The sequence below is a fragment of the Lepisosteus platostomus genome, chromosome 3, assembly GCF_059453375.1.
Source record: "Lepisosteus platostomus isolate fLepPlt1 chromosome 3, fLepPlt1.hap1, whole genome shotgun sequence".
NCBI classification, from domain to species: Eukaryota; Metazoa; Chordata; class Actinopteri; order Semionotiformes; family Lepisosteidae; genus Lepisosteus; species Lepisosteus platostomus.
In genome coordinates this window covers 57,346,510-57,408,527 of record NC_142613.1, presented here as the reverse complement: position 1 = coordinate 57,408,527, position 62,018 = coordinate 57,346,510, and the positions used below count along the sequence as shown (strand labels likewise).

The window sequence follows — 62,018 nt, the reverse complement described above, 5'->3', positions numbered from 1 at the left end:
GAGATCTCAGTAAGACAACGTCCGAGTCATTAGCCTGTCTATCGTCAGAATACGAATGCCCATTTGATCCATATCTTTAGGAAGATTAAGGGCACTGTGGAACACCAACAAGTAACATAATAAAGAACACAAAGGATGAAAGCAGAAAAAATGTAAAAGGCAGAAACAAAAGCAATGGAAAAGGCATGTTGAATGCTATGAAGTGCAGTGTAATACTTTTCTTAAGGGGGGCCCTTATTTCCTAATATCATACATTTCAGTAGTTCAGTCAAATCCTAATCAGTGTGAGACAGAAATATATTGAAAGTTTCTTTCACGTAACTCATCTGGACGAGAGTAACAGCACGCTTCTGTCTTCACAGGGAATGAGCCAGGGAGCTGTTGCAGTGGTGGAAACAGAGAGGCAAGAAAGAAGCACAAAGAGGGGGGAGGGGTTCAGCAGGCAAGATGTTGATGTCTAGGAGAGGGGAAGCAGGCGAGATTAGGAAGTCACTACTGAGAGTGACTAGGACATTGACCCGCCCCGCTCCGCCAGTGAAGGAAAGACAGGATACAGACTCAAGCTGAGATGCTTTGACGCGACAACGGAATGGAATGCATGTCAACTTTATAAGGGCCTATCAAACAACAGATCTTTAAAAAATAAGTTCAAAGATTGTAAAAGCTAGTGCGGCTTACATTATAATGGATTTCAGTGGACTTATGATGACACAACTAAAGAAATTGACAGTCTATCGAAAGTGTTAGGGAGATGCGTAAACAACGGAAGAGTAGAAAGGGGAACGCCACCCCTCTCTTCCCTATTCTCCCAGACACTGCAGCTGCCCATTGTACTATGAGAATATATCATCTCTATAAGGTGAATGATGATGACAGAATTTATCATCTTGATCAACACTGGCATCACCATTTAAATCCAGAGACCTGGGCTAATCCTGGTAGGAAGGTCTGACTGACCCCTGGCCTCGTGAAAGCTCCGCATGGTGATGGGTCAGACGGCTCTCTTGCTTAGCCAGCTTCAGCTTCTTCACCTGGGCCTTCTTCAACTACACTTCTGTTTTGAACTGGAGCACAACATCAACCTCTGCATCCTGGGCCTGGAACTTCTGCACTAGGCCTGGGCTCAGCTTGAACTCTGTACCCCATCCATCCTCATTGGTGAGACTTAATGGGAGCAAAACAGTGAGGGTCTGCCATGGCCCTTCAAAACTAACAATACAAGTCACATACTGTCCAGGTGAGCTTCAAGGTAGCAGGTGATAACAAACTGCTTCAGATGGACCAGTACACACTAGGAGTATGAAAGACCAGCACAGGTGGGATGGGACACCACCCCTTTAAAAAGATGACAGTAGCAGGCCAAACCCTATCCTAATGAATCCAGTGGCGGGTGATCATATACAAAAGCGATGAGACTGGGAAGGCAATCTGGTGTATAGCAGCCACTGGAATACCTTAGTTGTAGAACATGCCTTAATGACACCGACTAAGGTGGCTCGTTGCAGTTATGTGCAGATACCTGCTGGTTAATCATGAAAAGTAAAGGCTGACCTCTGTTACCACCCCCATGGACAAGGCCCTGAATTATATGTCTCTTATCTGAACTAAATTGCCCAGAAGTAAAAGGTCAAAAACAATTGATCAGGTGGCAGTTTTAAAAAAAACAGGAAACTGAGGCTTCCAGTTGTCAGTCAACACCCAGCACCCAAAGGGGGGAGGGATTGAAGGACCGCCTGATGGAGCTGTACTGAGTTTTGCACATGTGAGTTCTGGATGAGTCTGAGACTGTGAATAGTATTTTGAAACTTGTAAGCATATTTGCTGCCCAGATAGGCCCAGTGAGAATAAAAAAAGACTTCTGTACCTCATAGCTGTTTTGTGTGAATGTTTTACCATGACCTGCCTAAAGCATTAATGACCCCTCGCACAAGGCTGGGTCACAGGTCTCTCCTGACGTCACACAATGGATTAACCTGCTGTATTGATTATACATTCCAGTTCAACATCCTTAAAAGAGTGGTAGCTTTTAAAATGTGGATGTCTAGGTCTCCTGATTTCAGGCTATATGTATAGTGGGGTTCAAATTGTGAAGGGCTGGTCCTTATAAAGCCAAATGTTCCATGACTCAAGTTAATGATGGTGTGCTTTCAGATTCTTACATATGGTCACCATTCTGTACCCTGATTCCCAGTGAAACACACTACCACCTGTTTGTCCCATTTTGGTGTCTGAAACCACATTGCCTCTCCATGAAAAAGTGTGTGGCTAGTAGTGTAGTATGTTTTACTTACTTAACGGGTATTGCTTTGCAGAACGTAAGACTTGCAGTGTAAAAGGGAAATCCATCTATTTTCTAACCACTTTACCTAATACTGGGTTTCTGGGCATTCAGAGCTTATCTATATCTATATAGATATATTCCTTGCAAAAATATTGCAAGGAACAGACACAAGGCAGGGTACACCTTGGATGGCACACTCGGAACAAATACAGACTCAAAGTAGCACACACTCACGCCAGGGCCAATTTTCCCAGAAGCCAATTTACCTACCAGCTTGTCTTTGGACAGTGGGAGGAATCTGGAGCACCAGGCGTAAACCCACACAAACAGAGACAGCATGCATACCCCACACAGAGAGATCTCCAGGAATCAGACCACTGCTAACCACTGCAACACCTTACCCGTAAGACTGATATACTGATAACCCTAATATTTCAACCATCTTTAATGTTTTCCAGCTGTGGCTCTTGTGACTTCAAGAGTTCAAACTTGAAAAGAAATTTGAGGTCTCCCATCTGAGCATTAGCCAGGCTTGATTAGCTTCTGACAAGATCAAATTAGAAGGTGTAAACATTAAATGGCAGTTTAGTACAGGTTATTTGGGTTGTGTTTTATAGAGCTATTCGAAATTAATAACATTCCTGCACCATTTAGCACATTAATAGTTTTCTAAAATTTGAAAAAAAGACAATAGATTGAGAAGGATTACAAAAAATAACAAAGCTACATTTTTTAATGCTGAAAAATGGCATTCTGTATTCAAGATTCGGGAGTCAGTATTGTTTATTATCCTTATTGAAAAGAGGATCTCATCCAGCCATTTCTCAAAAAAGCAAGGGTATTGCAAGACCCCCCAAACCCTTTGTGCAATGAATTACCTCTTGTTCTCAATTTTACATGCACTGCCTCCTAGTTTCCACTTGTGTCCTCTGATTTGTGTTTCACTGCTGATTCTGAAGAAATTGTTTTTCCGGTGCTTTCAGTAATGGGCATTTCTTTAAGCCCCACAATGTGTACGTTAATCTTCTCTGGTTTCAGCAATATTTTTATCCATTATGGTGACCAGAAAAATACATAATATTCTAAATGGAGCTTTATAGCTTATTGTATAATTGTTACACAACATCTCTTTATTGCTGTGTGGCATGGAGGCGCAGTGGTTAGCATCACTGTGTCGCAGCACTTGGGCTCTGGGTTCAGTCACAGACCTGGGGTGCTGTCTGTGTTGAGTTTGTACGTTTTCCCTGTGTTTGTGTGGGTTTCCTCCGGGTGCTGTGGTTTCCTCCCACAGTCCAAAAACATAGTGGTGTCTTTTTTTAATGTTTTGGTTACTGGTTTGAGTTTGAGGGCTCCAAAAACACACTGGTAAGTTAATTGGCTTCTGGAAAAAAACTGGCTCTTGTGTTAGTGTGCGTGTCACTGTCTGTTTGCCTTCTGATGGACTGGCCTCCCTCCCAGGCTGTACCCTGCCTTGTTTCTTACCAGGATGGTCTCTGGCTCCATTACAACCCTGTATTGGATAAAGCCGTGAGAAAGTGAATGGACAGATTCCTTTATTGAAATTCAAGACATATATCTACAGTGTATCTCCTAGCATTTGTATAAATGTTTACTGGTCCCCCACATTGTCTGAAAGATGCAAATAACATGCAACTATAAAAACATAAGTAGCCTGTTAAAGTTCACCATTTCCCATTTGCAAAAATAATCTGCATTTACCTACACTAAATGTTATATGGCAGATATATGCCTGTCTTGAATTTATCTAAGCATTTTTTAATTCCATTCAGCAAAGTAAAGTGGGAGTAGGTAAGGGGCCTACTATTTTAACTTGGGTTTTTTCAAATAATGGCTAGTGCTTTTGTCAGGTATGGTGTTTTTGCTCTTTTATGTCCATTTCTCTTTCACTTTAAGGTGCCAAATAGCACATACAATACTGCAGGCAGCAATCGTCGGTGTTTGAACAACACGCTGTTTGCCTTGATGCACCACATCAGCTGTATGGGAGGGCTGCTGGCTGGAAGCAGACCTGGAACAGAAAGGACAGACAGAAGAAGGAGGCGCAGTGCCCTGTGGCACCTGGTCATCTACAGTACAGACATTAGTGTTAGTTCCTGAAGTTGCCCCCCGACTTGATTAAGCCTGCTAAGCCCCCATGATCACCCGGACATTCCTGTCCTTCATTCAAGTCCTGAACAGAAAGAGGATCTATAAGCCCTGGGCAGTAGATGCCAGGAGCTAAGGCACTTTGTTTTCCTTCCTTACTTCCTGTGACTGCTGCAGAAGGCAGGGTAAGGGAGGTCCATGGAACACATTTCTCTGGGACTATCAAGACAGAGGAAGATGCTAGTTATATAGCCGAAGCACTAAGAGCTTTTCCTTTCTTCGGTACGGCACAAGGAGGTGTGCCAGGGAAAGTTATTTTTATTGGAATCTAATGGAGAGAATAGACATTGTGATTTCTTGGAGCAACACTCTATTGGACTTTTTTCTGTCTTCTTTTTCTAGTGGGTTGATACTGGGATGTTAAATAGTTTTTTAGGCATGTGCACGGCTATACCTTATGGTAGTGCAAGTAAAAAATTACTGATTCAACCGCAATCCACAGATCTGCTTGTTTTGTTCTGGTCTGTAGGTACACTGTGGCTTTGGGGAACCTGACAACCTCTGCGGGGAGAAGGGTCCTAAGACCTTTACATTTGCTATGTGGCATAGTTGGCTACACGTAATTGCTGATGCGCACTACCGTGACACCTAAAGCAGCAAAATCATTGATTTCCTGTAGGATTTATTTTTAGTTTAGACTATTACTTTCTATGCTATAAATACCCCAAACATAACCCCTCACAAAATGTAAATTAGTCAGGCTATTACGCTTGAGAGGGACTGTAAATAACACTGTATACCTTTGGTACCTCTTGCTATGATCTTAATCAGCATGTTGAAATAGACCAGACAAATGCAAAAAACATTCTCACAACATGGACACATACAGTATTCAAAACTAAAAAAGGAAACACAAACCATTTTCTAATGGTAATGAGGTTTGGATGACAAGCCAGGCATGGTTGTCATAGTGTTTCCATTATGTTTTGATGATAACAGCCTTAAAGGATTCTGCTTCAATCCCTTTTTCTTAAGCCCAGAGAATTTGAGATTCCCCTATGGCAAAAGATCACAGTTTTTATAATAATTCTCTGCAGGTGAAGTGCTGTCAGACCTTGCTTACTGCAGATCTAGATCAATAGCTTCCACATCTGTAATCTATAGATAGCATTGATGAGCCTGGATCTGGCCAGTGTGGTCCAGAGGTGTTTTATCAGGATCAAAGCAGACAGGTGGGACAATCAAGCCAGCAGCCATATCACCCTGCAACTCACAACTGGCAACCCACTGAAGCTAAGCAGGTGTGAGCCTGGTCAGTACCTGGATGGGAGACCTCCTGGGAAAAACTAAGGTTGCTGCTGGAAGAGGTGTTAGTGGGGCCAGCGGGGGGCGCTCACCCTGCGGTCCATGTGGGTCCTAATGCCCCAGTATAGTGACGGGGACACTATACTGTAAACAGGCGCCGTCCTTCGGATGAGACGTAAAACCGAGGTCCTGACTCTCTGTGGTCATTAAAAATCCCAGGGCGCTTCTCGAAAAGAGTAGGGGTGTAACCCCGGTGTCCTGGCCAAATTTCCAATTGGCCCTTACTAATCATGGCCTCCTAATAATCCCCCTCTATGAATTGGCTACATTACTCTGCTCTCCTCCCCACTGATAGCTGATGTGTGGTGAGCGTTCTGGCGCACTATGGCTGCCGTCGCATCATCCAGGTGGATGCTGCACATTGGTGGTGGTGGAGGGGAGTCCCCATTACCTGTAAAGCGCTTTGAGTGGAGTGTCCAGAAAAGCGCTATATAAGTGTAAGCAATTATTATTATTATTATTATAATAAGGCAACAAAATTGTGTGTGGTTATAGTGTGTGAGTTTTCTTAGCGTATAATCAGCTCATTATTCATCAGGATGTTGAGCAGTTTATGATATGTATGTTTTTGTCGCCAAGTAATAATAATGTTAATATTTCTATTACTCTAAGCAGACTTGCAGCTGTAATTGCTGCCCATGGTGCTTCCACCAAGTATTGACACAAGGAAGTGAATACGTACGCACTTGTGTTTTAGTGTTTGACTTTTCTTTGCAGTTTTCACCGACAGTTAATTTCTTTTGATCATAAGTTTTCCCTTTGGGCATTTAAGCTTTAATTAAAACTGTTCACTTACAAATGAGATTACATCATTTGAAATGCAACAAAATGGGACATTACAGGAAAGGGAAGAATACTTTTGCAAGGCACTGTATACAGTGTATAGTTTAAATTAAAATATGAACTTTATTCTGTTTCTTCCTGATGTTTCTACTACTTCCCATGAAAAAATGAGAATCTTTTTCAGAAGTGTTTCAAGGTCAGTTTTTTTCTGCCTTTTTTTCGTACATTTTTACCACACACACACACAGAATTCTATACTTTACTGCAGAATATCATTGGCCAAGAGGCTTTTCCCTTTTTTTTTAGTTTTTGTCTTTTTGACAAGACTTTTTGCCTGAGTCCATCTGAATTTCGTTTCCTCTTTTTACAGTGTTTGCTAATACTTTTATTTTGGTATCACCATGAATCTTTGTAAAAAAGGCCCTTTTCAGTTTGTTCATTTTTGTTGGGTGTGCGGCTCAAAAACAATGAATTGATTATGTTAATAACATGATATGAGGCTGTGAGGCATCCACAGTGAAGAAATTAGTTATTTGCTCAGATGTCCCAAATGCTGGAGGGGTTAGAAGGTCCTTTAAGGTCAAATTACTAAATGCATTATGCATGTAATCCTGTTCACTACAGATATCACATAATAGGGTAGAACTGTGCCATGAGTCACACCTCATAGGGGAGTCTACATTGAAAATAATTGACAAGGGTAGCTAAGCATCTTTTGAGAGTAGGTGGAGCAATAACCCTCCAGACAGAGACATCACACTTCAGAGCAACATGTTTATTAGTAAGAGGGTAAGATAGTATATTTAGGCGTTACATTGCTTGCTCTTTTCCTGCTCACATTTATTTGCTTCTATAGCAGAGAACAGGTGGCTCTTCTTCACGCCAAGGGTTGTGGGAGTATGGAACAAGCTACCCAGCTGTGTTGTTGAAGCCATTTCTCTGGCTTCTTTCAATAAATGGCTGGATGAGATTCTTGGGTCAATTAGCTACTGTACTAATTTCTGTGGCACATGGCTCCATAGCAGTGTTATGGACAGTCATTAGAGGATGCTTGATAGGGCTTCAAAGATCTACAGTAATTAGTTCACTCTGTGGCATTTCAGCAATAGTATTATTGAATAATTGCCCATGAGTATGATGTTCGAGAGTGCACATATTCACAGGGATTGAATTAGTAGGTATGTGTATGTATAATTATATGCCTCTCTGAGTAGTTTATGGGGATGGCTGCACTGTTGATGTTTTTGTGTAGGTTTTCTGATCTGTACTACCTAGTGATCCTACAATTGAGGATTTTCCACACTACCAAATGGTCTAGATGGACTTCAGCAGCTACTACAATAAGCTATATTGGATAGAAGCTGAGGGCCTTCCCAAGTTCTTGATCCTAATTATCTAGAGTAAGATACTTAGGGAGAATAAAGGCGGGACTCTTCTCATCAACATTGACATGTCGCAAAGGTTACTGAGTGTGGTTTACTATGTTACAGAGTCTATTAAATTATATTAAATCATTAAATTAATTTAGGACATTATCCTGGAGTTAGCCTTAATTGGAAAAAGAGCTTTTTCTTTTTAGAAGTTACATGGTACTTTCACATTAAGACTAAATCTGCCTTGATTTGTATGTAAGAACAGTCAATCGTGAATTAAGTGTTTTCCATGTCATTTTTTTATGCAGTAGCTAACACTTCCTGTGTTCTTTACATATTTCAATTCAGGTAAATAGAAAATGACAAAGAACTGTATATTTTTTGTGGAAACTGTCTACATTGTTAAAATTACAAAGACGGTACATTATAGTTTCAAAGCTAGAGAATTTTAAAATGTGACTCAGGATAACTGACATAAATTGCAGAAGCCATGAGTGTTTAAATAAGACCCTTTTGATCAGTTCAATTATATTGTCAAAAACCTTTCAAGCTCTTTTTACTCAGGTTTTAAAAGTTTCAGCATTATAGATTAAAGCCCTTTAAAGAGTGGCTTTGATTAAAGTCTAGCTGTGGATTAAAGTTGTGAGGTGCAGGACATGAGAATATGATGTAACCTAAGTGACTTAAATTGGATTTTTGTCACAGAGGCAAGATTAAATCCAGTTTGATTTCTGTATCAGAGAAACATTTTGTAAGAGAAGATAAAGCCTATTGTCCCAAAGCACATCCGAGATGTACGGTACCTGCATTAGTACCTCAATATTGCAACAACAAGGAAAGGCGGGCGGGCGGATCGGCAGTGGTTAGCATTACTGCCTTGCGGAGGCAATTCTGAACCTGGATGGGCAAGGGAACAGTGCAGTATTACTGCTGAAACATGACAAAAACGTGCCTTCATACAAATTTGCCATCTCACTTTCTGAGCCAGTGCAGTCAGTGAAAGACTGTGCGGAACAGCGGGAGAAACTAATGGGCAAAGATGTGCGTCTGAATTTTATATTTACATTTCCCGGGGAGCCAAGGTATGATCAGACCAGTTGTTTAAGAAAAAGAACAGAAAGCATTTATTCCTCTTTAGAAATTCACTTTTCTGGGACTACAAATGCTAGGTACAGCTTCCTGTCTGTCTTTGATGCTTTTCAATCATTTCTCTGCTCATCACAGTGCTCTACAAGCATTTCTCTTGACCGTTGGTTTCTGGGAAACTGAATTCCCAAGCATTTTTACAGGTAGAGTAGAAATTCTATAATAATAATAATAATAATTCCTTACACATACTGTATATAGTGCTTTTCTGGACACTCCACTCAAAGCACTTTACAGTTGCAGCGTCCACCTAGATGATGTGACACAGCCATAGTGCACCAGTGCTCTCCTCACACACCAGCTCTTAGTGGGTAGGAGAACAGAGTGATGAAGCCAATACATAGATGGGGATTATTAGGAGGCCATAACTGGTAAAGACCAGGGGGAAATTTGGCCAGGATGCTGGGGTAACACCCCTATTCTTTTCTAGAAACTCCCTGGGATAAGTAATATCCACAGAAAGTTAGGACCTTGGTTTTACGTCTCATCTGAAGGACGACACCTTTTTACAGTATAGTGTCCCTGTCACTAGAGTGGGGCATTAGGACCCAAAAAGACCACAGGGTGAGTGCCCACAGTAACACCACTTCCAGCAGCAATCTTAGTTTTTCCCAGGAGGTCTCTCATCCAGATACTGACCAGGCTCACACATACAGTACGTAGCTTCAGTGGGCTGGCAGTTGTGAGTCGCAGGGTCATGTGGTGCTGACCTACGTGAATTTAGATTTTCCAAAGTCATTAATCAGAATCACCAGTGTCTAGAGGACGCAGTATTGCAAATGCTTTTTAAGTCCTTAGAGGTCTGTTAACAGGTGTTACATTAAAAACACAGCCGTTTCTGCTATGATGGATAAGTAGATAGCATACCATTCTGACCACAGGCTGATATTATTATTTTCTCCTTTGCTCACCATGCTTGGTTTGGGAATTCCAGCCGGAAGGGAATATGTCCTGGATGAACAAACTGCACTGCCACAAAAGACTTTGTATACTCTGTGCACAACCTCCCCCACCCCACACACACACAGACACAAAGTGATGCAATATTTGAAAAATAACAAATAAGCTGTTGGTTGCTTTGTCAATACACAAATTCCAATAGACCACGATCCATGACCTAGACAAACTTTCTATTGATTGATAGTAGCAATGCCTTTCAGGGTTCACTTTATTCATTTGAGGCTTTATTCATTCTCAAGAACCACTACGCCTAAGAATTTAGCTTTATGTTATTGAGCAATATTTTTCTATATCTTCTGCTCAGGACATCTAATATATAGTCTGCAGTACAGTATCATCTTTTGTGTCACACAATGTGTTTATTCTTCAACGCTGTCCAGTTTCCGACAGTAAAAATAAAAGGCCTGAAATACTTGTTATTACTTGTCCTTGCTTGTTAGTAGGAAACCACATTTTCAGAATCTTCATCACTCTTTTGCTACCTTCCATTACGTTTTCAATCCTTCCCTCATTCTTCCTATTTTTGTGAATGTTTTCCAGCATTCTGAAAAGGTCTTATACAGTATGTTCAAAAGCTTCAGATGGAAGAGTCTCAAATGGAAGGATGCGTCTTTTCTTTAACCTACAGCTTCAAACAAAGAAACAGCGCCCCGCCTTTCACAAGTTTTACTCTTTCCCCACAATAGCGTGTTCTTGTGGGTTCAGTTGAGTTTTACTAAACTGCCTGATGTACAATAAATGATAAATAAATGTTTGCGTTAGCTTAGACTTAAAATAATTCGCTTTGTCAGGTAAGATTGTAGGAGGGTGGTGGGTGATTATAAGGTAGAGATTCCTGTCTGAATCTGCTGCTGACGATTTGGTAGAAGACATAAGGGATAAGGAACCTATCCAAACAAAACTATGGCTGTAGTTCAAGCAAAGGGTGTTCCTAGCAAGAACTTACTTAGGGGAGTATACTCTTATCCAAACTATTTTTCTAGGTGTTCATTTGTCATTTCATTTAAGAATGTTTGAGCATTTGTTTCTCACTTGGAGGCTGTGAATCACACCATGTAAATAAAGGTATATTAAATTCTGATTTAATGTGTCTTGATTTCAGGCTGTGAGGCCACAAAATGTGTTACTTTAGAAAGAATGTGTAGACTTTATGTAGGCACTGTATACGGTATGTCTCGTTTAGTGTGAAAATGGTTCCAGCTTTTTTGACAGATGGCTCGTTTTTTTAAAGCCTACTGTATGTCATTTTTTTAAAGAACGTTAGCACAATAAGTAATTTATCAGTGTCAATCTAGATGAAACCAATGACTAAATTAGTCAACTGAGATATCTCTCTATTCTGTTATTTATTGATATTGTGCAGTTTTCATCGAATCTCCAATACAAAGGTTATAAGGGCCCCAAGGAGTAAAATCCCATCTCATCGCCCAAGTGTTTAAGACTGGTCCAAAGGTTAAGACTTTTCTTGTCATTCAGATGAGAATCTATCACCCAGTTCTCAGAGGCCCTAGTGAAGAAATCCAGTACCAACAGAAGCACATTTAGGAAGAGACTACCACCACTACTACAAACACCATTGCTACTGTTCCCACCATTACCACTACCATTACTGCTACTAACACTGCTACCATACAGTATAACTAACACCACTACTACAAACACCATTGCTACTGTTCCCACCATTACCGCTACCATTACTGCTACTAACACTGCTACCATACAGTATAACTAACACCACTGCTACAAACACCATTGCTACTGTCATCACCGGCATTATGACCACTCTCGCTATCATCACAGATATTAAATGTGCATACTATTAATCAATTAATTAATTTTTATTAAAATAATCATTTGATAAAATATAGGCAAATTTACTTATATTCAGTTGTGAAGAATTATTTACAGGTAAGCTTATGATTTTAATTAAACTTTAAATTATAATAAATAAAATATTGCACCTTTTCCAAACATTTTTTATGCCATAATATTAGATTTAAAAAAATATATATTTCTTGTAATTCTGCTTAGGGTATCTGTAAAGCATTCAAATTTTCTGATGTTGGCTTAAAAGTCTTCCTGAACAGCAAGCCTGAAGTGCTCAGCTATTGACGTCTGAGGTTGACTGGCAATCGCTAGAACAGTCAGCTCTATTAATGTCCGGATGAGGGACAAGCTAATCCTTTTCGATTTAATGGCCTTTTAAAAGACTCATTCTCTTTTAGTTTTGTAACAGTTTTGCCTTTTAACTGGTTTTCTGTTCTTTGTAAATATTATGTTGGCATTATAAATTGGGTTCTATTGTTCTTTGCAATTCATGGTCATTAGTTAAGCTATGGTTTGCTCAATTTATACATTTGATTTCACACTCAAGGAATTTTATAGTCACGTAAATCACAAAGGTAAAATTGTAAAAAGAATCTAAATGTCAAAAATGAAATGCAACATGGACAGCATGTACAGTATGTTGCTGCATGTGTGGGGAATTATTTAACTTATTTTTCTGAAAAATCATATTTTTCTGGGACTGGAGCTTCATAGAACACAGAAAATTAAATAATAGAATTCATAGAAAGTTGCAAATTAAATCAAACACTGAAGAAAATCTGATTACAAACAGCACAGCAACTATAGGTACTTTATAACAAACGAACTATGAGACCTGAAAGGTCATAGTATAAGATTCATCAGGAAGTGTTACACTATTATTAAGTGTCACTATTAATTCATCAATAACTGATTTCATACACTCCAATTCATTTTATATTGTGTATTTTTAAGTGACTTACAATGTGATTCATCTGTACAATTCTAGTTCTATGCAGGCACAACACAAAATACAGTATGTCTGTAAGTCATAGGAGAAATACCAAAAACCGCCCAGGTGTTTATATACTGTAATAAATTACCTACTTTCATAAAAAAAAATGTTCTTTTCTGTTTTTTACTTGAAAAGACTTTTAGGATTCTCTCCACCCTTAATTTACCCTGAGATTTACTTGACCTACTGTACTAGCATGTTTTTTTCATTAGACCCGATTATGTGCAGAAACATTTTGTATCATGAAAAATTGAAAGAGCATTAAATACATTAGACATAGTGTGTTTTATTCATCCATGAATTCCACAGGATGAAAAAGGTTTGGTGAAGTAAGGAACATAGCACTCTTATTTTTAGATGTATTATATTTATGCTTACTAACTATGATAAGAAAAGGGGATCTTTAGATTTACTGTATCTCGTAATATTTGTGTGAAAAGATTAAAGGTGACTTCAAAGACCACTAGAGTGGCAGGCTCACTCCATTTTTAGACAAACTCCACTCTCAACAGCTTTTCATGGTGGGGCTTTTTAGCTCATCCAAATAGGCTATATGTCCTTTCTGACCTTTTCTCAGACTCCCGGGACAATGTCTCTCTGAAGGGAATTAAAGGTGACAATCGCTCCCAGCATGGACCTTGAGCTCCACTTATTTTTCAAATAAGCATGGAAAATGACAAATCTTTACATCTCTTAAACAACTTCAAATATACTTATCTTTCAAAAAACAAATTGTTGTTAAGTGTTGGGAGCACTTAAAGTGACATAAAGTGAACTCGAAAATATTAAAAGAAAATGATTTTCAAGAAGAAGACATAATAATAATAATTCCTTACACTTATATAGCGCTTTTCTCGACACTCCACTCAAAGCGCTTTACAGGTAATGGGGACTCCCCTCCACCACCACCAATGTGCAGCATCCACCTGGATGATGCGACAGCAGCCATGGTGCACCAGAACGCTCACCACACATCAGCTAGCAGTGGGGAGGAGAGCAGAGTAATGAAGCCAATTCATAACTAGTTTGGGGCTCACACAAAAACAATCTATGCATGTACATATACGTTTTGGGTGAAATAAGAATTGATGTACTGAAGGGGAACATCAAATGACAAAGGGGGAAGGAGAAAGTAAGTTTGTGTCTTGGCAAACATGGTACAGTATTTAATCTTTTCTATTGTACAGTACCACCCAGAGGCGCACATTGTTGTGCAAAAAATAAACAAGAATGATCTGACCAAATATCTGGAACAACAGTTATCTCTAACCACAATGTGCTGTGCTGTGCTGCTACTGTTAATAATCTGAAATGACATTTACCATTTTAAAAGGAAAATCCCATTTTTATTAAGAAGTACAACTATGGGCTTAAAGCACAGAAAGGTGCATTACCCAGCACTCTCCCTCTTACAGTGTTGGTTTGAGTTTGGAAGAAGCTACCCAGCCATGTTACGATTTGCACCATCCAGCACTATGGGTATCCAACAATATATACAGTATCTAAGACATAGTATGCTGTCTTGGTTGCCAATGTGGAGCCAGAAAGAGGAATTGCAGTGACCATTAGGGAATTTTAGACTCTACAAGACCCATACATAGTTTACCTGTTACATAATCAAATAATAATCAAATAAAAGGTCAGCTATATTGGGGCAATGCATCTGGCTGAGGAGAATGAAGTAGGACTGAGCTGCTGCAAGGGCAAAGCTGTGGCAGAGAGAGAGGGATGTGAAAATGAAGTACACAAGCGGGTCGGCAAGGAGCAAGATGTTTTAATAAGGTGGGTTTAAATGTGCAAAAATAGTGATTGACCTTCTCCTGAATGTTTGTTTAATACTAGATTTATTTGAATGGAATGTTGAATGTGCAAACGAGGTTAATTGTTTTTTTGGAAATATGGAACAAGCTGCCCGGCTACATGTACTGTATGTTGCTAAAGCAGAAACTGGGAAATATACTGTATGGCTGGATGAGATCTTTAGATCAATTTGCTATTAATTACAAGGCTAGATGTGCTAAATGACACTTCTCATTTGTAATTTTTTTATGTTCTTCAGGATACAAAAAACAAGGCTTTTAAACATGGACACATAGTTAACATTCAAGAGTAATTTCATTTCTGATTAACCTCCAGGGAAAATATATATATATCTATTAATACATAGATATATTTTACTGTAGATTTAGTTTTGACAATACACCTGCCTTGAGATTTCTAAATAAGCAGTAGAAGAGTGAATCACATCTCTAAATGTCCTAAGAAGGTTTATTTGTCTTCTATCTTAAAGGACAAGGTCACTGAGGTTTGAATGAAACTGTGAGAACCAAGGTCATTGGGTTTCTTGTGATGTAACTGAATTAGTCTCTGGAGGAATGGGATGGAGTAGCCTGGGGCTGCCATGCTTGACTTGTTCCTCTCTTCCTGTAAGTCAGTGATGATATAGATTTTTTCAAAGATTTTCAAAATGAAGAAGAAAGGGCTGTAATAAGCCAACATGGAGAAATAACTCATGAAAGTGAAACAAGTTCTTGTAAGCTTGAACACTAATATAACTTTCCTTTTAGTAGAAAAACAATGTAAGTTGATGAGTCAGGTGACAAATCAGACAGAAAGTTCTAGAGTAGATATGGCAAATTTTAGACACTTAGGTATGTACTTTTTAAAATTATTTTTAAACCATTGAACAATTAAAATGTCTGGTTTGTCAATGGAATAAAATAATTACTTCAGATCTCAATATGTTGAGACTTCAAAGTCTGGTGTAACACACTAATTGACTAAGTTTTGTGTTGTCTGTTGACAAAATGAGAGAAAGGGTAAACTATTGTTGCATGCCGGAGGGTAGCCAATTGTTCAGATTTCCCATAAAAGCACCCCTGTCTAAAACGATAACAGTGGGCACTCTCACAGGGTGTTTAAAAAGTAAGAAAAAGCATATGTGCAGGTAGTAAGAAAAAGGAAAAGGGAAGACAAGGGAGGGCGATGCAGGGATGCTGGGGAAGTCAAATTTGGTTGTTTGTAGGCCTTTTGGCACCTATTGGAGTCCTGAGGAGGTGAGTCCTGGAAGACTTGATCTGCCACACGTCCGGCATTGACGCACTGGTTGCTGGGTCTGGGTTGTGTCTGGTCAAGCTGTGGAAGCTGGTCCTCATTGTGTTTCCATGCCTTCCTTCGGCTGATGACGCCAGCTGATTCTTAACTGGAACTGGAACGCACACGTTGTGCATTTGCAGTCGAATGGGGGGGGCAATAAAAGGAACGTTTGATGCATTTTAGAGAAAAGGGGGTGAAGGCTAAAGGTGGGTGTATTGAGGGAGATGCACAAAGTGGTGTGGAAAGTTGCCTTTCTGTTTTGCGACTTTGAGGAGGACACTGGAGATAGACAGGACTGGGGTGCTGAGGAACGTCAAATCTAGAAAACTATAGGGCCTTAAGAACTTCATCATCAAAAAGCTTATAAAAGACCCATCTAAGCCATTTGACACTACCAGCTTTTTTTATCCTCTGATTTTATCCAGTAGGATACAGTATACTGTGGAAAAGAGTCTATGTAGGAGGGTATAGACTTAAACAGCATGTAAATTTGTCCATACTCCTGCAAGCCATGTTGTGAAGATGAGCCTCCTGTTTTTGGATTAAATGTATGTCCACATATTATCCACTTGTATCCTTTAGTTTATGCTGTACTGTTTGATTCTGAAGAAGTCCAGTGGGACAACAATCTTCAATGCTTGAATTTGGTATCTGTTATTGCCTACTCTGTTCATTCAGATAAGGGTCTCCTTATATGAGAGAACTGCACATTTAACAGAGTGGTTATTGCCCTGACGGGAAACATGCCTGAAGAGTCACATTGGCACACACCCTTGAAGTGTCTTTCTGGGCTCACTTCTTTCTGGTAAGTGATCCTACTCTCCCTGGTTTCTGCATTTCACTTCCCAGACTTCTATAGATAAAAAAATATTATTTGTATACATTTTAGACATGATACATTTCTTTTATTTGTCAGTTTCAATTTATATGTTTTCTTTAAAACCTCCACTTCAGCAGATGAGAAGAATTTTACTTTAATTGTTTAAATTGCCAAAGAAAGTTCATATGTGATTCTTTTTTTGGAATTCAGGTCTTCATTCTCTATGTTATTATCTTATTAATTATTAATAAGTCAGAATTAAGTGTTGCTGTGCTTTCCTAAATGAGGCCCCATCTCTCTTTCTCATCTCTATTCATGCAGTTCTGATTTAAGGTGTTCTTTCTCAGATAAGGAGCAGCTCCCAAATGGGGATGCGCCCAGCCATGCCTGGCTATCATGATCAATAGCCATTCCTGGTGCCTATCTGTCTGTGACATTCTTGGGAACATCTGGATTGCGGTCTTAGATGTCCGAGGTCATTGTTACTCATCTCTCACCTTGACCAACCAATCAGGAACCAGCAGGGTGCGGTAACCCCACGTGGGTCTGAAATGCCCACTAATCATTCGACCAATCACCATCTGTCTTTGTTCTGGGTTAAAAGACACTACACAGCTCAGAAACTTTGCTTCTCAGGCCAATTTGAGTTTTGGCCCAGGGAATGCCTGTACGTAAATCGCTAGCCAACTCCAACGTGGACGCTTCGCTTGACAACGGAGTAAACGTTTGGACTCTTGTCGACAACCTGAATAAGTTTTTATTCAGCAGCGGTGCTACACCGAGAGCAAACCAAGTTTCTTCCCCCTAAAGAGTGACTTGCTCTGTGGTCCGCGGTCACCCTCTGTGCATAGAGACTTTCTACTAGTCAGCCGGGCTACTATTCAATTCAATTCAATTTATTTTTATATAGCGCCTTTCACAACAAGGTTGCCCCAAAGCGCTTAACAATACAATTAATGATACATTTTGTCAATACAGAACAGAAGACCAGAAGACAACAGAGGAGAGAAACCAAAAACCCCTTAGTAAGAAGAGAAAAACCTCTAGGGGTACAAGATCAACTGGTTGCCAAACCCCTTTGGGCATGCTAACATTATATAATTTTAAAAAAGGAAATGATGTGGGTATTAATCCATCCATCATGTCTTCTGTGTGTAAGTAATCCGTGCAGATCTCTGTAGACCAGTAAATTCCTCCTAAACGATAGCTATATCCATGATGTCCCTCTTGGATCCATGGCAGCGTTCAACTCAGATGGTACCCAGCCCGAAGCGCCATCTGGACATGTGGGGAAGAGAATAGGATAGTTTGGTCAGAACAGATGTATCTACCTGGTGGGCCAACATAGAGACACACAATGGCATGTACAGGACTACCAGCAGCCATGGTTGCAGCAGGCTGTAATGTAAGGGTACTAGTAGGTCCCTGAGAGAGACACTGTCGGGCGTGTCGCCACAGCAGAAATCCTCCTTCTAATTCGTCCAACTCTCCAAACTGCACCCCGACTGGTTGGCCAGGAGCCAGAGGATGCCGGGACGACGCCTATTGAACGCCGCAGTGATTGGAAGCAGCTGCTAGCTGGTCTTGGTGTCCGTGCTGGGAAATCCGAATCCATATCTGGATAAGTAAGCCCAATGTTGTACATTGCATCTTGAGAATTCAATTGTTACCTCAACACAAGTTGATATCAATTCAATTCATTTATGAGTAATGTTTTTACTTTTGAGTAGCTAATGTAGACTGATTAACGGTAGTATAGCCCTAACAGAATACCGAAGCATATTCTTTGTATCTCTTTGTGCTTTGCATCTCTTCGTGATTATATACCTTGCACTTTGATAACCCTCACAGTGAGATCTACCATCTGTATCCAGGCAGACTGTTGTATGTTTTATATGTACAATTTATGTATTAATAAATGTATCTCATTTATTGAATCTGTGTGTGTGTGTATTTGTCGCTGATCGATTGATTTTCTAATAGCCATAACGAGTCACCTCGTGATTACTGCTACAATTAATAAATTGTCCCAGTCAATTCACAAAACCCCTACACTGTATATGCTGAAGTGAATTGTATTGTTATTATATGCAGAAAATTAAGAAATTGAAGAGTTGAGTTGACTGGTTTCCTTCTATTTAGTTTGTTTTCGTACAGTGTACGTGTAAATTAAAAATAAAACTCTGAATGATATTGAGATGATTTCTGATTGACACATTCTTGTTAGGTTGCTGTCTTCCCATATAAATATCTTAAAATTTGAAAACTGTTTTTCTTGTGCTTTTGGGTTCTGTATTGTACAATAAGAGGAATGTGTTGATTTATACTCATGACAAATTAGTTTGCTGAGCTCAATAGGGTTAATTACAGGTCTACTGGGCTGACTTTGTCAGTGCAGCTGTGTTCAGGTATAAGCTCTCCAGAGTCCAATTTAGGACAGCACATTAATTAAACAATCGATGTCTGAGCCCTAAGTGACATAATCTTTATTTATTGAAATCAACAACCAATTAAGAATAGCAAATAATGTATTTAAACAACAAAGGTAAAGGTCACAAGAGAGAAAGTAGCTTTTCACAGTTACAATTTCCTCCAGTCAGATTACAGCTGTGAAAGTCTTTAAAATACATTACTGAGAAAACACTGCACAAAAAACAAATGGAATCCACTGTGGTTCTTTGATCAATATGGAATTTGTACCAAATCCAAAAGAATTTACTAAACAATATATACAACTCAACCTTGCTAAACAAAACTCTTGAATGCTTAGTCTCTGAAGGTTGAAGTCATCAGAGCTAATGTTGAAGAAGTTGCTGGATATATATTTGAGGGAAATGCATTACAGCTAATTAGAAGCAGCCGTGTGAAATATAAAGGAGTGTGAAAATGGAAAGAAGATCTCTTAGAAGACTAAGTGTAATCCTGAGGTGACAAGTGTGTTTTTGCCTTAAGACTGTGACATTAATAATAATGAGAGTGATGAAAATGGTGAGCTGGTGAGGAGAACAGGTCACTGCAGGATGAAGGAAAATTTCAGGCGATTCTCAAGATAAAAGATATTAGACCAGCAAGGAAGCCTCAAGAAAGATGGGAGGCTGAAACTAAGGTGTTTGTGGGAGTGATATGCTGTAGCTGCAGAGAGCGAAAACCAATGACCTTGGGGACACTGTAATTCATCAGTGGATTGAAAAGGCCTGATGACGATGACGATGATGAGTGAACACAACAACACAAAAAGAACTCTTTACTTTCATGTTAATTTGAATTTTGGAACAACATAATCCTATGTAGAGCTACGAACACCATGGTGGCACAAAAGGGAAAATGAGAAACAGCAGCGGACTCCTCTGGCTTGCCCACTTTCCTCCCTAGACAACTCCACTGCTCTTCACCCTGCATCTTAAGGAAGTGTCAGTTTTACAGGTAGTCCTCGACTTACAACGTATGCGATTTATGAACACTCCCCGTCCACTTGATCGTACAGAATCACTGTACAGAACTGTATATCTGTTTCATGTCCCGGAGCTTGGGCGTAACGTCTAACATTGATGACATCATCAGCCTGCGCGACACCATGCTGCCACATGTTATTGTTTGGGTGGTTAGCATGCAAATGGCTAGCAAGCAAAAAAGTGAGTGTTTTGGTGGTGCCAATAGGGAAAAAACAAAAGTGAAAGATACTAGATTCAGAAATTAAAGTGAACATAATGGCGCAGCATGAAAATGGAAAATTGGTATCGACAATTGCACAAGACTTTGGCTTTCTCATTCGACAATATCCACAATATTAAAGGACAAGGAAAGAATCTGTGAAGCAGTGAAAGCATCAGTGCCTATGAAAGCTACAATAATAATGAAAAAAAGAACAGGGCAATGAAATGCATATGTTCTTGGTTAAAACTAAGAGGCATGCCTTCAAATTATGAACTTCAGCCATAAGGAAGACTCGGCCTGGCCATATGGTGAGTGCTGTCATGCAAGGATGTTTCAACAGATGCCTTAAAGAGGTTCTCAGATCAATAAGCAATGTGCAACAAAATGAGCAATACAGGAAATGTCCTTCTCTTTTTCCCGACCTTATTCTTCTTGCCATTGTTACACTGCACAATTAGGCAAGTGTCCTTGGAGGACAATAGGGTGAAGCAAGTCATGATGCATATTAACCTTTAGACTGTGTCAGTCCCTCTATAACACACTGCACATGCCTGGTGGAAAAAAAAGAGATCTGGTTTGTTGCATGGGCCTTTTCCTTATTTTTTTGGTTACAAATAGGTTGATAAATTTTATCATTCTTTTCAAAACATTGTGGCACTGTCCACTGGTGCAATTCTGCTTGATTTGAAGGAATGAGACATTCACACCACTAAGGCACAATGTAAAAATGCAGTGCTAATTTAGGATCTTCTGGGTACCAAGTTTTCTGAATTGTAATATATCTGTGAAACTCTTTTTTCTTTGATGGCTGCATCATCGCTCACCATGAGAGGTGTTACAAAGCACAACTGTCTGTATTGCCCTGTGTGACCGTCTGTCCTTATACAGTATGTGAGTAACTTATTGCTCTGGCTCTGTACTCACTGTACATTACAGTATTTTCAGGAGTCATGGGTTTATTTGACCATTTCACCTTCTGGTTACCACTGTCAAAGAAAATTTGAATTCTAAACTATGAAACTTTGAAATTTGAAGTAGTTACCTCTTCTAAAACATTGTTGTCATATAAGATTACATATATTATGCCTCTAAATCAAGCCCTACCCTGAGGTTATAGTAAGGCAATAAATATTTATTTTAATTTTGGTTTACGAAAACCTACCACTCAACCACTAAATCTGCTTGAAGGTGGAAAAAAAAGGATCCTTGTAAATATTTACAAGTGATCTCCAGTGATTATACAATTATATTAGCTATTCTAAATTTTTTATTTTATGACAGAATAAACCTATTAAACCCATCGAATCTAGATTAGCTTGCCACTTTTATTCTTTACAATATGTCGGTGGGAAGACAGGATAATGACAGAATTCATATTTACATATGAATATTAAATGGAAATATGGCAGACTCTGATTAGCTTGATGCTTATCTCCTGATTTCTGCATGTCTCTCTAAACGTTTTTGGATGTGCACATCAACAGCATGTAAATGTTTTAGCGGTTTATTAATAGTTTTAGGTAAGAATGATTATTGATTTTATTATATCCTTTTATTTCATTTTGTCTTACTCTGTTGATAGTTCTCTTTGTTCTCCCTTTCCCAATTTTGGTACCAAGTGATAAAAGTTCCATGTCGTTCCTCCTCTTGTTCTACCTTTACAAAGACGAGATTTCAAATGACTAAATCACCTTTTGTGTCTTTGGAGTAATGGGTTAACATTTCATATTTTGAAATCTTTTCTAAAGTGAACTTAAATGTAACAGTGTTTATAAAAAATGTTTCAAAGGGTGATACATTTGAAGATAGTTTTATTTTTTCTGACAAATAAAACTAGACAGACGTCTGATGAAGAGCTTTTTGAGTTATGCTTAGGTCAGATGTTCTACATTTGCAATTAAAAATGCAATTATATTTAAAGATTTATCATAATTTGGAAATAAATCACAGATTAATTAGTTGCTTTGCTGTGAGACAATGCAGAGAGATAAGAGATCACTTTATTGGCCATATACAATTTCTTGTATTAGGAATTTGTCTTTTCGCATACTCCAACTTGCTCACCAAGAGACACATGGACAGGGAGAGATGCTTGGGTTCAGAGCGCAGAGTCAGCCATTTATACGGCACCCCTGGAGCAGTTGGGGTTAAGGGCCTTTCTTAGGGGCCCAATGGAGTAGGTTTCTTTGCTGGCTGTGGGCAAAAGAGGATTAACATTAGTGTAGATTTCTAGCAGATGGTTATGCCATTTTTGTATTTTCTGTAAATGTGCAATTTTTAGTGCTCTTGATTTATTAGTAGGTTAGTCTTAGAAATTGTGGTCTAACATTACCAGGTGTGACGTGAGTCCATTAAAAAAAAAAACATCACCCAGGACAGGCATGGTCAAACTGAAAGATCTAAAAATCACACTCTACAAGTTTAGTATGAAATAGCATTGCTGTTATTGGCATTTTAAGGTGTTACCCTCTAGCAACAAAGCAGAGAATGTGTTGCAGATGCTGGCTAGCTTAGAGTAATAGATTTCAGTTAAAGCAAGTGCTCTGGAAGATCACCTGCATTTCAGTCCATGACCAAATAAAATAGTCTATACCAATGCCTTTTTGTAGTGTACAGCACTATAATTACAGAATGAGTGCTGTACCTAAAACATATAACATATTGTTATTTGTAAAGCTGACATTCAGAGGTCCATCAAAGAGCCATTTGTTCAAGGAAGCATGTGCATGCATAAACTACAAGGTTCTTGACATGTCATGGCACCTGGAGACTAATTAAGTGGAAGATTCCCAAATGCTATAGAATGAAAGTATCTGAGACAGGCTATAGATCCACCTGGTCTTCAATGAGGTCAATAAGACTGACCAAGAAAGCTGAAGCGTTCTTCAGCACATCACGCCCTCAGCCAGGTATTGGGGTGACAGGTTGACATTTGCAGTTCCTCATTTAGAGGAACCTAGAAAAAGCTTTTCAGTTTTTTTCCAAACCGAAATCTTGGAATTTGTTCAAAGAGTAAAAGTGCTGTATGCCTTTAATATTTAATAATAATAATAATAATAATAATAATAATAATAATAATAATAATAATAATCCCTTACACTTATATAGCGCTTCACTCACAGCACTTCACAGGTAATGGGGAAGCACCACCAGGATGCCCAGCAATCAGTGGAGAGGAGAACAGATTAAGCCAATTCATAGATGGGGATTATTAGGAGGCCATGATTGCTATAACTTAATGGGAAATTTGGCCATAATGCTGGGTTAACACCCCTGCTCTTTTGTAGAAACTCCCTGGGATCTTTAACGACCACAGAGTCAAGACCTCGGTTTTACATCTTACCCAAAGGATGGAGCTTTTTACAGTAATGAGTCCCTGTCACTATATTAGGATTCACACAGACCACAGTTAATGAGTGCCCCCATTTGCCCCATTAACACCTCTTCCAGCAGAAACCTTAATTTTTTCCCAGGAGGTCTCGCATCCAGGTACTGACCAGGCTTACATCTGCTGAACTTCAGTGGGTTGTCAATTGAGAGTTGCAGGGTGGTATGACTTCTGGCCTTCCTAACCATTGTGGTAGTCTGTAAGTAAGGATCTCATCCAGTCTTTAATGAAAGAAGCTAGAGATCTGGCCGAGGTTGGTTAATTCAGAATTTTTTGGTTGATCCCGAATTAATTCATGAATTTTTATTTGAAATGTAATGTTCTTTTGGATACTGAGCTGGATTTTGAATTGGAATGAGAGTAGAATTTATTTCCATGACATTCAAAGCTACCTATTCTTAAAACATGAATGCCATTTATTTTGACAGATGTGCTACAGTCAGCTGCCAAAGGCATTTATCACTGTAAACCATATTGAGTTCAATATCATTCGTAGATATATGCCAGTTCAACCTTAATTGTAGCTCACATATTTATTTTTTCACATTTGTGTTAGAAATGTTATAGTTCCACTTTAGTCCTTTATCAATTGTTTTTCTTTATTCCTCCTTTGCATAATCTTTTAATTATTAATCATGCGCAAACACACAGACACAAAATTGCTTCTATAAACATTGCCAAGCCTTAAAAAACTGTAAATACCTCAAACAAAAACAACTTCAAGTTTTGTTTTCATGTGTATTTTCCTTTATTTCAATCCAACGTTTTTTACTCATCAGTGTTGCATCTAATTTTTATTAAGTTACTCAAATGATGTGCCTGTTTCTGGCCTGAGAATCCTCTTTCCTCCCAGGCTGCGGGGGCAGATGAGGTAGGTATGGAAGTGGATCAGGAGCCTGTTCCAAGCAAGGTAAGCTAGGGTATGCTGGGCCTTCATCTGTAGCTGGAACCATCGGTGGGGTTGTGGACTGACTATCCATATACAGTATGTAATATAATAAATGTGCTTCTTTGTTGGGGTAAAAAGTCATGGCGTCCTTCTTCTTGGAAAGAGAGTGGAGAGTGAGCCTATCTGTTGACAATCCTTTGCTACTGATTCTCTCATCAATGACCAGTTTAAAACATGGATCAGGGGTGGCACACCATGCTTGCCAGTCACCCTTATTCCTCACACTGGAGTCCTGAAGACCCCAAATTATGCTCTGATATAACTAGCTGTGATGACCCTCTCAGCCTGACGTTTATTTGTGACCTCTTGAAATGGCACTGGTGCTATGCGGAAATCCCAGTCCTTTTATATTGCAGGGATTTAGCACCATCATGTATGTAGTGATATAGTCATGGTGAGTTTCAGGTCATAGTTTGCTAGCTGAATGTAGCAGGGAAACTCTGTAAAGACCCCATCGCAGGCTGGAACCTATCATCTTCACCTGGCTACTTCATCAGGTGACAAATTGCCAGCTGAATTTTGAAGCCTTCTTTCAAGATTTCACGGACCTTTGAAGATGTGTGGGAAAATGCCACAAGTTTGTGGATGTTTGGCATCACAGTTTTGATAGAGCCTGTTTATTCCATAGCATCATGGGCAACTCATTGTAGAGTATGAATATAGTACAGGCTCTGCTCAGGAGGACAATATTCCATCTGCTCGCTTGCCATTTTCATTTCAGATGGCTCATCCTCACCTTCACCAGCTTTTTTAGCATTTCTGGAGTGAACGCCTCATTATGATGACTCCAAAAGAAGGTAACTGCAATGAATTGCAGTGATGTGTTGGCCAGAAATAAAACCCAAATCCACTGCCTGGAAGGCAGCTATGCTGACCACTGTACCAATACGTATCCCTTTTAATTGAAATGAGAACAGTAGGGGCAGAAGGGAAATCCCTTCAGTAGAGCTTTATCAAAATGACATGAACTTCAGTGCGCTCTGTCGTAGTTGCACTACACTGTGCTTATGGCTGAATATAGAAAGCAATCTCAGTATATGCTCATAGTCATATGCTCAGGATTTTTTTTTAAAATGAACAAAGAATTTCAGATATTGACATAATAGTTTTCAGCTGACCAGTGTCTCCTTGTTATTTGCACAATAGCCATTTTTGCCAGGATAGATGTCTTTGTTGTACCCTGTTTTTCAGTTATACAAGTTCAAATTGGAATTTAAAATGCTTTCAGATTTGAATCTAAAAATGAACCTTTTATTTTCAATGGCTATTATCTTGTATTACTATTACTTTTAATTCTTCCTGGTTCTAATAAACATCCCAGTAAGATAACACTGGAAGTGGCAGGAAAGCATTTGTAACACCAGTGTTTCAGCTCCTTGTGTTTACAGAGCTCAGCCCTCAAAGGTGTTAACAATGTAAGTCATGCATATTTAAGTGTTTGTGGGGGATTCACAGTATATCAAGAAGCTTAGCCTCACACAACTACCACTGCCACATAAATAAATAACGTGTTGCTCACAACAGGTTCATACATCATCAGTTTCTGAAAACATGTATTGCTACATTGTTTACATCAGAACATTTAAAAATAACCCTTATTTCCTGGTAAGTGCTATAAAATATTTATGTTTGTAAGTTTCTAGTCTTTACATAAAATCATTATGTTTGTAGCCTGTTTAATTTTTTTTAATACATTTTATGTCTGTGACCTGTTGGGAAATACGTAATAGTTTAAAGGTTACGTATTTTAAAAAAAACTAACAACATCACAACACACAAACTGACATATACTGACTATTATGTGAGGACAGAATGAGTTCCAGAGTTCATATTATTACAAACAGGGGGCAACGAAAATTGAGTGGAGAAATCAAGACATAAAATAATCATAATCCCCAACCTGTAAAGCATTTGCCAAGAATATACTTCAGATTATAGAGGCACATGAATTCTTTATTCTCTGGCACAGAGTTTAACTAATTCTTACACACTTAGTTAAATAAATATTTATTAATAGTGACAATAAACACACTAAACTACGCATAAATATACAACATACTTTATAAGTTATGTTATCTACAAATATACAAATAAGGCATTCCAGAGTCATACTGTATGTTCAAAGGCCAAAAAAAAGAGATAAAAACTAAACAGAATGCAACCAGCAGTTAAATCTCTCTCTCTGCAAACCCCGATGCCACCAAATAAACGTGAACCTGACTTCCTGTTCTAGAAATACACCCACTAACCAGGGGAGAACATTTTAACTGAAGGATTCTTTACCAGGAAATCAGAGTTTACTAAAACCACAGAATAACAAGCTCTCTTGGCGAGGTTCAAGACCTTAGCTCCAATCTGTTTTTTCCAGGTGATCTGGAACTTTCACCTTCGATATCTTCCTCTTTCTCTTCCCCACCCTCTTCACTCTGCTTTACCATCCTCTTACATGCTGTATTTCTGGACTGTTGATTGACATTTAATCATTTATACAGAGCTTAATTGACTCAGGTAAACCTAGGTAAACTTTACTCTAAATGTTTTTGCTTTGATCACTGAATCTGGACCCCATACATCTCAGCCAAACATCATTTTATTTTGAAGCTGGAAATTTTGACACTAAACAGGTGTTATCCAATGTATTTAGATTCTTAGAGACACTTTTGTATTGTTAGAGTTGCCTATAGCTGAAACAATACATTACATTCAAACTTCACACTTTCAATTATTTTAATAATTACCTTTTTAATAACACAAATTATACAAAAGTACACCTGTACATCATCCCAAGCTGCTGTACATTACAATGAAAAAACTCATAAAAAGAGGTAGGTACTATATACATAAATAAATACAGCAACAGAAGTAAAAGCTAGAGTATAAGAATGACTTTAAAGACAGGATCTGAAAAGTACTGAGTGAATAGTGAGATTCTGATGAGTCTGATATGGGCTGGTCATTGAACATTGAAGATCATTGAACAGTCCTGGAACAACAGAACAGAAAGCACAGCCTCCCAGTGTTCAGAGTGTAGAGCATCTCATTAAGACCTGAAAGAAGACCAGAGTTCAAAGAGCACAAATGATGTGTAAGTGGATAAGGAGTGAACAATGCACTGATGTAGCAGTGGGTCTTATAGAGCAGTAGTATTTCAAATTTTAGAATTATCACCGACAAACCCTAATACATTCAGTAGGATAAAGTACATATCTTTGCCTGGGATATCAATTTTCTAAAGTTTTTATGAACCAGATAATTCTACTCAGGTAAGCTCACAGATGCTAAAAGGGCACAATCAATGATCTCTATACACGAAAGCTTCCAAATACGAACAAGAATGCCAATCTTTGCCTGGCACTTTTAAAGGAGTGTTTGGTTTTTTTTTTTTCGCTAACATGAAGGGGAGGGGAGGAAAAATCCTTTCTATTCATACTGCTTCAGCATCTTCAGAAGTTTGTATTTTTGTGTGCCTTTGTCACTTGGATTATCTACATGCAGCATGTGCTCTGAGGAAATGCATACGGTCTGTAGTGGACAAACTGGTTAGCGATACCAGTATAATGAGTTGACCGCTATACCCCCTACAGTTCTTACCATTATCCATTCTCACTGAATGAAGGATTCTGCTCATCTCATCCAGGTGGATGCTGCACATTGGTGGTGGTGGAGGGGAGTCCCCATTACCTGTAAAGTGCTTTGAGTGGAGTGTCCAGAAAAGCGCTTTATAAGTGTAAGCAATTATATTATTATTATCTCACTTCCTTTGCTTTTACCTTAATTGTCATATATTTCTGAAAAAAATAGTTAAAAGCAGTTCCCTTGAAGTTCCATTAGTCTTACTGGAGTATGAAGCCAGATAAGAGAGATCTTGAATGTTTCAATAGTGAATTATGACTCAGTTAAACAAATTACAACATCAAAGATCAATACACATTAGCACTGAGTACACTTTATCACAAACCAAAGAATGTAAAAAAACAATTTTTCACTAATAACAAATGTCGCAGGTTAATCTCAGTAATGATGAGGAAGAACCAAATCTGTTTTCTGATCAACTTACCAATAAAGAACAGAATGAATAACTTTCTCTGTCAGGTCAACCAAAATATGACATCTACAGCTACATCAGAAATACAAACTAGCTGTCTACATAAGTGGGCTAGAATCTCATAGACACACTAAGGTTTTTGTTGTTGTCCAGAATCCTGTTTACATAGAATTCTTCTAAATACATTTCAGCAGATTATTTGTAAATGTATCCTCTACGTTTCTATTAATATCATATGCAGTTATACGTTTATTGATTTAAAACAGTTTTACATTTCTGAATGTATGGATACAAGGTAATCGCGTCCTTATTTTGACCAGAAATCAAGGAACAGCAGAAGTGAGTAGTTTGTACAAACTTTATTTTTATCAAAATAAAATATCAGAACTAAAAGGTACTGCACATACAAAATCACTGTGACAGGCTTCTCTGAAGCTTGGCTGACAGAGAGTAACAGGGACAAATGTATTTTGAAAATATTGTGCTTTCAGTGAAGACAAATGAAACAAAAGACTTAGCAGCATCTTGTTGTACAGTAAATCATGAAAGGTTCCCCATTTTGTTAGAGGAAGAGTTGGGAAAGGGCGATCCTTGAGGGGGAAAGAGGAGAGGTCAGGGGGACAGTTCGAACTGGGGGTGCGAAACGTTTAGCTGCCTCGTCCCATACAGGATGTTAGGTGGTCCACACCCACCGTCTGACCATCTCGAGTCCCTTTTCCCTGCATTCATATACTTCCAGAGTGTATTGTAAAACGATCATTACATCTCAGAATCACACTTTTGTACTTCACACATTTCTAATTAAATATCTTGTTTACTAGGTTGAATGTTATTTTCTAGAGATTGTTCACTTGATATAAATCTATTCAATTCTTAAAAAAAAAACAATGGATGCTCAGACATTCAAACACATGTATTTTTGTGTTATGCCAAAAAATTCAAAAGGGATTCAGCTTCACGACAAATCCCTTTTTCCCCCATTTTCATCCAAATTTTGTCATTCTACACCATCTAAATGTGGCAGAGGTACGGTGACCTGTGAAACCAGTACTGGACAGAATATTTTATTGGGGTGGTGTTTTTGAGTAAAAGAATGAAATCCTTCTTGATGAACCTCCTTCATATTTTTCTGTGTCCTTTTTTTGTGACTTGGAGACCGAACATCAGTAAGGCATTACGGCATTAAGTCACTGTTCTTCTGTAGACGGCAGCACATTTGCTAAGGGTAAATGACTTACTGTCTCTACCTAAATAATGTGTAAATGAAAATTCTTTAAGGAACATACGTCAAAATCCAGTTGATGTCAATCGTGCGTCAGATGTCTTTATCAACGGTTTAAATCCACGAAGTTGACATGGTTTTGCGGGCACAAAAAGCATAGCTGATGTGAGACGAATTTCAAAAATCTCCACTAAACACTAAAAAATACAGATTAAAGAGTATTGAAGAATTGTGTCATAGTCACATGGAAAAATATTTTACGGGATTTCTATCACAAAGAACACATGCAGGAAAGTATCAAAATATCTTTATCTTGATAATTTTCGTGAAAGTCAAAGAGACGGGAAACTCCACTTTCAAACACTCAAAAATGCGTTGGAATTAAGTGGCATTGTTTCTGTTAAAACTAAAAACAGTTCAGTGATTTTGTAAATGCAACTATTATTGTTGGTTATGGTTATTCTATTGTTAAAGAGTGGCTTTCGCCACAAACGTGCTGTCCCTGTGAATTAAACTGCTCTACTGAGTTTATGCATTTGAAAAACATCCGTTATGTTCTGATACTCTACTTGTCAGGTTAAACCTTGTGATATATATCCTGTTCTGTTGTGTAGAATCTGTTTTTCAAGCCGTTTTTTTTTTTGCTATGTTATGCTAGATTTGATGATAATGCTGGCATTAACAGCCTTTTGCTATCTGAAAACACATTATTGTTGTGCAGAAATGTTCACAAACCGTGTTTGCAAAGGAACAAAAAAAGGTTTTTATTATTTCTTCATTACTTTATTACTCCTGTTGGCGTTATCAACTAGCTTGTTGTTCATCTCTTAATATGACGTCAAAATGAGAACTATGACCAATCCAGTTAAAGCAGAAACAAATCGTCCAGAAGAGGAATTCCGATGTCTTTTGGAGGAGAGGGAGTCCTGCCTATCCTATCCTCTCACTTCAGTTGAAGGGATCTGTGACATAAAGCAAGACACTGCCGGAGCTTTCGGAGAAAAAAAAAAGGTAGTTGAGCACAGAAGATGATAGGGAAACAAGACAGCGCTATCCTTTAAGTTCTGTATTTAACATTCTCGTGAGTATTGTTAATTCAAACCTTAATTATTAGGACACAACGAGGCTATATTAAACATTCGCAGGTAGCTATCACTTCTAAGTAATATATAGGGTATATAATCATACGTATGTACAGATTAATATTTTTGGAAGACATATTCGCCAATGGAAAACCATTATTTATCCAAGATGTCACCTGCTGTCGATTACGGAGCGGGCGCCTTTTTACTTCTTATAGGTAAGGAAACATTTTTATCTTTTAGTAATCATGATAGTTTTATTGAATCTACATTACCACACTGGTTATGTGTTTTTAAAGCTAATCTGAAACTGGTGATATCTCCAGTGAGTGAATGATGGGCAACAAAGTATGATCTCATGTTTTATCATTTTATTGTTACAGTAAAAAATTAATCGTTTAAATAGGACGCCTTTAAATAATAAAGTTCCATATGAAGCTATTTCACCACGTCAATAATATTATTACTATATTTTATAGAATTTCAATATATGAGTTCACAAAATTAAAAATATATATAGAAATCAAATTAGGACTAGAATTATTGTATTTGCGTAGGATAAAAGGTGGACTAGCAATAAATTCAATACTGTCTAAACATCCAGCTGCGTTTCAGATAATAATAAATAATTATAAATGCTTAGGTTAAAACCCTGAACTATGTTTTTTTGAAAAAGAATTATTGTAGGAGTTTCGCAGAAGTGAAGTTTTTGTGAGATGACAGACAACCCAGAATCAAAGGCTTTTTTTCAATGACGTGATAAAACATAAAAATAATATGACATTGTATTTGGAACAATACTATTTTAGTAATAGTTAATTAAATCCATTAAACCTCGGCACTACAGTTCTGTTGTGTATCAGTAAGTATCGACAAAACTGGAACAATTGTCACTTCACTTTATTACTAGACTCATACTAGAAAAAACACGGGGACTATAAAAACAGGTGTTTAGCAAAACAGATGACAACGTTTTAATTAAGATATAACAAACAAGCTTTATATTTTATTGATGCAAGTGTTTCATTTTCCAAGCAGTAAGGCATATTTATATAAATATGATATTTTTTCTTTTATAAAAACGTTAAATGCTAACAAGAAATAATAAAGGCTTTAGTTGTTTCAGATGTTTTTGTTCAGAAGCTGGAATTTGAAATAAACTGAAATTCATTCTGTAACTTAAAATATTACCCATAAAGTCAAGGGTTGAATTTCGTGAAGCGGCAGATTAAGCTTGTGTGTGGCCCAAGCGTTCTGACTGGAAGGGAAGGTGTACTGGGTTGGCAGTCACAGATAGTCATCAGCGCTGCCTGAAGAAGAGGCAAAGGTCTTTGGGAGGAGCAGACTTTGGCCCAGCCGTGTGCACCGGGGGGGCGGTGGTGGTCTGGGAGGGACGGAGAGAGACGCGGTCTGCATGAGAACATATCTTCTGGTTACCTACTAAAAGTGCTGCCCAAGGCAGGAAAGATATAGGTTATACTGTACGTATCCTGATCCTGGACCTCATGCCCACGCCAGCTGCCCGTGGCGGAAGGCTATCGTGCCAGAGGCCAGTATTGCTTTTGGTGTTTCACAAGACGCCCTTGTTGGGAATCGGAGAGAATGCCGAAGCAAAGAAGGCAACCCAGAAGACTGGGAGCCCATTGGTCCCTATTGTGAGGTCTGAAACACTATCGGGAGTTTTGAAGTGTGATTATCTTTGCAGTGCAGATCGTTATAGAGAGATTCTGAATTTAGGATTGCAGAAGATGGTAACTACAGAAGATGGTGGAGGCAGCTGAGCCCATCAGCGGTACAGAACTCCCTTTCCTCCAGACCATCTTCACCACATGCTGCCAAAGGACCAAAACCACCCTGGGAATGCACTTTTCTCTCTTCTTCCCTCTGGCAGAAGATTTAGGAGTATAAAAGCTGGGACCTCTAGGTTCAAAGAAAGCTTCTGCCCCACAGCCAAAAGACTCCTAAACTCCACCTCTTAAATCCTCCCCCATTTGCACCTCTCTGTAATTGCACTGAACTCAAAATACTGCCTACTGCTTGAATTTTGCACTGAACTCAAAATACAAAATACTGTCACTATTTAAATTTAGCAGTGAACTCAAAATACTGCCACTGCTTGAATTTTGCACACAGCTGCTATCTTAATGCTGGTTAAAATTATGTCCCTGTCTCCAAGGATTGTGATGTCATTTGTACTGTATGCCATTTTCTACGTCAGTGTGATCTCCTCTTTTATGTCATCTGTTATGTCATTTGTCATGTGAGTAAAGCACACATGTAAGCATTTCATTATATGCAGGTACAGTACAGTACATATGACAATAAACCTGAACTTGCAATGGGGCAGCTGGTGCATAATGGCTGCCATGCATCACCCAAGTGGGTGCTGTATGTCAGTGGTGTGCGATGTGGGATAGTGATTTTTATCACCGCATTAAAATCAATATAATTATGTTTTACAATAGGTATTTTATACTTTTATGTATAAGGGTTTTATTTGATTCTCCTTTGACTACGGTAGTTTAATATGAACAGATTCTTCATTAACTATTGCTGCTGCTGTAGAATAAGTTCATATTTAATTTATATGCCTACAAAAATTTGGTTGGGACTTGGTTCTCCCAAGTGGCTTCACCAGTAAAGGCATTCATTCCAAGCACAGGGTAAGTTCTACATCTCCAGTGTTGCTGGTGGAAGTCTGGGTCATGCTGCTACAGTAGGTGATTGAGACGAGTATTCGTCTAGTGGTGTGTTGAGCTTGCCATAGTTAGCATTGAAGGGATGGTGGGAAAGTCTGAAGAACATTTGAGTTGAGTTGTTGTGTGCATGTGTTTGGAAAAATAAAAAAAAGCTGCATTATGCACTCACCTCTGTTTCATGTTTTATTACTGCCGTTAAATAAACAAGATTTCCCACAGGAGAACACAACATAGTGGTATACACTTGGATAAGCACTACCAGGACAAGCATAGTCAGTCAGTAGGGGGTTACTGGGGTTACAAAATGCAATGCATCTCAGTAAAATATAGAAATAAAATAATATAGTGAATTGGAAGTTTTGAAACAGCACTAGATGGATTTACAATAATTCTATATGTTGTAATATCTTACAGGAATAATATATTTTTTTTAAATTGTAGCATAACAACTAGCTCCTTTTACAGCTATCGCAGCTACTGCCCTAAAAGTTGAATTTGCACAGTAGAACATCCTGGGGCAATGTCTTTTAAAGCCCTGGAGCACATGAGCACTAGAAACTCCTGAGCTGTTTGAATGACTGGCAACTGGCATCGGAAAAATCACTGGGGTAAAGTATGCTGCCTTATCACGGGAAAAACTATTGTGTTTTAATAAGTGTGTAGGTGCTGTCGTTTGGTATCCTTTGCTCATGTATTAAATAACAGAAGCAAAGCAAATTTGTTAAAGCTTATATTTTACATGTTAATGTAGTGTTCAAACTAAAATATTTTTTTCTCTACCCTCCCCACCTTGTCTCTGAGCCTGGGATTGGTTGGCCAGAGTACTCTTGATTCTTGGGAAATTTGGGCAGCAACTGCTGCAGACTCCGTGGTCTCTTCAGCCTTGTAGCGAAGTCAGAGAGAAATGCACCACTCTTCCATTCTGTGCCAATTATAGTGTGAAGTCCTTTGTCAATTTAATTATTTGATACAATGGGGTTATGTTAATGAGCTTTCTACAAAGACTTTAGCTGGCAAATCTTTTTGCTATTTTTGTAGCAACAGAACATTTGTGTTCGAACTATGGTTTGATCTTTTGACGTTTGAAGTTCATTATGCTACTAAGGCCTTTTTTCATCTTTGCAACAGCTAAAACATTCATTTGTTTCTTTCTCAGCCAGATTCCAAAAGCTTATTTTGACATTTTTGTTTTACTTGGTGATGTATCTAAGAATGTTTTTTTTTTTTAATATATTACAAATCCAGCAAATCCACAACTTAGGTCCAGGTTGTAAGAAAATTATAAAAGCATGTATGTCCTTCTCCCCAATGAATTCAGTTTTTAAATCACCTTCAAACTCTAAATGTCTTAGCTCCAGGTTATTTGCTCTCTTTTTACCTTCATAGTGACAGTCCTTAGTCCCTGCATTCTTGCTTGCTAAGTATTCTGAACAAACCAAAATACATCCAACCTACATCCAAGTGCTGTCATTATGCTCCAAGACATCTCTGAAGACAATGTACTGTAGGGAATCTACTATATGAACCTAAATCTAGACAAAAATCCTATTGTATACCTTTTTATTTTACTGTTCTTTTTTTCAAACAAAATGCAACGTAACTCCTGCACCCCACACAACTTCTCTCACCATCTCCCTTGGTGATCCTCAGTGGCACTTACCTCCAATTTTCTACCCAAATTGGACCCAGTGACCCCTAAAAATGCAGTCTGCTGCTCTATTTGAGCCCCCATGCAACGGAGCTAGGGCTGTGTCCACAGGGGATTATGGGTACTAGCTCAAATAAGTCAATAGGTAAATAATATCAAGACAGGCTAGAGTCCAGAGAGTCCTGGAGATGGAATCCAGAGGATCTCACAGCAGCACAAGGGACATTTAAGCTGCAGTCAGGATCTGCTCATGCATATACAGTAAGCGACCTTGGTAGTCGCCTAGGGTGCCAAGTGAAATGAAGTTTCAATTGAGGAGAAAAAATAGTTTTAAAAATCTATTTAGAAGAATTAAGAGATTTACAAAATACAAATAAAAGAAAAAGGATGTACCAAGATGTGTCATGTCATGTCATCTGCCAAACCGCTTTATACCATACGGTGTCATGGGAAGCCAGAGCCTACCTGGCAAGCAATGAGCCCAAGGCAGGGTACACCCTGGACAGAGCGCCACTCCATCGCAGGACAACTGCAAACCAATCATACATGGGGACAATTTGGAGGCCACGGTAATGGTAAATTTGGCCCAGACACCAGGATAACTCCCTACTCTTATCAAGAAATGCTCAGGGATCTTTAATGACCACTAAGAGTCAGGACCTCGGTTTAACGTCTAATCCAAAAGATGGCACCCACTACAGTATAGTATAGTGTCCCCACCAATCTACTGGGGTATTAGGACCAACACAGACCACAAGGTGGGTGCCCACCACTGGTCCCACTAACACCTCTTCCAGCAGCAACCATAGCTTCCCAGGAGGTCTCTCATCCAGGTACTGACTAGGCTCAAACCTGCTTAGCTTCAGTGAGTAGCCAGTTGAGAGCTGCAGGGTGATATGGCCGCTGGCTTGTACCAAGGTGTAATTATTTCAATTCTCATGTAAGTAAAGAGGAAATATTTTTATTTTTTAGTAAATTTTTGAGAATTTGCTAATACGTGAATACACTTACAAGACTGTACAATGTGAATTTTAAGCTCACCTCTTGATTTGTCACTGCGCTCTGACAGAACACACTCTACCACTATTGCTCTTTGCACTGCCTGTACTGCCTGTGTTATTGCCATCAGAGCAGTGATATCTTGAGTTACAGTAGCACCTTTCAGATTTATAAATCCAAATTAGAGTTATTAAACCATAGTCAAATCAGTATAATTATGAACTATTCTCTTTTATAACTTCTATTTCTTTTATAACTGGTCTACGTGTAGGAAATAAGGGCTAAAAGATGCTTTTGTCATTTACAGTAACTGTCAGAATACATTTCTTAGTATAATTATGAAAGGTCATAAAATTAAAAAATAATAATGGGAAAGTGAGCTGTTTAACTGCTTTTGGGTAGGCTGTAAGAGACAGTGGATAAAAGGAAATCATCTACTCAGGTTAATCAAAATAGAGGAAGAATAAACATTTAACACAGAGAAACACATCATAGAAAGACAGGAGAGAGAAAGACAGGGAATTAACAGAAGGACACAGAAGTACCAGGTGAGTGGACCTTTTTCTGATCTTGGATTTGGTTATATATTTTCAGAATAGGCAGATTGAGTCCCTTTGACTTTTGGACATCCTGAATTACAGGAAGGGAAATTACAAAATAATGAGTTGTCTTCCGGTGATTTGCGGAGCCAGGTTTTTTCTTGTTAGCCTGTTTGGGCATTACATAGGATTTCAGGTTATGTTTTATGTTGTGTGAAGTGTTGTGTTGTTTAGTTGTTATTGTTATTGTAAATAATTTGAAGCCTCTTCACTATGAACTAGGAGATGTTTGTGATGCCCTAATTACATCATCTCTACAGGTCGATGTTAGCCTGCACAGCTTTCACCTGCCGCAAATCCTGCAGTGCCTAGAGACCAGCAGGGTCTTCATCTGGGGGACCACCATTCATTGATGTTCTGCCCCTTATACCAGTACAGCCTCTAGTGGCGGGGCAGTGACAGGGACATCTCCCTGTCAACCCTGCAGCTGGCCTCTCTCTTATTTGGAGTATCAGCTTTCCACTTCTTCAGGGTAGATTAAGGGCCTCGAGCCACCTTTTCTCCATTCGGCCTGCGAGTCTTAGCCTCAGCCTCTTTCTCTCATATGCAGCTTTCATGCCTTTCTCCCATGGTACTGTCAATTCTACAAAGAGTACAGTCTTGGTCTCTTGTGCCCACATCACTATTAAAGGATGCAACGCCTTCCCTGGAAAGGAGGGAGATATTGTCCAGGACCTAGAATGCCTGGTCCCGTTTCCCCTTTTTTTATCTCCCCGACCCTTCCCCGGATCCTGCTACTGTTTTTAACTTTGTCTGCCAGATCCCGCTCTGGTTTTTAACTCTGTCATGTCTCTTGGATTGGATCACCCAGCTCTGGACTTTTGCCTGCACTGGATTTCCCTTCTGACTCCCCTTGGATTGTTTGCCTGAATCACGCCCCCCCCCCCGAGCACCTGCGCACCTTCGTCACATTACTCTGTTCGTCTACCAGCCCAGTTCCTTGTCTCCCCGTGTCTGTTCACTCCCTTCCGGATACTGCTGTCTGCATAGGGTCCTGAAAAAACACTGGTCATGTCACCACCATTGGCCCTGTAAGAGAGAGCCTTCTTGCAGCCTGTCAGTATATGCTGGAGGTTTGTGTTGATGGTACTGCAAAGATGGCAGGCCTCCTCTGTCTCATACCATCAATGAAGGTTCTTGGAGCAAGGCAAGATGTCGGAGGTCTCCCTGATCAGAAAGCTGAGGTGTGCTTGTGGGACTTTCCAGATGTCCCTCCAGCTGATTTTCCTTTTCACCACACTTTCCCACTTAGTCCAGCTTCCCTCTTTTCATTGTGACACTGCCTTCACCCTCCAACTCTCCTCTTCCGTCTCTGTCACCTCCATGACCACCATCTTTTTCTGTTCCTTCTCCTTCATCTTTGGACGAAGATGAAAGTGGCTGACCTCATCTTAGTCCTACTCGACCTGTTTGGACTGGGCCAACCATCTCCAGGTATTGCAACCTGTTCACTGCCTTCTGCACTTCGTTTTGTGCCCCCCAATGTCTTCCAGTATGCACCTGGGCATTGACACCTCTAATTGTCTGGTCACTGGATTCTCCCAGTTCCACGATTAGCCTGCTTTTCTCATGCCTATAGGCTAGGCTTATGGATTTTATACGAAGCTGGAGAGAGTTCTTCCCTAAGAGTCCTTTTTCTGAGAGATGAGTATGGGAGGCCTAGTCACTTTCATATGTAAGTGTTGGCTTTTATGTCCATCTCTCTAACTATTGTTGAGGTGATCTCACACATCTTCACTGACAATATTATCCTTTGGTACAGTGTGAATTGGTAGGACCATACCCTGTATTTCCAGGTAATTGGCTGGGATTGATTTTACCCAGGCCATCTGGAAGTTGCTGAAGAATGGCCTTTCCCATCATTCTATACAATATCTGTGATGTATAATATTTGCCAAGGCTCTGGATGGGTTGCTCTACAACCAGGGGGATTGTACTCTCCACTTACCGGAAAGAAGATCTTGTCATTTCTCATCCCCTTCCTTAATAATCTGGCTGTGCATGCTGCCATACTCAGCAAGCTTGTGAGGTTATCGATGTAGACTCATAGTGGTGGTAAGCTCTGCCCTGATGTTAGCCTAATGCCAAACATCACCTGCCTTGCTCCAGTGAGAAGGGAAAATGCAATAAGTTGGTGTGGTATATATCCATATGCATTAGCAAGGAACAACCAAATGACATGGAGGTCAAGAGGTCAAGAGCTCTCTCCCTCTTGGAACTTTGAGTTTGCTCCCAGATCATTGTAGCATGTTCCACACATCCTGGGAAACCTTGAACTCCTGCTTTCTGACATCTGGTGTCAATGTACAGTACCAATTTCCTTTTACATATGTAAGAAAAATAAGTAAGAAATAAAATCATGTTTTAAGAGTACAGTGTTTTTTATTTTGTATTTTGTAAATACATGTTAAAGTTAATTTGTAGAATTTTCTTGTTTCTTTCTATATTTGGATTTGGTGATAAAGATAGTTAAAGCTCACTAGTTTGTGGTGGATTTGGATTTTGTGTAAAAAATATAATAATAATTTATAATATAAATATAATATAATGTTCTCAATGTTAAGGTTTTGTTTTAAATTGGACTCAAATAGTATCTAGCTATTGAGTTTTAACTGACCCCAGAGACATTGATTGGACAGACAGATGGACAAACAATTAAACTTCAGTTTTTAAAGGATTTTAAAAAAAATAGCAAAAATGTTTTACCAGCCAGTTGTGATGCCACCAGGGACGGATCAACATAAATTGGTCTTTATAGGTGGGTTTCTATGGTCTATACTCACCACTAAAGAAAATAAACCAAAAGAACACCTAGTCTTCCATTGGGCTCCTGGCTATCACTTTTTCACTGCAACTAAGTAATAAGCTGAGCAGGTAGCTGCTTACTGGTGTTCACATAAAACCATAATGTGGTGGATACTCATATAATCTTCTCACTGAGCTCAGCTCCTCTTAGTCTTTACATTGGGACTCCCAATAATAATATTATAACAGAGTTTCAGCGTTCCAGCCTCTCTTGGGCAGTGCTTTCCTCTCCAAAACTGTCCCTCACTCCCAGGCTCCTCTGTATCATGTACCGGATGGCATTTCCCTTTTCCTTCAACCGATCGGTCTTACTCACAGCTTTCTCCTTTTCTCTCTTCTCTGGGTTTCTGGCTTTCTGCATCTCTTACTCTTTCTCTCACTGGCAATTTTCTAGTTTCCCTCTTACTTGTAGTCTCTTTCCTTATGCACTGTATTACTCGCATTCTTGTGGTCTTTCTTTATGTCTCTTCTCCTAGGCTTAAATGTAATAGAAACACCTGCTCCTCATTACCTGCTATAAAAAGGCTGTGACCCACAGCTCGGTCAGCTTTCCTAATAAGGTCACAAGTGATTTAAACGTACAGTACTTCAAGGGAATGGCACTCCCCTCATGGGACCCTGCCCATGGTGGCTTCACACAGTTTACATAAGGGTAGGGCTGCCCTTGGCTGCAGTCATACCAGCCAACCAGAGTTCTGCTGCCATGAAAGGCCCGAGGTAGAGTGTCCATCCAGTAGGAATACCAAATGCAAAAAGGGAATATCCCTGCTTAGAATAATGGACAAACAGGAAGAGATCTAACTTTAAAATGTAGCCACTCTAGACACTCCAAAAAAGGTATGAAAGGATATGCACCTTATTCCTGGACATGGCATACGCAGGGGACTATATGTTACCATCTTCTAGGTATCAGATACACTTTCTGAAGGAAATTCATGTGGATCATTTAATTGTTAGGATTTATGGAAGCAGAATTTCTATTATCTCAAATTGTGTCCTAAGAATAGTAAAAAACATTCAAGTGCAACATTCCAACTCCCTATTCCACTGCGTTCCCATTGCTTAAAATTTACACGATGACTGCAATAAGAAAAATAAAACAAGTAGTAGAAGCCAGTCTTGTTTTGCCTCCAAGGTAATGCAGATTATGCAGTGGGTGTAGAGACAACGTCAGCCCCCGGGGACACTACAGGCATGCATTGTAAAACAGAAACTAATTTAGAATTTAATATGTGGTCACTTCCTTGTCCATATGAATTCCAAAATTTTGCCATCTTATCTAACCCAATGTCTTAAGGGAGACCGGAGAGTCATAGAACTAGAAAAATACAAGTGAGAGATCATATTCATTTTCATTATGGAAATGCAAAACAAAAGAGGAAAATTAGTCTTATCAGCTGAAGTCAGACACTCTCGCTATCATTTAAAAAGGTTATTAAAATTGTTTACTGTGCTTGTAAAAGAGGAGTTAATCTAAATGCCAGGATGTCTGAAGTGTTTGACGAGTGGGACAGCCGGTGGTAGCCAAATTTTCTTTCTCTGGTGCAGAGTAATGCTTACCCGCACCAATTAACTCATTTCATATCTTGTCAGAGGACTGAAATGATCAAAAATTGCAGCTGAGGTAAGGAATAAGAGTCATTATAGCAATCAATATGTTGTGATATACTGTACAATGTGGAGTATTGTTACCTACAATAGGGATTGAAGTAGTGGATTGATGAACAGTTTGAGTTAGAGGTTCCAAATAAAAGCCAAACAAAGATGAAAGTAAGCATCCCTGATGAGTGCCCCAGCAACCAGAAAACAGAGGGACATTAGCTGCCTGTTAAAACCATTGCTGAATCATATACTAATTAGAGTATACTAATTTGACCATATTGATGAAGCCTGAACTGTAGCCCATCTAACCCAGAACTGACCATAGACAAGGCCAGTAAAGTCAATCAAATGCCTTCTCTGCCTCTAATGAAAAATAGCACAGGAGAAGACAATCTGTAATCGTGTATAAAATATGGAGAGAATGTCTAACATTTCCAGATCCCAGGCACCATAAAATCTGTCTGTATTTTGGCCATACAGACCTCCAGCTAGATTTAGAACATTTTAAGTGAAACAAATTAGTGAGATGGGCCAATAGTGTGACCAAAGTGTTTCAAAAAATCTTTTTAATGAGAATCACTGTATTCTATATTCTATATTCTATATTCTATATTCTATATTCTATATGAAAATCACTCTGAGAAGAACCTCTCTCGATTAAAGACTGGATAAAATTCTGGTAAAAAAGTCATATAATTCAGGAGAAATGCCATCAAAGTCTAGAACTTGATTTATCATGTCTTGAAGCATCTCCATTAATTCAAACAGGAATATAGGTACAGTACCTCTAGTACGGCATCCTCTGAAAGACAAAGAGAAGAATTATTAAGAAACCAGAGACACCATCTACACTTCACCTGGTGAGACTGGATGTCCAAATAATAATAATAATAATAATAATAATAATAATAATAATAATTATTATTATTATTATTATTATTTAATAATAATTTAGAATAATGTGTGAGAATCTGGAGTTTATCTCTAGGGGGTCTTGGGTATTGCCGCAACCGGGGAGGTAAACATCTCAGTTTTAACAAGCTGTGTTCCATAACCTGCTGCAGCGGAGCCTCATGTTTAGAGTCTTGCTCTTTCAGGTTCTTCTTACTTAGGGAAGGTATGGGCAAGGAGTCGTCTTTCAGGCCCAGCCATCCCAAACAACTCCAAGGCACATACAAACAAAAATCAACTTCACGGGGCAAGAACATAACAAAAAAGGGGGACCCACTGCAGGAACTCTAAGCTTGGGCTTTAATCGAGGTGAATGATGTCTCTCTCTTCTGTCTGACATGTACTGGACCCCAGTTTATGATATTGTTTTCATGCATACAACCATGATTCCTCCATCTCCAGGCAATCACCCACTCTGTTACTTCACCAGTAAACATGGTAACAGGATTGGGACAGCGATCAATACCGCCAGACATAATTAATTACATTGATTAATTATTAAAATAATTACCTTGTCTACCAGCGGATATTTAAGTCTCATAATGATGGTACCCCTCACTCTGCCTTAGGTTCACCTGTGCTCTACATTCTCTAGCGAATCTCTCCGAGTTTGTTTTTCTCTGGCTTTGATTTCACTTTGTTTTATGGATCTTGTTCTCAAATTTTCCCTTGACTTCTGCTTTGTCTGTACTCTGTGTTTGACCCTGCTGGCCTGACTTTTCTTTTTGGATTGCTTGATGTATTGACATTTGTTTCACGGGTTCTCCCTCTACAAGGTCCGTTGTGACTCACTGGATTGGTCCCTTGACTGTTAGACCTTGCTTAGGGACAGTGTTTTTTATTTTGTGTTTGCTAAGCCTGTTTGGTAAGCCTGGTCACCGCCTGATTCAGCGCTTACACATCTCCTCACCTGCTATTGGATTCAGCCCCCTGCATTAAGGTCACTGCGCTGCTACTGGAGAGTGCAACAGCATCTGTTTTTTCTGCAGTGAACAGTTTTTATGATCATTTTTTTTAATTATGAATTACTTTGGAGTCTTTTTGTTTTACGAGAAAGACGCTATTTAAATTAATTGAATATTATCCTTTATATAGTGTGTAGTTTTCCATTATTGTTTGTTCAACGTGCTCCCAATCTGTCACTCAAACTAGATACGATTAGATGCCATTCAGTTAAGCCAGCCCTTTTTCAATCAGGCTTCCGATCTATTTCCCTATTTCACTAATTAGATGCCCTATATAGTTTCTTCAAACTGCTGTATTGTTGCTCTGTCATTAAAGCCTCAACCTAATGACAGTGTGAGTTGTCATTTCTCTCTTAACAAAGTTTTTCCTTTTTTCCCAATTTTCCCCCTTTTTTCTTTGTACTTTTTTCCTCTTTTTTTGGTAAATTATCTAAATATAAATTATCGTAAATATACTGACATCTTAAATAGTGCACTGAAACCTGCATTTGGGCTCCGACCGATCATCACGCTGCAGCACAGCTTACCACCTGATGCAGCATAACAATTATTGTTTATTTTTTAAGCAGTTTGCTTTTAAATTAAAAAAAGCTAAATTTAAAATAAAGATTAAAATTATAAGCTGCTAGGCTGCTGAGACTTGCCAGGCTCCTGTGAGTTTGCAGTTTTGTCAGTTTGGAGCTGTAGGGCTTGTGGGACTAAAAGCACCTCATTGTATTGACAAGTGAATGCTTTGGATGAAAACCAAAGTTTTCTGTACTTAGTTTGTACTGTGCTGGTAGAAAGTTTGTAGTCGTAAGCCAAACAGAATCAACTGGTGATTCTAAATGAGGGTGTATATGTGTAAAAAAGGTCCAAATATTTTTCTAAAAAGGGTAATAAGGCAACAATAAAGGTAGATTAATGTAAAGTGTCAATATTACTATCAATAAAATATTAATACGAAGTGTTATTGTTATAGCTTGGCACTGACCTGGGGAATACTGCGGCTGTGAGAGGTTGAGGAATCCACCCTTTGGGTCTGGGTAAAAGCAAGTGGCCAGGCAGAGCCGAATTTGTGCTGGGCAATCCGTCGAGGCTAAAGATGCGCTGGATAGACAGGCAGAACAGGGGATGCACTGGGCAGTCAGACAGAGCAGAGACTGTGCTCTTGGAAAGCCCAGTGACAGAGCACCTGACAAAGGACAGGACAGGGCTTATGTATCCAGCGCTGTTGAGGTAATTACCCATTGAGTGAAGATAAGTGGTGCAGAAAGCCTTCCCCATCGATATCTCACAGCACCGGGAGGTATTGTAACCTTCACTTTTTACAAATAGCTTTGTGAAAGGTGTTTCCTGGGGTAATTATTACTTGTGATCAATATTTACTTAAAACTTAATTCATATAATTCAGAATTATCCTAGACCGTAGCACACTGTAAGGCTTATATTTTGTAACTAGACATGGTTTGACACGTTTTGTGTTTATTTGATGAAAATAGAAACCAACGCTTTTGCCACTTCATTTTAATCAGATTCCAGATTTTGATTATTTACTTAAAATACAGAAACTACTTTACTTTGTGCGCAATTATGCCACCTAGCGATTTAGTGGGTGCCAGGACTCTTTTCCCACTGCCACAGGTTCTTTCATCTCCCAGAACCACCAGTGCATTCACAGGCCAGACAAGACTGTTATATACAGTATAATAGTCCATTTACTGTTTTTACAGTAGTCAAACTTCATCATCAGCACCTCCTGTGGGGCCTGCAAAAAGCAGGATGGGGGTGGGGGAGGGGAATAGAGACAAAACAGTGAAGACAGGCTGGGGACATAGGTGACATATGTTATTTTACCAGAAATTGAGAGAAGAGGAAAAGAAAAACAAGTGAGCAGGAAAAGTGGAAAAGAGACAGAGCAGTAAGGGAACAGGGGAGATGGAGCAGTAGCAGTTGTTTCAGAGGTCCAAGGAAGGCTGACAGCAGGAGAACTGAAAGAAAGGGCAGATATAAGGTCATGGTTGTAATCTATGTAGAGTTTGGGGCTGTAGAGCTGCTTGTTAGAGATCACAAGAAAGTGACTGCTGTGTGGGATTGGAGGATGTTAATGGTGATAGGATCGATGAGTCTGTTCTGGAAATGCGTGAGTGGGTGAGAGGAGATGATGAGGTGGGGACAAAGCGAGGAGTGTGTGAGAGATGCAGGAGTGACAGAGGTAAAAAAGATCTAGGAACCCCAAATGCAAGAGACTTCTGCCTCTTACAAGAACAATTAAGGGATGGAATAATATTGTTCCTTTAAAAGAGTAGCCATTAAAAAAAATGAAACTAATACATTTATGAACTCTAGAAGCGTAAAATGTTTTGTTTTTTGGAAAAAAAAATGTCATTCTCTCAGCACCTTAAGAGAGATTCCAAACTTGAGGAGGTCCATTGCTTAAAAAAACAAGTAGAACCACTTACCACAGTAGATACTGCAGTAGTTAAATGATCCAAGAAACTCATTCAGCTGTTTCTTGAAAGAGTATTTGCTTTAATAACAAGTCAGCAATTCAATGCGCGTTTGGAAAATATTAGGCTTGCACAATAAAAAAGAAAACTTTTCTTTTTGCTTTGGCGAAATATTTTTTAAATATGTACAATTTTTTCTCTATCTGTGGATTGTGACCTGCCTTTTTTATATGTAAAAAAGTTATTGTTCCCTTTGTTTTCCTGCTGCTCTTTAGAAGCAAACAATTATGGATACAGAATCACCATTACCTACTTTCCATGAGTGACTTTAGCTCACATCCTAAGTTCTTCTCTCTCAGGCACAGTTTAAAAGAACCAGCATCTACGTAGCCAACTAATTAGCTGGATTGTCTTAGATATTTATCCCAGTTAAATTCTGAGAGCTTTTTGCAGGCTTTTGAATAAGAGGCAAATGTGAACCCTGTTTACAAGACCTACTATATGTAAACATATACAGTATTTTTCATTTGTTGAATAAACATTTAAATAAATTATTTGTTTAGTCTGTTCTGTCAAACATTCCTGTGCAAAATCATCCTTTGTTTTGTTTATTTATCTACAGGTATATCATCTCATTCTCTCAACCAGTTTATATTTATTTCACTGTATTGCTTCATATAAGGAATTATATAACTATATTGCTGCTTTCAGTTTTTAAAAATTAGATTTAAGAATATCCAATACAGCCCTGGACTTGGGTAATGAACAATTTAAAAATTTATAAAAGGTGCTCTTGCAGTCTTCATGTTCAGCAGCCAGTCTACTACTTTAGACTGCAGTTAGAATAAAAGAAAAATGATGATCATTCACTACCATTAAGTAGTGATTACCACTGATTTTGCCTCCCAATGAAATGAACACACCCAAACCTTGCCAGGAACATGAGCGTCACATTGTAGAACCACTAAAATCCATCACTGTAGGATCTCAGGTCTGTAGATTTCTTTAGGTTGACACCACATGTGCACTAATCTGTTGAGAAATAGGTAAATAATGATTCAACTGACCATAATACCTTTCTCCAATGATCAGTAGACCATTTCTTCTACTCTCTGCTCTACTAGCCTCACAAATGTGTATTTCAAGGTGTGATAAACAGTTTGTACACTGCTGGAATCCTGCCCTGTGAAGCTCTTGACTTACCATTTCTAATTAAAGCAGCTGCCAGCTTCCCAAAAAGAAATTTGTAGTCCATTGACATCGAGGATGTGCTTCCACCTGCTGCTGTTCTTTTCTGTTGCTGACATCACCTTCGAGACCATTACTCATGGCACATCAAGAAGTTGAGGTGTCTTGGTCTCTGAAGCTTCTGCCAAATGCTCCCCAAGAATCATCCCCTCTCTCAAAGTCACTAAGCTCTCCTCTTGCAGCCATGCTAGCCTTTATCATAAGTGAACAAGCCTGAAGATCATTTTTATACCTGACCCTAAGCATGCAGGGGTGTTATTTGATTATTTAACACAATTGTGTTGATGACCTTGCTTTCAATATACAGTACTTCAATATACAGTTCTTCCTGGTGTTTCTATTTTTTATCCACTACTTCTATGGTAGCATACATATGCATTATTAGCATCAAAGAGTTTGCAATGAAATAATGAAGTATTTTCAGCATTTTTAATATTGGTTTTGCTGTGCACTACATTACACTACATAGAATGTTTGTTAAGCCTTTTAGGCAGGACGTTGCGGAGCAGGTAACCTCCGACAATTTATATCATTTTGGTCATACCACCAAATGACCATAACATGTTAACCCCATGCTGCAACATTTCTTTCCTGGTGGGGGGGGTGTCTTCCAAAATGACAACACTCCCAGCACAGAGCATGCGTTATTGTCCAATGGTTTGATGGGCATGACACTGATCATCAGTGTATTCAAGATCACTGTTTGATTTCTGATGAGATTTGAGTTTTTATTTTGCAGCCCAAGGGTGTACAGCATTTATGTCTGTTAAGGTCACCTCATCCCCATCTTGGTTTTAAATAATACTAGTTAAGTCTGTATTTGTCAACTCAAAGTAATACAAACATGATTATGTGCTGCTAAAATGTCATAGAAGCAGAAAGGAGACGATCATTAAGACTAATTTATTTTCTGATGTAAACTTGTTAATTTGCTTATCTTACTTGTGGTACTTACTTTCCCTGTAAGAAAAGGTCTATGTTTTCATACTTGAAAGATTAAATTACAATTTACTATAAACCTTTTGCCAAATACTCTGCACAATTCTAGACAGACCTGCTGCTATGTACTGTAGTTCTCTGGAGGATTTTTGCTGCTAAAATATTAACAGATCCATTGTTGAGGTTTGCTTTGAAATCTCCCTTCTCCTCTGAATTAAATATTTAATTAACCAAAAGGTGAATGAGGTACCGCAGTAAGAGCTCGTTTACACTGATGAAAAGCAACAGCTTTCATTGTAAATGACATGGCATAATTTACAAGTTATGACAGCTAGCCTCTTATAAGAATTTCTGCCCGCAATGAAAAAAGTTAATCAAAATCAACTAGATGAAGCAAAAATTGTTCTTTGCAACCCCACTTGATTCAACTGATTCTGTTAAAATGAAGGTTCTGATTTATTTGAAAAGTGTTCCAATTTTCATCAAAAACTGCATACTATACAAGAAAGTGTACTGTCAGAACATAAACGTTTTAGAGCTACCATAAAAATAGAATTTCTTTGCTTCCACCTGAACTCATAAAATCAAAATTTTTTCAGCAATGGTTCTTCATTTAAGCAATATGTGAAAGGGGGAGACAGAGGTAGATTATTTAAAAAAAGTTTAACATGTTTTTCTTGACTGTGAGTTTATTTGTTCAAACTTGTATTTTTTGTTTTTACTGTATGTATTTCAAATATTATGGTTCTCCAGAGCAGCCTGTGGAACACAAATATAGAAATGTAGGTCCTTTAGAACAATAACACAAGTAATACACAGAAATTACTCAAAGCTGTCTTAGTGCCAAGATGGAAATTGATATCTTTAACAAAGATTGCATTTCTTTAATCTTATTCAAACATTGTATTTGCCTGACTTCAAAAATGCAACCAGGTTATTTTATTGCTTTCTCTCTGAACATTTTACTTTTTTACATTTTACTGACCCAGTCATTGCCTTGCCATGTATATTTCAAACACTGGACAAGGACACAACAATGGTAAAGTTGTCTCAGGCAGAGAACTGATGCCTGTAATGACACAGCCTCACATGAAGCATAGAATCTTTTGATTGGACAAAAGTAGGTAAGTATTAGAAATTCAATACAGCAAAGATCATCACATTTAATTTAATAAATATCAAGCAAATTACAGCATCATCCTGGTCATAAGTACAAAAGAATAAGCCATATGAAAATGACATACTGTAGAAAAAGTCATTACAAGAGTTCATAATTCAATTTCAAGAGGAATAAAAGATATATGGAAATATACCTGCAAAAAAGTTTGCAAAAACATTTGCAGGCAGAGCTATGGCAGGGTTCTATAAATATGTCTGGAAACGAATAACAAGTCATTGTCACAGTCAAAAGACTGATTTTCCAAAAGCCTGAAGCATTCCACAATAAAACCTGCACCTGTTGCCCACAAAGTAAGAATCTGCTTCCTTGCTTTCTTACCCTTTTTGATAGTAGGTGTCCCAGCCAGCAAGTCCTATTTCTCAGGGATCTGCATAATTGGGTATAGTAATGCATACTACCCTATAACAAAATTTAACTTGATTTTTAAATGAAGATGGGTGTTGGACATGGAGCCATGTTGACAGGGAGCTACAGGAAGTAGGGCCCCAAACTCTGTCATTCATTGAAGAGAACTGGTTTGTGTTGTTTTACTGAAACATGTCAATTGCATGTCTATTTTCTGAGTATTTAAGAAGGATTACACATAACAGTGGGCTGTTCAGCCCTTCTTCATTTGCTTGGTTACTGCTAGTAGCTAGCTGATACACAATCATGAGGCATTATCTCTATCTTTTGATCTTTCATGATCTGTCATGCTGCCACTGGCTGGGTAGCAGTCAGTCTCCTGACAGATTCTTACATAAGGTCATAGGACACCCATTGTCAAATTAGTATTAAACTGTGTTGCTTCAGGCAGTAAACAAGAAGTGGATTTGTCGTCATACAAAAAAGAAAGGCATTTTTTAATTCAATAGACTACACAGTAACTACATGTCATTTTCACTTTTGCCCTCTGTGGGAACAGTGCCACACGGACTGTTCTTTATCTCAACTTCTACTGTCATTTAAAATACACTGGTGTTGGTTCAGGGGCTCTCCCTTTGATAAAATGGAACAAAATGGGACAAGGCATTTGCTGGAAGCAATCAGGAAAAAGATAAATTCCTTGAGGTGAATTTGTTGACTGTCCAAAATGGCCCTAAACATCTTTATCAAGGACACTTGAGCTAATACTGAATTATTAACATCAAGTACAACAACAACAGTGATCCATTTAATTTCTAAGAACATTTTTTAAAAACACCAGAGGGCTATACAAAAGAACATACAAAAACGATTAAATTTAAGAAGGATAATACAATCTTTCAAGCAAATACAATTGAAGTTTCTAAGAAAACCCAAGAAAGATTACAAATATGATAGGATTATTTGCCCTAAATCTTATCATGAAAGGGAGTTTGTTTCGAGATTTGATGTCTTCCTTCTTGCCTTGTAGTGTTTGGATATCACCATGGTATATATGTATTGTTGATTGCCCATGAAAATATGTAATGCATTATGTTTAGGGTTTTCTTTTTTATTCATGCTGTATTCTGCCCATGAGTGATTTATGAGGAAATGCTTTCCTTGCTTTACAAAGTAAATTCCGAATCTCTTTTTTCAGCTGTGCTGTCTGCTGTGGGCAACCTGTCAGTCCTTATCACTGCCTTCAAGAGGTCTTCGCACCTGAAGGCTCCAGAGCTCCTGAGTGTGAACCTGGCTGTGACTGACCTCGGCATGGCCATCACCATGTACCCTCTGGCTATTGCCTCTGCCTGGAACCATGCTTGGCTTGGGGGAGACACCTCTTGCATTTATTATGGACTCATGGGATTTCTGTTTGGGGTCACGAGCATGATGACTTTGGCTGTAATGGCCGTCGTTCGATTTGTGGTTTCAACCAGTCTGCAGTCTCCTAGTGAGTAAACCTTTTTTTAAACATGAAAATACTTTTGTAATTATACTTACAGAATTTATAGAAAATACAAACAACAGAGGGTTTTGGTTTATTGGTCTTCTTGCTATCTTCCTAATAGCATAACATTTTTAGCTTATTATATTTTAGGTATTGTTTTGAGTTTTGTATTTCAGTATTTCAGCTCAAACCTAATTAATGCAATGTAGAGAAGTGAAATATATTTAATAATATAAGTCTGAAACATCTGCGATGAACTGGTGTCCCATCTAGGGTGTATCCTGCTCTGTGCCTGTTGGATGCTGGGATAGGTTCAGGGTCCCATGAGACCCTGAATTGGGGATAGCAGTTTGAAAATGCCATATTAATGTTTTTTTGGCACAGCTTGCTTGATTAAGGGAATGGCTGACTACCTGTGAGGATAAGTCTCTTTCATCCCAGGGCATGAGCCAGGGAGCTGCTGGAAGGGTGAAGATAAGATAGAGGGAGCAGGATGAGAAAGAAGCACAGAAGAGGGGGGCTGCTTGGCAGTCAAGATAGATAGATAAGATTTATTGATCCTGAAGGGAAATTGATAAATACTTATGAAGATTGAAGATACTTATGTGTAGGAGAGCACACGTGGTGTGAGAGAGCACACTCCCTGTACTGTTTAAAACACTACTTACTCATACTGTACATTAAGGCCTTCTCAGATTATGCTTTGTGGGATCATAGTTAAAGGAATCACTCTAAGACTCATACACAGCTGTTGAGTTTTTCTCAACCTGTTTTATATAGAATAATAATAAACTTTATTTTATATAGCACCTTTAAAGGTGGCTTCTCAATGCGCTTAACAGAATGACAACAACAATAAATAAAAAGAATACACAAGATAAAACACCACTACAATATATAGAGGAGACCGTGGATGATGGTACTAAGAAAAGCAGAGGGGTGAAGAATGGAACCAGTTAAGCAAAGGCTTTTCTGAAGAAGAGGGTTTTGAGTCTGGATTTGAAGGAGTTTAGAGAAGGTGACTCTCTGATATCCTTGGAGAGAGAGTTCCAGAGCTTGGGGGCATAACAGGAGAAGGCCCTGTCACCCATAAAATGTAGAGGGGAGGTAGCACGACCAATGTAACATGACCCCATATGAGGTCTCCAGGAACTTTGAAGCCCCAGGAGAGGGAATTATTACATATAGTCACATTGTGCAAAAGCTTAACATTGATAATTTGTGATCTCTACATCACGGAATACAGAATATGCACTAGAATATATATTAATATTTTGTATATCATGCTAGATCTGAAAATCAAGTAAAAGGTTATCATCAATCTTGATCTGATTTGGCTCTTCACTTATAAATGGTGTGGTCTCATCTGTATATAATCAGGCAGCTATGAATTTTATATTTTATGTTAAAATATTTTAATGAATTTCTGTATCACCTGAGATCCTTGAAATCCCCCCCAAAATAATAAAATATATTTTTGAAGAGCACATTTAATGTTTTAAGTGTTACAAAAGATATCAGCAATGCAAAGACATAGTCTTATTGAAGCTATGTAACCATTGTTAAAAAATAATGGATTTATGACTTCTCTCTTATTTACAGATTAATTTCCCATGAATTAAATTTGAATAAAATTCAAGAGAATGAGTGCTAGATTATTTTGGAATATTTGTTTGTTGCTACTTTTGTCATGTGTGATAAAACCCTAAAGAAAACAGAAGAAAGGAGATTTTTTAGCACAAACCTACTATCCCATGGCTATGAGATGTTGTGTCTTCTGGAACATTTGGTTGTAATACCCACTGCTGAAACTGGAGTTAAGCAGCAGTCTTACAGAGAACAGGCTGGGGTGGTGAAAACAAGCACAGACGAGCGTGTAGCAGGCAAGCGGTCATCCAGAGCCGTGGATAGGGACAATGCAAAGTGTGGAAAACAAGTAGAGAGTGTAGTGAAGCACAGAGGGAATCTTAAGCCAAGGTACAGAAATAAGGCATGACCAGAAGGAGAGAGATGTCAATATGTAGCAGGGTCAGGAGACCAGAGGGAAAAACAGACAGGCAACACGAGAACTAAGCTGCGGCTGCAAGCTATAACAGATCCCAGAGCACTGTCAGAGCAGACCTGCTGTAGGTAATCTGATCCTAACAAGGCAGTAGTAGACACTGCTGGAACAGATTTCCTTTCTGATTATGGGACCACGGCAAGCAGCTGATAGACCGGTGAGTAGAGTAATGGCCAGCTGCAGTGGTAATGTTAGTAATCCCTAGCACACCAGCCAGGAAGGTCATGACATTAGGAAGCTAAGGGCATAAAAGTGAGGTGATTATGATAATGATTCTTGACATTCCTACTAAAATCATCTCAGCAGCCTGTAATCCATTTTTTTTGCCTGCAATCTAATGCTTTCAATCATTTTTTTTAACATGTAGCTTTCATTTGTACTGTATATGACAATATAAAAGTTGGTAGTCTTCAGATGCATGACTAATGCTATTTAAAGGGAGTCCTAAGCTTTCATCATTGGAAAAAAAACTTGAACTGGATTGTACTGAAAGGCACAGAAGTCAAATACTGAAAAGATATACTGTACTGTATAGTGTGCTGAAAAGATAGAGAGTTTTTTTTAAATTGGGATGCTAACATTTTGTGAGGGTTATTCATCACAATGTCAAGATTGGGGGTTGACAGTTTGTCCTTAGTAGGAGTAGTCAGTGCCCATGGTGGATAATATGAATACCAAAGTGAAATGAATTTTCATAAAATTGCTGTTTGTGGAAAAAGTTTTCCCTGAATGCTTTGACCATGATACAACTTAATTATTAAAAAATAAAATAACCAATTTCACTTGTAATGATGTAATGATGTAAATGCACAAGATTAGGACTTTGACCTTCTCCTGAAGCTCTGTTTTAAAATACATTTCTTAACACCTCTTAACACATAGGACACGTAACTCTCAAAAAGGAAAAGAAAATGAAGACTAGGTGGGCCAAATGGGCTCCTCTCATTAGTAGCTATTCTTATGAGAAATGCAATGTATGATAACAACATTTATGCTACTGTATGTCTCCATTTCTTTAGGGGAGAAGATAAGCAGAAGGAAAATTCACGTTCTGATTATTTTCACCTGGCTGTATTCCCTGCTGTGGGCAGCCTTTCCACTGCTTGGCTGGGGGAAGTATGGTCCTGAACCTTTTGGGATATCATGCACCATTGCCTGGGCTGAGTTCAAAGAAAATGGATCTTCATTTTTGATATGCATATTCACACTCTGCACAATAATACCAGCAGTGACCATCATAGCTTGCTACTTCGGAATAGCATGGAAGCTCCATGTGGCCTACAAGACCATTAAGAACAGCAACCACATCCCTAATGCAATGAAAGTGGAGAGACGACTTGCTCTTGTAAGTATTCAGATTGTTGGCTTTAATTTACTAATGATTTAGGCATCTCTGAAGGCAAACGGGAGGAAGCCATTCGGCTATTCACAACACAATCGAATCTTAGTAAGTGGCATTCAATGTTTTAGTTTCAGGGATTTGACCAATTTTGAAGAAGGAAATACAGTAGATTTGGGTATACAGCATGTTATAGGGTTTTAATAAAATTGTGTAATCTGTCAGATTCAAAAAAATTATGCACAAAATTTTTGAAACAGAGGGTGTACCCGTGGAGTCACAGATATATGAATGGAACTGTAATAAAATGCCACTAGATGGCACCTTTCTCATTTGCTAATTCTATGTAATAAAAGCAACAGAGATCTTGTTGTCATCCATCTTTCAGGCCTGACTCCTCAGTACAGAGCCACAGCTCATAAATCAACCTTCATTTTTAGAGGTTTAAAGCAAAGACAACCTATAGTACACCTCATCTAGCCTGTTTGGTTGTTAGTACTTTGTTCCATAGTTCCAGCACTCTTAAGCATTAAATGCACTTCTGCATAGTTTCCATTTGTGACTTCTGGTTTTGCTACTTATTCTGAAGTCCACTGGGTTGCCTTTGTCACTGCCTTTGAGGGGTTTGAATACTTAAGCTGAATAAATTCTCAGAGAATAGTCTTCTCTGTTCAAGGCTATAAAGGTTCACTTCCTTCAGCTTGTCAGTGTTGGTCATTTTCTTAAACTCCGAAGTGCATCTAGGTGCTCTTCTCTGGATTGAATCTCCACAGCAGCAGTATATATTTGTAATATGGTCATTTCAACTTGACACAATATTCTAAATTAAGTCTTACTGATGCATTGTACGATTTTAACATCCATCCATCAATCTATTTTCTAATGCCTTTTTCAAATTCAGGGCCGGGGGGGGCAGGGGAGTCTATCTTGACAAGCAGCAGGTGCAAGGCAGGTTGCACCCTGGACAGCATGAAATTTAACATAACATCACTTAAGTTCAATTCCACATTTTTAACAACATATCCTAACATTTTGCTTTAATTGTATTACTTCCCCACATTGTCTATAAGATTGAATTTGTCTTCGTAATGTTCAGTGCTTCCCATTTTGTATCTGTAGTTGGTGTTTTTGCTGCTCCAATGTAATATTCTACATTTGTACATTTTAAATGGAATCTGTCTCCAGCTTTTTTCACAGCTGGAGTCAAGGTCCAGGATCCCTGAAGCTAAAAGCGAGAATAAATGCTCTAGTTTGAAAACCTGGAGATAAGGGAAGCGTGTGACTTGTAGCATAATTGAGATCACCTAAAAGAGCAAAAGCTCTCGGTTGTAGGAGGGACAGAGGGAAAAGGTGGAAAGTACTCTGTGCTGTGACTGAACTGTAAGGTGGTAAGGCTCAGAAGGATAAAGAATAATCCCCTAAGAGTTCATAAACGTATCAAGTAGTAGCACATTCTGAACTGTGAATTCAAAGATGCAAGTGGCACCCAGGAGTGGAGTGCACGAAGGAATAACATTTTCAAATGCACTACATTTTGTTTACCGCCTGAAGCAACACAGACGATGGGCATACTGTATCTATAGAAGTATTTAGGAATGTTGCCACTTGTGAACTTTCAAGCAGGATGTTATTGTCTTGATTTCTCGGTTCTTGGTTACGAATGTGCCATCGTTGTGTTTGTACTGGTTGCGATGGTGTCAAGTGTGATTTGACGAAACTCACGTCGGTCTGTGAGGCAACATGCTTTCAATGATAAAGGACTGCTTCTTAAAAAGTAAAGTTGCACCTGTCACAAGAGCAGAAATATTGAATAGCGACTGTACTGTAGGACTGATAGCGGAACTGATCTTGGTGCACTACATACGAAAGTGTTGACCTGTCTGGTCCACTTCATACTGCCGAATATACAGTAGGAGGATTCATATCAGAGGCCCGAAATAGTGGAAAGCAAAAGTCCTGTGGGTTGGCAAAAGTGATGAACAAGAAGGCTGGGCTGGTTACAGACGGACAGTGGGCGTTGATGTCAGTGGAGCTCAGGAAGGAGTCAGTGATGCCAACTGGGGAACACTGGGGAGCACTGGGGATGCAACTGGGGAGCACTTGAAACAGTTTGAATCCCGGGAGCCTGGATAACTGGATCTGCTGGGTAGAAGATGGGAGGCGAGTCCAGAGCTGGACCATGCCAATTGGATGCTAGCTTGGTGAGGGTAAAGTGTGCAGGTTGGTAACCCCAACCTAACAGCCAGCGCAGCAAGGCGCCAGGGATGATGGAGCTGTTAAAATGAAGAGGCTGGACACAGTGCAGGCTGACGCTGTGCGCTCACACCTGTGGAGCGGAGTGGGAAACAGTGACTAGGGAGCTCCTTCAGGGAGAGAGGAAAGAATGGGGAAAGGGGGCCAGAGATGAGACAATGCATGTAGGCTGGGGGGTCGTACAGTAGGTGTGGTGGATTCAGTAGTTTGATTAATGCTATTGAAGTATTAATCAGCTGGGAATGTTGTGGCATTAATTTGTATTTAAAGGTGTCTTTTAATGGTTGATAAAAGGAAAAATCTAATTTCACACCGAATATTATTTTAGGTTAGTTGTTCCTACTCTGTGAAATTAGGGGTGGTATTTTAAAAGTCGGTTCAGTAGATGAGCCTTACTGCAGAATGTGAAAGTTCTTCTGTACAACTTTATGGATGAAGTCTGTTATCTGTGGGTTTTTTTCTTTTGGTTAAAGCATTCTCTGTATATGTTTGATTTTCTGGATTTAACTATCAAAAAATATTTTCTGAGAAAACATGTAGCTTTTGTTTAGAAAATCTTGTTCATCACTGCAATAAAGTCAAGTCTGAGAATAAGGAGCTGAGTTGTATTGGAAGTAATTATGAGTCTTATCAGCTTTAGAGTTCATGGTGGTATTAAGAGTGTACCATAAAGCTGTGATGTAAATGTCTAAGAATGATACTGTATACCTTAAATTCTGTTTCTTAAATTCCAAAGCTGTGGAATGTACTACAGATTGAATGACAAACAGAAGTTTATAGAAAGACCGCCACGGTACAGCTTCTTATCAGTTGCTTTCATATGCAGTCACATTTTAATCAATTTTAGTCAATTATAATATAAACATGTTGACACCTCTTACTTGAGTGCAAACATTTACATTAAATGAACAGCAATTCAAAGTTCAAAATGGTGTCTCCTTAGGGATCTTCTACTTTGCACTCAACAATAAACTGTTTTGGTGCATTTTTATCCTTTGGTGACAGTATTATAAAGAGAATAGTATTGCAATGTGTGTTGTACAGAGAATGGTGTTTTCACATTAGGCTCTTTAAAATGGACCAATATTTGCAGAAAGCTAGTTTGTTTAACAAAACTGTACATTGTAAAGTATTCATCATCATGAAATTAATTCAATTGGGCAGGAACAAGGTGATATGACAAGGCGGCCTGTATTGTCAGGTTTATAAATTTCAGGAAATAAATAGAAATGCCTACAGAAAAGGTTTTCAACTGTTGGTTAAATTTTCATACTTTCCTCCATTTTCTAATCTGCCTATCCAAGTTGGTGGGGAGACAGAGCCTGGGAGCCAGTCCATCACAGGGCGCACACAGACACAAACATGCACACACACACTTTTACAGAAGCTTATTAACCTACCAGCATAGTGTATCTTTGGACTGTGGGTGGAAACCAGATCACCTGGTACAAACCCATACAAACATGAGGAAGAACATACAACATTCACACAAACAGCATCACTGGAATTGAACCCAGGGCCCCAGCACTGCAAGACATCAATGCTAACCATTGTGTCAGCATGGCTTCATCAGTACTTGAGATTACAATGTTATATTGAACTTGAACTTGAACTTGAACTTTGAACTTTATTGCCATATGTAACCGGTGCTGGTACAATGGAATTCTTACTTACAGAAAGTCTCTCGATTGTAAAACAAGTGTAAAAAAAACAAAACAAAGTGCAAACAGTGCATCAAGACAATGTACAAACAAACAATAGACAATGTGCAAGTAAACATGCAGACAGTTCGAATGTAAACAATACAGACATGTAAACAATGACTGGAGACGTACAATAAATAAATTACAATGAGGTAGATGGTGATGGTGTAGGTGTGGTCCGAGGGGGATGGCTAAATGTGTTCGCCAGTCTCACTGCTTGTGGATAGAAGCTATTGAAGAATCTAGTGGTAAGTGTCCGTATGCTCTTATATCTCTTGCCTGAGGGCAGTGGGGTGAAGAGCTCATGCCCGGGGTGGTGACTGTCCTCTGTGATGGCCAGAATTCTACCACGGCAGCGGTCCTCATAGAGCTGTTTAATCTCGGTGAGACCGCAGCCGATGATCTTCTGGGCCATATTGACCATTCTCTGCAGTGCCTTTCTTTCTCGCAAAGAGGTGTTGCCATACCACACGGTGATCCCGTTGGTGAGGACGCTCTCGATAGTGCAGCGGTAGAAGTTCACCAACACATGTATTGGCATCCCCCATCGCTTGAGGCACCTCAAGAAATAAAGGCGCTGCTGAGCCTTCTTCATGATAGAGTCAGTGTTCACAGTCCAGGTTAGATCTTTAGAGATGTGAATTCCCAAAAACCTAAAGCTGGTGACTGTTTCCACTTCCGTTCCATCAGTACTGAGTGGGCTGTGAGTGTGTGGCCTGTGTCTCCGAAAGTCCACTATTAGCTCTTTCGTATTCTTTATGTTCAAGTCCAGGTTATTGCTATGACACCACCTAAGCAGCTGTACAACTTCATCCCTGTAAGTGGACTCGTCATCATCACTGATCAGTCCTATTATAGTGGTGTCATATAAATATAAATATGTTATAAATATGGTGTCATATTTATAACAGCACTATAATATATTTGCTTATATGACAGGCAGCAAGGTGAAGTAATGGTTGGAGATCTGGCCTAGTAACTGGAAAGGTTTCAGCCCAAATCCCAGGTGGGCCACTGCTGATGTACAGTACCCTTGAGCGAGATATTTCACTGAGATTGTTTAATTAAAATGTCAAGCTGTATTGAAAGAAACAAGTATGGGTTGCCAGACACATAAACTAATAATAACATACTGGTAACTGTGATCAAAATTCCTTAATTTTCTTTTCCTGGTTCAATCTGATGCTTTCGTTCTTGTTAGATAAGGCTAAAGATGAAAACAAATGCTGCCTTTAAAAGCACACCTTCTAAGCACAGCACAATGATCAGATAAACCAGCAAACTCTCATACCAAGGTATTAGGTACGAATGACAGTATTTGCACAAAAATACTGATGTCATTGAAAAGGATTATTTAATGATTTACCAAAACCAAGAATAAATTGCTCCGAAATGCTTATTAAACCATTGTTTTTAAAGGCCTCATTTAAAACATTGTGGTTTTCAGTGTTGATTGCAACAATAGAAAATGATACTGTTGCTCTGAAATCAGTCCAGAGAAGAGTATCATACACCTCCCTGTGTATGAAGCAATGTTCTACTCTAAAATGCTAAAAGGATTGAATCATGTTAGTCTTGAAAAGAAAAGAGAGATTTGAGTCAAGTACTCAAAATCCTTTATGACATTGACAAAGGGACCCCAATCCACTTCTCCTTGGTCAACAGCGAGACACAAACCAGAAACACGAGTGGAATTCAAAGGGAAGTGTATTTAAGTCCAAGGATTGCACACAAGAAAACATTTTACCAGGCTTTTTCTTTTAGTTAGTAACGCATTAGATCATTATTAATCGGGACACCATGGGAAATAAAGTGGGCTCAAGTGCTGTCATGCCCAGGTGAGCAGGTGTTTCTTAAGAACATCAAAGGGCACATTCCAGTCACCTGGAGCAATTAGGTCTGGCTCGGACTGATTATCTCAGCCTCCCTCTTCCAATTAAAGGCTGCTTCACTCCCTTAAAATCCATAAGAGAACAAACCATGCAAATCAAGGAACAAGAACAGAAGTGGGCATCATCATTATTTTAATTTGTTTCAGATTCAACCATGTAACCTTGTAAAGAAGAATGGTGTTCAAAATAACAAGGCAATCTGTTTTTGTTATTTTAATCGTACCAAGGTCCTGACATGCAAAGAATGTTTTATCCTTGTAGACTGCCACAAAGAATCACATAATAATAAGAATAAGAATAATGTCCTCAACATATGAATGGGTTATGTTCCCTGATGAGTTCTAATGATGTCTAATTTTGCATATGTAAAATCTGAAAAATGTGCAACTTTCAGTCCAAAACCATACTGGTATATTAATTGGCTTCAGGGAAATATGGCCCTGGTGAGAGTGTCTCTGTCTATATGTGCCCTGTGATGGATTGGCATCCCATCCAGGATGTACCCAGTCTTGAGCCAGTTACTTGCCAGGATAGGCTCTGGCTCCCCTGTCAACCTGTATGAGGTAAAGTGGTTATAAAATGGGTGGATGTATGTTCTTACTGTTATTTCTGACGTAACCAACATCCCCCTGAGAGCTGAACAATAAAAAAGAAAATGTTTGTATTGTTTCAGATTGCTGTGCTCATCAGCGCTGGTTTTATTGGCTGCTGGGCGCCTTACGCAACGGTGAGCTTCTGGTCGATGTTTCACTCCAGCAAATCCATACCGCCGGAGCTGAGTTTGCTTCCTTGTCTCTTTGCCAAGTCATCTACTGCCTACAACCCCTTCATCTACTACATCTTCAGCAAGACATTCAGGAAAGAAATCAAACAGCTCACGTGCTTCTGTGGAAGGTCAAATAACTTAGTTAATGTCACTGATCATGAGACAATAAGAGGAAGTCCAATTTTAATGACACGTGATAGCAAAAGGCTACAAAAGTCTAACATTCCAGAAGGGAACAGATTGTCAATCAGCAACCTCGAAACTGAGACCTAGCTTAACGCTCTAGGTCCTGAGTAGCAGCGCTTCGATACAACACCTTGCCCAGACGGATTTCAGATGAAGACAGATGTGATTCGCAGTTCTGTTGCTTCACATTGGACACAAGGGAAAGATGCCCCTGCAAATGACTGATCTTCCAGGTTAACTTGGGAAATCAAAGCCAGACTCAAGCTTCTCAAATAATGCAAATTGTTAAACTTTGGAGACTCCCATGTAAAGCGGTGGCATTGTGAAGGGGAGTCTAAAGGTGCAAAACGTCGTTGTACTGTGCAACATCTGTAAACTTAGAAATACTAATACATCTGGTGTGGCAAAACGTTTGCTTTGTGAAAAAAAATAGTAAAGAGCCCTATGCTGTATTAAATTTAAAAAAGCTGAGATTATGTGGACATTTTGTCTATATTCTAAAGGTGATTAAATGCTGTGCATGAGCAGAGAAACAAACACCTGTTGTGTTGTATTTTTACAGAAAACGCATGTGATGTTTAAGCTGTGTAAGGCACACCATTTTCTCATACAGTGTATGGAAATCTCTATGTAAAAAGAAAATGGTTAATTCCAAATAAACTGATGGAAAAAATAAATGCAACATTTTCTGGAATGAGAATACTAGAGTTATAGCTTATGTACTGTACTTTCACAAAAAGTTGTCAATTTGTTTTAAGCCCTCTGACCAGCAATACAGCTTGCGCAGTGAGGCACTGCAACTTGCCAATCACAGAAAGCTTGTTAGGT

General features: G+C 38.8%; 1 protein-coding gene across 1 annotated transcript; it reads left to right on the top strand.

The window, feature by feature from the left end:
* The first annotated feature begins 30,686 nt into the window (after positions 1–30,686).
* On the top strand, positions 30,687–61,727 carry opn8b (opsin 8, group member b). The gene is made up of 4 exons (XM_088626164.1): positions 30,687–31,309; positions 50,699–50,992; positions 54,071–54,396; positions 60,912–61,727. The coding sequence occupies exons 1-4, from the start codon at positions 31,237–31,239 to the stop codon at positions 61,275–61,277; spliced, it is 1,059 nt and encodes a 352-aa protein (XP_088482290.1). The 5' UTR covers positions 30,687–31,236; the 3' UTR covers positions 61,278–61,727.
* The last annotated feature ends 291 nt before the right edge of the window (positions 61,728–62,018 follow it).

Coding starts and splice junctions, on each gene's coding strand:
- opn8b (XM_088626164.1), top strand. CDS start 31,237: ATGGAAAACCATTATTTATCCAAGATGTCACCTGCTGTCGATTACGGA. Junction 31,310..50,698: donor CGCCTTTTTACTTCTTATAG/GTAAGGAAACAT, acceptor CTCTTTTTTCAG/CTGTGCTGTCTGCTGTGGGC. Junction 50,993..54,070: donor AACCAGTCTGCAGTCTCCTA/GTGAGTAAACCT, acceptor CCATTTCTTTAG/GGGAGAAGATAAGCAGAAGG.